General features: G+C 38.4%; 2 protein-coding genes across 9 annotated transcripts; both read left to right on the top strand.

Annotated features, from left to right (window-relative positions):
* Positions 1-37636: 37636 nt before the first annotated feature.
* Positions 37637-41455, top strand: LOC107767973 (phospholipase A1-Igamma2, chloroplastic-like). The gene is made up of 4 exons (XM_016587077.2): positions 37637-38370; positions 38449-38693; positions 38997-39488; positions 41060-41455. Exons 1-4 carry the CDS (start codon positions 37786-37788, stop codon positions 41301-41303), a joined length of 1566 nt encoding a protein of 521 aa, XP_016442563.1. The 5' UTR covers positions 37637-37785; the 3' UTR covers positions 41304-41455.
* Positions 41456-43934: 2479 nt separating this feature from the next.
* On the top strand, positions 43935-55727 carry LOC142176620 (uncharacterized). Of its 8 annotated transcripts, none has more exons than XR_012705319.1 (7): positions 48697-48807; positions 48897-50280; positions 51898-53003; positions 53082-53183; positions 53290-53682; positions 54454-54700; positions 55522-55727. XR_012705319.1 is itself a non-coding variant. In XM_075244655.1 (7 exons), the coding sequence occupies exons 4-6, from the start codon at positions 52953-52955 to the stop codon at positions 53497-53499; spliced, it is 363 nt and encodes a 120-aa protein (XP_075100756.1). In that variant the 5' UTR covers positions 48697-48807; positions 48897-50280; positions 51898-52796; positions 52913-52952; the 3' UTR covers positions 53500-54700; positions 55522-55720. The 8 variants fall into 8 exon arrangements, 5 of the variants coding, with proteins under 5 accessions (XP_075100758.1, XP_075100759.1, XP_075100756.1 ...); XR_012705318.1 differs by having other exon boundaries at positions 53290-54236; positions 55522-55726; XR_012705317.1 differs by having other exon boundaries at positions 51898-52008; positions 52230-53003; positions 53290-54700; positions 55522-55723.
* The last annotated feature ends 16362 nt before the right edge of the window (positions 55728-72089 follow it).

The following is a 72089-nucleotide window of genomic DNA, read 5'->3' as shown; positions in this document are numbered from 1 at the left end:
AACATGTAAGCCTTTGGGACTTTTGTATACATTTTTAATCAAAACTCAAGTAAAAAGGAGTGTAAAATGAACTAGAATCCCTGGTTATCAACCGCCTCACTACCTAATTGTGGTGTGAGTTTGGGCGAGATCAATCTACACAGCTAAAACCAGTCAATTACCACCTTTAACCCGTGTACTCACTCATCACCTTGCATACACGGCTTTCACGTATCACAATTAACACAAAACAACACCAATCCTAAGGGGTAATTCCCCCACACAAAGTTAGGCAAGACACTTATCTCAAAATACGCTACTCAATCCATTAGTAACCCTTTTACTCGATTATCCAACTGCAAACGGCTCGAATCTAGCCAAAACAACTTCATACCATAAATATAAACTATAGAAAACTATTTCGAACAATAAAGTTACGATCTTTAAAGTGAAACAAAAAGTTAACTAAAAAAGCCAACCTCGGGCTCGCATCTCAGAACCTGACCAAAATTACAAAATCCGAACATCCATTCGATAACAAGTCCAATCATACAAAAATTACTCAAATCCAAATTCAAATCACCTTTCAAATCCCTAAAATTTAGTCTAAGAAGTTTTCACAGTTTCACCAAATTTCAAACTCAAATCACTAATTAAAAGATGAAAAATAAAATGGATTCATGTAGTATAGCCAAAACCGAGTTAGAATACCTTACCCCGATGATCTCCTTGAAAATCCCTCGAAGAATCGCCACAAACCGAGCTGTCTAAGTCCAAAAATGAAAATGAGATGAAACCCTCAACCTAAGCCATTTTCTGCCTAGAGATTTCGCATTTGTGAACCCACATATGCATCTGCGGCTTCGCACCTGTAGAATTTCCATCGCAGGTGCGATCCTCGATAAGGTCCAGCACTCTCCGCTTCTGCGAACAAAATGCGCATCTGCGCTTCCGCTCCTGAGGACATAGGGGCGCTTCTGCACACGCACTCCTGCGAACGATGTCCACTTTTGCAATAATAAACCAAGCTGGCCCAGTCTATATCTGCCACCAGCTCCTCCGCACCTGCGGACTCACAGATGCAAAAACCAAATCAGACCTACGATCCTAGCCAAACTCACTCAAGGCCACTTCTACAATCAACCTCACGCACCTGCGTGTTCAGACCTGTGGCCAAACCCTCTGCATATGAGGTGACATTAGAACAATAGAAGATTCAGCAATCCATCAAGTCTAATATTATTCCGGATTCAATCTGAATCACACCTAGCCCCATCTGAATATACCAACAAGTTCCAAAACAGATAACAGACCTACTCAAGGCCAAAAATTGTAATGCCCCAAAAATTTCGCTAAGTAATTTAGGATTTTGTGGTGCCAGGTAGGCTTATTATAATATTTTATGTGCAATTAACATTATGGGCATAAATTGGAATTGGTAAATAAGTGTATAAGTCATATAATAAGTAATGTGGGGTCTAATGGGAGGCTTAAGTCTAAGTCAAGTTAGAAAATTTCATAATAGGCTAAAATTCCAAATGAGTTCACACAAGTCCACACTTTGAACGTGCATATCTAAATATATACAAGGTTTTATATGATAAACAACCTATCATATGAAAGGTCTTCGAGTCTAGTTTCCAACTCTTCAAACCGTTCATCATTTGGACATTCCTACACAAAGTTATGATCAAATTACCAAAGGCTTGAAAATGCGATCCTGTGGCAGTTCTGCGATCGCAAAACCATTATGTGGTCCGCATAATTGATATGCGACCGCAAATCTAGTCGTAAAATAGACCAGTGTAGCCCAGTTTTGGGCACCAGTTCTGCGATGCATTTTGCGACCCACATTCCTATTTGGCGGTCCATTATGCGACTGCAGACCCGATTTCAGAGGCTTATTTTTCCTATTTTTATAACCCGATAAATAGGCTTAGGGGCTTCATTTGGGGTCATTTTTCTACTAATTTTAGAAAGAGTTGAGAGCATATAGAAAGAGAAATAAGGAGCCTAGCTTCATAATCACCCAAATTTTGCTCAAATTTTCAAGAATCAAGGAAGATAACCATTTGATTGTCCTCCATCCGGGTAAGTCCTTCTTCCAAGATTTCATGCAAGAGTTTAATGTTCAAATATGTTGTTGGAATTAGAAATAGGCCATGCATGTGTGACTAAGTTGTAGTATGTGATATTAAAGAACTAATTTGGGTAGTTCCTGTTAAAATTGGTTGAGGGAAGAAGGAATTTCCATTTTCAGACCTTGTAGACTACTTCACATGTTAGGCGTTTGATGAAATTCCTAAAAGAGTTACACCATGGATAATCTTCCTAATTATTAATCGATTCCCGCTATCTCCTTATAGATTATTATTGCTAGAGGTGTTGGTGGATTGTAGAAACTTATGGAAAAGCTCTTTGAGGTATGTATGGCTAAAACCCCCTTTTCTTAGAAATTGTGCTCCCATGGTGTCCATGCAAATATTGTAAGTCCAAATTTTGATTGATGTAGTACTTGTTATTTCAAAGTAATTGGTGTTGCAACAATATATGTGAAAGGTGTATCTCAATGTGTTCAATATGCTATTCTTGGTAATTGAGGATATGTGAAGAATGTGAACTATGTGCTAAAATTCCTAGATTTCAAGTCAAGTTTATATTGAGATTTGTATGCCAAACTATGTGAAATCCTCTATGTATAAAGATGTTTGAAATAAATCAAATGAATTTGGGAAATAGAGCGTGGCCAACGTGCCGAGAACGTGAGCTATAGTTGTGCCTGGTGATGCCTATGACATGAGAAAATATGAAACATATTATGAAATGAGCCTTGACTCTACTTTCCATAAACGACTTCAATAATATAGTGTCCTAAAGGCTTTGTACACAATTTATGCCCATAAGTGGTTGTTCGAGATAATGTTTTGCCTTATAAGTACATCCAATGTGATCCGAGTTGTTAACATGCTCCGATGTTGAAATTGTATATAGTCGTGTTTAGAAAAGAGCAATTTAAGAATAATTGGTGTAATTGCTTGTTTATGACTTTGATGTGTGTTTCTATTATGGTTGGTGTGTCCCCTCCTTTTTGGAAGAATCCTTTGTGTTTAAATTTCCATTGTTAATGAACTTCAGGTGTATGATTTCTGAAATATTGTATATGCCCATAATTCATGATTCCTCTCATGTGTACTTGACATCTTGGATTGAATGGCTTGTTGGTGAAAGTGATATTGATGTGAAATGAGGGGCAAAAGAGCTCAAATTATGAAATGTGACCTAGTGCCAAGTATGATGCGATAATTGTGGCCCCGAGTGCCGATGAACTAATATATGTGAAAAAAAATTGAAGTGAGATGATTAATGGAAAAGGGTAATGTCTTGCTAAGACGGCTTAGCCGATCGGGCCATGATCGGACACCATGCTACACACATGGTGGTATTATATTGATATTAAACTCGGAAAGTGAGAATGAAATAGTGATTGAGGTATATGTCTCAAATGAGGCAGCTTAGCCGATCGGGCCGTGATCGGACTCCGCGCAAGAAAGCGGTGGTATTGTGAATGATGGTGCAATAGTGTGAAATGTCCCAACCTAAAGCTATGGAAATTATATGAAAGCTATGTGATTCCTTTTATTTGATGATGTGGTGATTGTTTAAAGCTTTTGTTGAATCCTTATGATTTCTTTGTTCTTGTATGGTTGTTCTTTCTAATGAGATGGTGTTTAGTTATACATACTAGTGCTATTCGATGGCACTAACGTCCCTTTTGTCGGGGACGCTACGTCTTTAAATGAATGTAGGTAGTTCCATAGCAGGCAGTGATGGTCGCAGCTAGTGACACATCTTCCTTTCAGCTGACATGGTGAGCCCCACTTCATTTCGGGGTCCTGTATCAATTGTCTATCATGTACTTTGTATTTTGAGGTATAACCGGAGCCTTATTGCCGGCATTTCCATATTGCTCTTCAGTTGTATTTAGAGGATCCGTAGACAGGTTGTGGGTGGTGTTTGATAATGGGGAATTTAGTTAAAAATCTCGATATTTGGTAAAGATTTATAAAACTTGTAATATTTTGATAATTATGAATTAAGTTGCTAATGGAAATAAAATGGAAGTTGTTAGTGAAATACTTACAAAGTATGATTAATGGAGTTCATCTCCTCTTTATCCATGAATTAGTTTGGGTAGAATGAAACCTAACAGGCTTGCTCAATCGGGTTTACTCGGTTGAGCGCCGATCGAGCTCCTCAGTTTTTGGGGTGTGACCAAAATCAAATCTAACAACATCAATTCAATGAATCACAACCCAATTCAAGCCTATTGAAACTATGAACATCCGACTTCCAAAACTAACCCTGAATCATAGCAAAGCAACTTCGATTGACCTCAAATTTTGCACATAAGTCATAAATGAAATGACGGACCTATTCCAACTTCCAGATTTGGAATCTAACCCTAATATCAATAGAGTCAACTCCCGGTCAAACTTCTCAACCTTCCAAACCTTCAACTTTCTAACTTTCGCCAATTCAAGCCAAAACGACCTATGGACCTCCAAATAAATATTTGGACACGCTCCTAAGTCCAAAATCACCATACAGAGCTATTGGAACCATCAAAACTCCATTTTAGAGTTGTCTACACAAAAGTCAAACAACGATCAACTCTTTCAACTTAAGTCTCCGACTCAGGGACTATGTGTCCCATTTCACTCTGAAACTCACATGAAACCAAAGCAAACCCCCCGACAAGTCACATAACCATAATAAAACACAAAGGAGGCAATAAATATAGGATCGAGGATCAAATACTCAAAACAATCGGACGGTTTGTTACCTCCTCCCCCTTCTAAAACAAACGTTCGTCCTTGAACGAGTATAGAGGCATACCTGAAATGGTGTAAATATGAGGATAACGGCTACGCATATCATTCTCGGTATCCCAAGTCGCCTCCTTGACTGGTTGACCCCTCAACTGAAATTTCACTGAAGCAATGCTCTTTGACCTCAACTTTCAAACCTGTCTGTCCAAAATGGCTACCGGCTCCTCAACATAAGACAAATCCCTATCCAATAGAATTGAGCTGAAATCTAACACAACGGACAGATCTCCTTGGTACTTCTGAAGCATAGAAACATGGAATACTGGATGAACTGTAGCTAGACTAGGTGGCAGAACAAGCTTGTAGGCCACCTATTCCTCTCAAGAATCTCAAAAGATCCGATATACCTAGGGCTCAACTTGCCATTCTTCCCGAACTTCATAACACCGTTCATGGGCGAAACCCGAAGAAAGACTCGCTCCCCAACCATGAATACAACATCACGAACTTTCCGATCTGCATAACTCTTCCATCTAGATTGGGTTGTACGAAGCTGATCTTGAATCAGTTTAACCTTTTCCAAAGAATCTTGAACCAAGTTAGTACCTAATAGCCTAGCCTCACCCGGCTCAAACCAACCCACCGGAGAGCAACACTGCCTCCTGTCCACCTCCTTTTCACTACCACGATAGGGGTATAAGGGAGTTTTTTCCAATTTAAGTGACAATCGAAACGGGATTATTTATTTAAGAATTAGAGTCGCCACTTGGGATAGTTTATTGGTGTCCCAAGTCACTGGCTTAAAATCCCTAATCGAGCAAAATGACTCTATTTATGGTCTGCGAACACAGAAATCCGAGTAAGGAATTCTGTTAACTCAGGAGAAGGTGTTAGGCATTCCCGGGTTTCGTGGTTTTAGCACAGTCGCTCAACTGTTAATATTGGCCTATTTATTTGATTTTAAAAATATCCTTGAAACCTCTGTGCATTTTTATTCCCTTTAAACCGCTTTTAAAAATCCACAATTGTTATACAACTAATTACTTTGATTACACATCGTGAATCGTGTCATAGGAACCGTACCCACAATCCACAACGTGTTTATTTTATTAACAAGATTAAATTATGGTCGGGTCACATAAATGTACCCCCGAATTTTAGAAATTAAGCATCACAACTACGACACAGGAACCGTACCCGTAGTTATGACAATTATTTAATTAACGCGCCTAAAGACAACTACGAAAAGTTCAAGGCATTTTACATACTAGTTAAGTTATCGATGTGAGGGCCATAGACTAGATGATTGGATGGCACACCTCAATTTTATTAAAGGAAAAACATTTAACTAAGTGAACTACGTATATTCATTTTTTAATTCTAATTTGAAATTAAGTATCACAACTACGCCACGGGAACGATACTCGTAGTCATGATGATTTAGTATTAATCGCACTTAAAGCAAGCTACATCGAACACTATTTTAAATCCGAAATTCTTTCCCCAATTACTACCTTGCATGATTAATTTGCATTCATTCTCAAAATTTAAATTCATTTGCATTAAAAAAACGCAATCAATATAAATAAAACGAAATAATACGCTAACCTAACAATGGTATCTAACACGTAACTTAATTGAAAAGATTAACAAAACTCTATCCAAGATGTTTTAAGCAAAATACATCAAACAAAATAGGGCAGCTTCCCATAAACTCACAATAAAGAGAAGATGACAAAATAAACTCAAATCTAACAGATTTCATTGTTCACCGGCTAGAAAAATTCGGTCTACTCCTAAAATTCCTTAGAAAATCTTTACACTTTCTGCTATTAAAAAATATTAGTACCAAACTTTAGGTTTAGGGTTTTAGGGTTATATTTAGGTTAGAGGGTATGGGCCTAGGAATTATGGGCTTGGGAATTATGGGCTAGGTACGAAAATTAGGCTTACAATGGGTTGTTTGAGCCCAAACTTTATTCTTTCTCCATGAACAAGACTAAAAATACGACCTCAGTTACCAATTAATCCTACTTAAGTAAAATAACTATTAAGATAAGACTAACTGTTAAAACAAACCTATTTTTTGGTATTTTCAAATATCATATTAAAATAAAAATAAGGTACTATTTTTGTATTTTTTTTAGTTTTACGAAAGGTATATAAACTAAAAGCAACTAAAAAGAAGAAATATTTTTGTAATTTTTATTTTTTGATAAAATAAAGTAAAAGAGTCAAAACTAATTGAAATATCGATATTAGGCCTAACTAAGTATTTTTATGATAAAATATGTCACCTCCCATAAAAGGCCTCAGACGTAGCCATCTGAATGCTAGATTAGCAACTGTTATTTTAGGCAAACTCCGCAAGCGGCAAGAATTGATCCCAAGAATCCCCGAACTCCATAACACAAGCGCGAAGCATATCCTCCAATATTTGAATAGTGCACTCGGATTGTCCGTCCATCTGAGGGTGGAATGTTGTACTCAACTCAACCCGTGTCCCTAACTCACACTGTACGACCTTCCAAAATCGTGATGTAAACTGCGTACCCCGATCAGAGATGATGGATACCGGCACGCCATGAAGTCGAACAATCTCACAAATATAGACTTGAGCCAGCTACTCTACAGAATAAGTAGTCATCACTAGAATGAAATGAGACGACTTGGTCAACCTATACACAATCACCAATACTCAATCAAACTTCTTTTGAGTCCGTGGGATCCCAACAATGAAATCCATGGTAACTCGCTCCCATTTCCACTTGGGAATATCAAGCCTCTAAGGCAACCCACCTGGCTGTTGATGATCATACTTCACCTGCTGACAAATTAGGCACCAAGATACATACTCCACTATGTCTTTCTTCATTATCCTCTACCAATAGTGCTACCTCAAGTCCTGATACATCTTAGCAGTACCCGGATGAATGGAATACCGCAAACTGTGGGCCTCCTGAAGAATGAAGTCATGCAAACCATCCACATTGGGCACATATAACAAGCCCTGCATTCGCAACACACCATCATTCCCAATAGTAACCTCATTGGCATCGCCATGCTAAACCGTGTCTTTGAGGACAAGCAAATAGGGTCGTCATACTGACGCTCTCTGATGCGATCATATAGAGAAGATCGAGAAACCATGCAATCCAACACTCGACTCGGCTCCGAAACATCCAATCTAACAAACTAGTTGGCCAAGTCCTGAACATACAATGCTAATACCTATCCATTGTCGGTAAATATACTAAACTGCCAAAGCTCTCCGCCTTTCAACTCAAGGCATCGGCCACCACATTGGCCTTCCTGGGATACTATAGAATTGTGATATCAGAGTCCTTAAGCAACTCTAACCATCTCCATTTCTACAAGTTAAGATCCTTCTGTTTTAACATATATTGTAGACTCAGGTGGTCAGTATAGACCTCACAAGGGACACTATACAAATAGTACCGCCAAATCTTCAAGGCATGAACAATAGCTGCTAACTCAAGGTCGTGGACAGGATAGTTCTTCTCATGTACTTTCAGCTGTATAGATGTGTAGGAAATCACCCTACCATCTTACATCAACAATGCACCAGGTCAATATGTGACGCATCATACTACATAGTGTAAGACCCCAAACTCGAAGGCAGCACCAACACTGGGGCTGTAGTCAAAATATTCTTGAGCTTTTGAAAGCTATCCTCACATTCCTCGGTCCACCTAAATGAGCACCCTTCTGGGTCAATCTGGTCATAGGTGCAACAATAGATGAGAAACCCTCTACGAATCGACGGTAATACCCTGCCAAACTAAGAAAACTCCAGATCTCAGTAGCTGAAGACAGTATGGACCAACTCTACACCTCTTCAATCTTTCTCGGATCTACCTTGATCCCCTCATTCAACATCACATGACCCAAAAATTCCACCGAGTTAAGCCAGAATTCACACATTGAAAATTTTGCATATACACCAAGATGTTTTTAATAAACACAATGACAGAGGAGTCAAGATAGGGCTGGAATACACTGTATCAAGTAAATGAATGCTACTGGAGCGTTGGTCATCCCAAATGAAATCACAAGGAACTCATAATGAATATACCGAGTCCTGAAGGCAGTCTTCGAAATATCTAGATCCTGAATCTTCAATTGATGATAGCTTGACCGTAAATCAATCTTTAAGAACACTCTAGCACCCTGTAATTGATAAAATAGGTCATCAATGTGTGGCAATGGATACATGTTCCTCACTGTGCCCTTGTTCAATTGTCGATAGTCAATACACATGCACATAGCGCTGTCCTTCTTCTTTACAAACAACACCAAAGCACCCCAAGGTGACACACTTGGCCGAATAAAGCCCTTATCAAGCAACTCTTGCAACTGCTCCTTCCACTCCTTCAACTCCACTAAGGCCATACGATATGGTGGAATAGAAATGGGCTGAGTGCTTGGCAACAAATCAATTCTAAAATATATATCCCTATCGGGTGGCATGCCTGGAAGATCCGCTGGAAATACATCTATATAGTCCCTCACTACCGAAACTGACTCAACGGTAGGAGTATCAATACTGACATCCCTCACAAAGGTTAAATATGCATCACACCCCTTCCCAACCATCCGATGTGCCTTAAGGAAAGACATCACCTTACTAGGAACATATTCCAAAGTACCTCTCCACTCTAATCTGAGCAAACCTAGCATAACCAACATTACCATCTTGGCATGACAATCAAGAATAACATTATAGGGTGACAACTAGTACATGCCTAAAATAGCATCAAAATCTACCATACTGAGCAGCAATAGGTCAACTCTAGTCTCAAAACCACCAAAAACAACTAAGCACGATCGATACACATGGTCAGCAACAATGGAATCACTCACTGGCGTGGACACATAGATAAGAGAACTTAAGAAATCACGGGATATACCCAAATATTGAGCAAAGTAAGATGATACATAGGAATAAGTGGAGCCTAGATCAAATAAGACTAATGCATCTTTATGACAAACCGGAACGATACATGTGATGACTGAGTCTGATATAACCGCCTCCGTCCTAGTTGGTATAGCATAACATTTGGCCTGGCATCCCCCTATATGGCGACCCCTATCCGTACAACCTCTACTTCTAGATGGTTGTGTAGATGGAGTGGCAAATGGTGTTGTAACTACGGTCCGAAAAGTCTGAGGATTCGGTGGAAGATATGGAGCTTGAGTGGTCTATGGAGGCGCACCCCTCCTGAGTTAGGGGCAGTCCCTCACCATATGACGAGTATCACCACACTCAAAATAAGCTCTTGGAGTATGTGACTGCTGAAATTGGCTTGTGCCTAGTCGGGTGGACTGACTGCTGAAAGCACCCCATGTAGGAGGTACACTAGATAGTGGTGGTGCATAATAGGCAACCTGAGACCTAGGAGTATCCAGAATACCTTTGGAAGCTGGAAGTGCTGAATAAACTGGGTGGCTCACATAGACTCTACCATGAAGGGCTGCAACTAGGGCATGGGGCGCCATTATATATGTTAGAATCTCGAGGCCTCTTGGCCTCTCTGTCCTCTCTCTCTTGACCCCACATACCCTCAATTCTCCGAGTGATCTCCGTCATCTGCTAGTATGGGGTATTAGTTTCCAACTCTAGAGCCATGTTGAATCTAATACCATGGTTGATCCCCTCACTAAATCAACAAACTCGCCCTCTGACTATGGAGACTAAGGTCGATGCATGCTTGGACAACTCGATGAACCGACCGCATACTCTGACATGGTCATAGCACCCTGGCGCAACTACTCAAACTTCGCGCATCGTGCATCTCGAAGGCTCTGGGGAACAAACTCTCTCATGAACATCTTTGAAAACTGAGCCCATGTGAGTGAAACTGCCTCGGCCGGGCTACCCAACTCATACGCTCACCACCACTGCTAAGCGGCACCCTTAAGCTGGAACATACTGAAAGCAACCCCACTCGTCTCCACAATACCCATAGTACGGAGGATACAATGACACTCCTCAAGAAAATCATGTGCATCACCTGAAGCTAAGCCGCTTAAAGTAGGGGTGGTACTTCTGGTACCTCTCGAGCCTAAGCTGCCCCCCTCAGGCGTTGATGCCCTAAACTTGGGCTGAACTGGGATAACCGGTTGTACTAGTATGACCTTTGGTACCTAGTCAACTTGGACCCACTGCTCTAGGGTATAGGCGGCGAGAGTCTGTGCTCTTCCCCCGGCCTGATATATGACAGGAGCAAGTGAAATCAACCCCGCCTAAGCTAAAGTGCCAAATATGCTCAAAAATTGGGTGAGGGTCTCCAGACGTGCAAGGCCAGTAATAGGCGTTTCAGGTGCCTACCCCTCAAACTGGAGCTACTAGTGACTCCTCTGTCGTAGCTCGGGCAGGTGCTCTGGCAACACCACGTTCTAGTCCTCGGCCTCTGCCCCAGCCCCAACCCCAGCCTCTCATGGCTCTTGTAGGGGCGCGGGTGTCTGATCATCAGATCCATCTGTGCGTGTCCTTACTATCTATGAAAGATTAGAAAGAAAGAGACATAGAATTTCGAAGTCAACAAATTCTCACGATAAGGAATCAAAGAAGTAAAGCTTCTCCAAACAGTCCCATAGCCTCCCGAAAATAAGTACAGACGCTTTCATACTGATCCGCGAGAATCTACTAAACCTGCTTGTAACTCATAAAACTTATGAACCTAGACCTCTGATACCAACTTGTCATGATCCCAATTTCCCTCTATGGGATGTAAGCCTAACATGCATGTAAAATTTAACTGAGAATTTATTAAAAAAATCCTTCAAATAACTCAACAACTATACAACTCCTCAAAATCCGGTGAATACAAGTCACAAGCTCTACAAGAAAGTACTGAACATCCCTATACAATAGTGTCTATAAAAGGGAAAGAAATTGAAATGAACTAGATAGACGGTGACTCTGAGGCTTGCGGATACCGGCAGGTGTACCTTGAAGTCTCCAAATCTGAACTCCACTCGCTGGTGCCTGAACTGGTAAGAGGTACCTGGATCTGCATAAAAAGATGTGGAGAAGCATAGCATGAGTACACCACAATGGTACCCAGTATGTACCAAGCCTAACCTCAGTGGTATAGTGACAAGGTTAGGTTAAGGCCCTACTGGAATAAATAAGAAACTGAAAAAGTATATGATAGTGTAATAAAGATAAATAATGGAAATATAACATAAGAAATATGCCAAGAATAACTACGCTAAACTAACGCAAATAAGGCATCACAGAAGAAAGCAAAGAATATTGTGCTAAGGAAACAAAGCAACCAAAATAACAAGTGATGTAACAGAAAAGTATCTACAAGAATCACTATCGAGGTACCTCCTTGTAGTCTCATATCACAAGCAATTCACAATCTTCCCTTATATCACCACGAGAGCCTTGCATTTAGTTTTAAGAAATATTTTTCCCGAAATAGCTTCCCGCGTTTTATCCCGCTTTACCATACCACGTGACTTCAAGTAGCTCCCCTACTAGCAACACGCATATTAAGCCCACCATATCTCACTGCTTTCGTTTCAACCCCAATCCTTATACCACCACATGTATATCAATATCACAACATATCACAAATCGCACCTCAATTGCCCAATATCACAACTTGACAAAGAAATAAAAAATAATGGTATTTTCACAATAAATAGCCCATAGCTCAACCACAATATGCACAATAGTATCAACAATAACAACCAAAAGTGAACAACTCAAGAAGAATGGTATTTCGCAACTTTACAACTTTGCCTCAATGTGAATCACGACCTTCATAACTCAATACAAATTTCAACAAAAAGATATTCCAAGAATAACAAATTCAAGTAAGGAACTCAACGGTTAGATAATGAATGCGGAATAGAGAAAACAATAACTTCAACTAAACATGTAAAGACAATTAACAAGTAAGAGATTAGACTAGTAAAACATGTGACGATAGACTAACGATGATGAATACAACATATTATGGTAACTCAATTAAAGGCATAAGAGGAAACTACAGAGCTAAAACTGCTCAATTACCACTTTTAGCCTGTGTACTCACTCGTCACCTTGCGTATATGGCTTCCACGAGTAACAATTAACACAAACAACACCAATACTAAGGGGTTATTCTCCACATAAAGTTAGGCAAGACACTTACCTCAAAACACGTTACTCAATCCACTAGTAAGCATTTTCCTCGATTATACAACTCTGAACGGCTCGAATCTAGTCAAAACAACTTTATACCATAAATATAAACTATAAGAAACTATTCCGAACAATAAAGTTATGATCTTTAAAAAGAAACCAAAAGTTAACTCAAAAAGCCAACCTCGAACTCGTATTTTGGAACCCCGACTAAAATTAAAAAATCCAAACACTCATTTGATAACGAGTCCAACCATACAAGAATTAATCAAATCCGACTTCAAATCGCCTTTCAAATCCCCAAAATATAGTCTAAGAAGTTTTCACAATTTTCCCCCAAATTTCCAACTAAAATCACTAATTAAATGATGAAAAACAACAACAGATTCATATAATATATCCAAATCCAAGTTAGAATCTCTTGTCTTGATGATTTCCTTGAAATCCTTTAAAGAATCTCCACAAACTGAGCTCTTTATGTCCAAAACATAAAATGCTTTAATGGTAGGAGCAAAATCCCCTTTTGGTTTGGAAGGTTGATATAGCAGAAATTCAAGTTTTAGACCCCTCCCATAAGATGAAACCCTCGACCTAAGCCCTTTACTGCCCAATGATTTTGCATATGCAAACCCACAACCGCATATATGGCTCCGTACCTACAGAATGTCCATCGCAGGTGCGGTCCTCACTATGGTCCAGCACTCTCCGCTTATGCGAACAAAACACGCATCTGCACTTCCGCTCCTACGGACATAAGGGTGCTTTTGTAGACACGCTCATGTGGATGATGTCTGCTTCTGCGATAATAGACCAAGTCGTCCATGTCTGCATCTGCGACTAGCTTCTCTGCACCTGCGGACTCGCAGATGCAAAATCCACCTCGCACCTGCGATCCTAGCCAAAATCACTGAAGGCCACTTCTGCGATCAACCTCACGCACATGTGTGTCCGTACCTATGGCCAAACCCTTTGTAGGTGCGATGACACCAGAACACCAGCAGGTTCTCAATCCATCAAGTCCAAAATTTGTTTCAGATTCAATCTGAATCACTCTCGGTGCCCTTGGACCCCATCCGTATATACCAACAAGTTCCAAAACACATAACTGACCTACTCGAGGCCAAAATTCAAATCAAACATCAATTCAACAAATTGCAACCCAATTTAAGCCTATTGAAACTATTTACATCCAACTTCCAAAACTAACGTCGAATCATACCAAAACAACTCCGATTGACCTCAAATTTTGCACGCAAGTCATAAATGATATGACGGACCTATTCCAACTTTCAGAATTCCCGATATCAATAAAGTCAACTCCCGGACAAACTTCTCAACCTTGCAAACCTTCAACTTTCTAACTTTCACCAATTCAAGCCGAAACCACCTATGACCTCCAAATCAATATCCAGACACACTTTTAAGTTCAAAATCACCATACGGAGCTATTGGAACCATCAAAACTCCATTCAGGAGTCATCTATACAAAAGTTAAACTACGGTAAACTCTTTCAACTTAAGCCTCCGACTTAGGGACTATGATTCTCATTTCACTTCAAAACTCACCCAAAACCAAACAAAATCCCTCGGCAAGTCACAGAACCATAATAAAACACAAAGAAGGCAATAAATAGGGGATCGAGGCTAAAATTCTCAAAATGACCGGCCGGGTCGTTACACTTGTTCCCCTATTTAAGACTTTATGTATATGCTTTTTACTATTTTATGACTTGCGGGGATGGTTGGTTTGATTTTAGAAGGGTTTGAGTTGCATTTAGAACACTTAGTTCGATAGTAGCCTAAGATGACAAAGTTTGACTTGAGTCAACACTTTGAATAAGCTACCTCGAAAGTAGAATTTGAAGGTTCCAACATGTTTGTATGATGATTTTGAACTACGGCGTATGTTCGGATCGAGTTTCTGGTGGACTAGTAGCATTTCGATGCTTAATGTTGAAAGTTAGCATTTTGAAGGTTTTAGAGTTTTCTAAGTATGATTTGAAGTAGACTTTGGTGCTATCAATGTCTGTTTAAGATTTTGAGCCTCGAAAATAGGTTTGTATTATGATTTGTGGCTTATGTGTAAAATTTGGTATCATTCATAGTAGTTGAGTAATTTGGTTTGAGGTGCGATTCTTGGTTTCAATGTTATTTTATATATTCCGAGACTTCGAGTAGGTCCATAGTATATTTATGGAATTGTTGGTACATTTGGACGGAGTCCCAGGTGGTTGGGCATTTTCTAACCACCCACAATTACAAAGAAGGTTGGTGAGGGTCCTTAGATTTTACTATTTGCAAACGCGAGGAGGGACACACGAACGCCATGGAGGATCAAGTTTCTCTTAGCGGAGCACTTTCGCAAACGCGAAGAAGGGCGAGGCCGAGTTGGGATGGAAAGTTGTTGGACTTCACGAATGTGGCTAGGGGACCGCAAACACGAAGGGTTGGGATTGTTAGGCATCACAAATGCGACTTGGAGGTCACGAATGCGAAGAAAATTTGTGCAGTTGAAATTTTTTGGCTTTTGTGATTGCGGATCTTCTTCTGCGATTGCAAAGAGGAAAGACTTGGGAAAATCGCATTTTTAATACATGACTTAGCTCATTTTCACTTGAGTTAGCTGAATTTGGGAGCTCTTTTGAGGGGATTTTCATCAAGCATCACAAGGTAAGTGAACATTTCTTGAATCCAGGCACGTAGGCCCGGGGTGACTATATGGACTTTCTGAATTGAGTTAAAAAACTACTCTAATTGTAAATTATGGACTTTTGGGCATATATTGATTAGTTTGTATGACTTTTGACTAGTTTCGGATTGCTCGTCATCGTATGAATGGTAGTTACGTGTCTTCCCGACTCGTATGTATTTTTGCGAGCGAGAGAGTTTATCCACTCTTATGGGATCAGGCCATTCACCTCGGCAGTGTATGGGATCGGGCCTTTCTCCTCGATAGTGTTATAAATTACTTATATGGTATCGGGCCCTTCGTCTCGGTAGGATTATAAATTACTCTTATGGGATCGAGTCATTCTCCTCTACAGTATTGTGAGTTTTTCTTATGGGATCGGTCCATTCGCCTCGGTGGTATTGTGTAACACTATTTCTATGGGATCGAGTCGTTCTCCTCAGCAGACTCGTGTGTACACTTGAGATTTGATTTGGTATTGGTATCAGTTGAGCTTATGCCTTCGACGCCGGTTATGACATTTTAGTAATTTCATAACAATCCATGTTTGAAAAATTATTATTAAAGCTTATTTGTTTCGTTGTTTCTTGTTGTGTTTTTGTCACGACCCAAAATCCATAAGTCGTGATGACACCTAATCCAACCTGCTAAGTAAGCCAACAATCACATAATAACAATGAAATCGAATAAACATAGTCTAATAACTAAACATCGGAAGAATATCATGAAGTATCTAAGAATATAACCATAATACTGCTACAACCAACCCCAAAATCGTATGTCAACGAGTACATGAGCACTACTGAATAACAAGATATAAGCAAAATCCTCTAACACAACTGTATGAGCAATAGAACAATAAAGATAGAGATAACTAAAAGAGAACTTCAAGGATTACGAACGATATATCAGCTACCTCGTAGTCTCCCAAAAGTTAGCAACAACTCAAGTCTAAAAATCACCTCGACCGGATGTACCTAGATCTGCACACGAATTGCAGAGTGTAGTATAAGTATAACTGACCCTATGTACTCAATAGTTCAGAATATAAAGGAAAAATCATAGAAACAAATAGCTCAATTATATCATGTTCAACTTGTTCCCATTTCAGAAATTTAGACATGCTTTAAGTATAACAGTTAAAGAACAACATGGATAAAACCTTTCATTTAATAGTTAGCATATGGAAGGTACACCTCTATGCCTACATGTCAAGTATAAATATCAATCAACAATATCACGGTGGATCAATCAATACTCACACTCAGCACTGTACGGGTGCCTGGCATAGCTACCCATCATCAAAGCACGTATATAAAACACTTATCCTGCGCCCACTGCTGGCATGTCAGACTACGAAGGGGCGGATTCTGCCCAAGAGCTAATCATAATCATTTAGACCAATAGTCAGGCCTGGTGAATGCGTCGCCCCAAAAAGATAACACTTAGCCCAATATAGGCATGGCGTATGCGTCACCTCAAAATTAATACGAAATTGGCTCTATGGCCTCAATCATTTATCGTTTATATATCAGATAAATGCATCTCAAAATGCTCAGTTTAACACTATTACACATAAGAGGAATCAACAATATGTGAGGAATCATACTGAGACAAAAATATCATACATGGATATAGCATCATGACTTAGAACATGTGCACAAATAAGGCATATAGCTCTGACACAATAATAGCCCTACCAAGTCTCAAACAAATAGCACTTGGCCTAGACATGATGTCTAACTTGAATCATAGTTCAAATGATCCAACATGTAAAAATATGGGGATAACAAGATATGATAGCAAAACAAGCTCGGTAATAGCCTCCCCAAACCATGAACACATCGGAGCACGCACACACGCCCGTCACCTAGCACATGCGTCACCCCAATATCTTTCATTTAACGTAGTTATCAGGGTTAAATACACTCAAATCCAAGTTTAGATGTATTACTAACCTCAAAGCGCGCAACTCAATATACCAACTAGCCCTTGCCTCGCGAATCAGCCTCCAAACGACTTGAATATAGTCACAACAAGTTAATACCAACAATAATATCCATAGGAATCATCTCAAATGATAAAACTAGAATCTTTCACAAAAATCGGAAAGTCAACCCCCGACCCACACCTCAGAACCCAACAAAATTCACAAATTCTGAATATTCATTCATTTACGAGTCCAACCATACTAATTTCATCCAATTCCACCCACAAATCGACCCCCAAATCACCAAATCTCACTCTCCAACAACATGGTCTAAAATCTCCAGATTTCACTTCAAATTCACATAAACTAGGTGTAATAATCCATAGGCAATCAATATCTATCACTAAAAATGATGAATCTTCACTTACCTTTTCAATTGTAGCATAAAGTCTCTCACAAGTCGCCTCCAATCGAGCTCAAAAAAACAAAATGACCAAACCCTCATTTTAATGCACTACTTCAGTGATTTCGAACCTGCGGTTTACTTAACCGCATTTACGATTCACTTAACCGCATCTGCGATTTCGTAGGTGCGGACCAAAAGTCGCATATGCAATCCAATAGCCTCCAGCCCTTTTCACTTTTATGGACAAAGTTCCGCTTCTACGAGTCCGTTTATGCGGACAGCCACCGCATTTGTGGTCTTTGAGGCCCTCAACCTCTTCCGCATCTGTAGACAAATAAGCACATCTACGCTTCCGCAAATGCAGCTCCTCGTCTGCATCTATGACCACTGCCATGCCAAGCTTACCTCCACTTCTGATGCATCCTCCACTTCTGTGGCTTAACACCCACGGTTATATTCTCGCAGGTGCGATCACACCAACACCTGAAGCTTCAACATTTCCTTAAGTCCAAACATCAATCCGATTTCGATCCGAATCACACCCGAGGCCCCCGGGACCCTATCCAAACATACCAATAGGTTCTAAAACACGATACGAACTTAGTCGAAGCCTAAAATCACATCAAACAAAATCAAAATCATGAATCACACCCCCAATTCAAGCTTTATGAAACTAATGAACTTCCAACTTCTAAAATCGATGTTGAACCATCTAAAATCAACTCCGAATGACCTCAAATTTTGCACACTAGTCCCAAATGATACAATGGGCCTATTCTAACTCTCTGAACAAAAATCAAAACTCGATATCAAAAAAGTCAATGCTCGGTCAAACCTCTCAACCTTCCAAACCATTAACTTTCCAACTTTCGCCAAAAAGCCTCAAACCAAACTACGAACCTCCAAACCAATATTTGTACATACTCCTAAGTCCAACATCACCGTACGAAACTATTGGAACTATCAAAACTTCATTCTGGAGTTGTCTATACAAAAGTCAAACTCCGATCAACTGTTCCAACATAAGCTTCCAACCTTGGTACTCAGTGTCCCAATTCATTCCGAACCATCCATGAAACCAACCACCCGGCAAGTCACATAACCATAAACGAGCATAGAAGAAGCAATAAATAGGGGAACAAGTCTACAATATGTAAAACGACCAGTCGGGTCGTTATATTCTCCTCTCTTAAACAAACATTCGTCCTTGAACGTGCCTAAAATCATTCCTGGAGTCTCAAATAGGTATGGATAACTACTCTGCATCTCCCGCTGGGTCTCCCAAGTAGCCTCCTCGAATGGTTGGCCTCTCCACTGAACCTTCACTGAAGCTATATTTTTTTATCTCAACTTTCAAACCTGCCGATCCAAAATGGCCACCAGCTCCACATCATAAGTCAAATTACCATCTAACTGAACCGTGATGAAATCCAAAACATGTGACGGGTCACCATAATACTTCTAAAACATAGAAACATTAAACACTAGGTGAACACCCGATAGACTAGGTGGCAAGTCAAGTGTATAGGCCACCTCTCCAATCCTCTCAAGCACCTCAAAAGGGCCAATATACTAAGGGCTGAACTTTCCTTTCTTCCCGAACCTCATCACACTTTTCATGGGAAAGATTTTGAGCAAAACCTTCTCACCCACCATGTATGAAACATCATGAACCTTCCTATCAGCATAACTATTATGCCTAGATTGGGCTGAATGAAAGTGATACTGAATCAACTTGACTTTCTCCAAGGCATCCCAAAGCAAATCAGTGCCAAATAACCCAGCCTCTCCCAGCTTAAACAAATCAATTGGAGAACGACACCGACTTCCATATAAGGCCTCATAAGGAGCCATCTAAATACTCGATTGGTAGTTGTTATTATAGGAAAACTCTGCAAGTGGTAATAACTGATCTCATGAACCCTCGAAATCCATAACGCATATGCATAGCATATCTTCCAAGATCTGAATGGTGCGCTCAGACTGTTTATCTGTCTGGGGTGGAATGTTGTACTTAACTCAACCCGTGTAGCTAACTCACGCTGCACAGCTCTCCAAAATATGAAGTGAACTGTGTGCCTCGACCAGAGATAATGGACATCGGCACACTATGAAGGCGAACAATCTCACAGATATAGATCAGAGCCAGCTGCTCTGAAGAATAGGTAGTCACAACCGAAATGAAGTGTGCAAATGTGGTTAGTCTATCCACAATAACCCACACCACGTCGAATTTATACAAAGTCTGTGGGATCCCAACAACGAAATCCGTGGTAATACGCTCCCACTTCTACTTGGGAGTCTCAAGTCTCTAATGCTTGTACTTCCCCTACTGGCAGTTCAAATACCGAGCCACAAACTCTACTATATCTTTCTTCATTTTTCTCCACCAATAGTGTTGCCTTGAATCCTGATACATATTGGCGATACCCGAATAAATGAATTACCACAAACTATAGGCCTCCTCAAGAATCAACTCACGTAACGTATCCACATCGGGCACACAAATCTGACCTTGCATCTGCAATACCCCATCATCTCCAATACAAACTTCCTTGGCATTACCGTGCTCTACTGTGTCCTTAAGGACAAGCAAATGGGGGTCGTTATACTGACGCGCTCTAATGCACTCATGCAAAAAAGACCAAGAAACCATGCAAGCAAGAACCCGGCTAGGCCCCGAAACATCTAACCTCACGAACTGAATGGGCGAAACCTAAACATCTGATGCTAGCATCCTATCACCAGCTGGAATATATACAAACCTACCCATACTTATATCCTTTCAACTCAAGGCATCGGCTACCACATTGGCCTTCCCAGGATGATACAAAATGGTGATATCATAGTCTTTTAATAGCTTTAACCACCTCCGCTACCTCAACTTTAGATCATTTTGCTTTAAACAAGTGTCGTAGACTCCTATCATCATTGAATACCTCGCAAAACACGCCGTAGAGATAGTGCCTCTAAATCTTCAATGCCTGAACAATGACTGCTAAATCTAAATCATAAATGGGGTAATTCTTCTTATGGGACTTCAGCTGATGCGAAGCATAAACGATCACCCTACCCTCCTGCATCAAGATGCACCCGATGCCAATCAGTGAAGCATCACAATAAACTATATATGAGCCCGATGCTAACAACAAAACTAGAACTGGAGATGTGGTCAAGGCAATCTTGAGCTTTTGAAAGTTGTCCTCACACTCATCAGACCACCTGAATGGAGCACCATTATGGGTCAATCTAGTCAAATGTGCAACAATGGATGAGAAACCCTCCACAAAATGGCGATAATACCTTGCCAACACAAGAAAGCTTTGAATCTCAATAGTTGAAGACGGTCTGGGCCACGTTGGAACTGCCTCAATCTTCTTTGGATCCACCTTGATCCCATCACTAGACACCATGTGGCGCAAAAACGTCATTGAATCAAGCCAAAACTCACACTTGGAGAATTAGCATAAAGCTTTTTCTCCCTCAAGGTCTGGAGCACAATCCTCAAATGTTGCTCGTGCTCCTCCTGGCCGTATGAGTATGCCAATATATCATCAATGAATACTATGATAAGAGAATCAAGATACGGTCGGAACACATTGTTCATCAGGTGCATAAAGTCTATTAGGGCATTGGTCAGCCCAAAAGACATAACAAGAAACTCGTAGTGCCCATAACGGGTCTTGAAAGTTGTCTTTAGAATATCAAAATTTTGAGTCTTCAACTAATGATATACTGACCTCATATCAATTTTTGAGAATATGCTGGAACCCTGAAGCTAGTCAAATAAGTCATTAATGCGTGGTAGAGGATACTTGTTCTTAATAGTAACTTTGTTCAATTACCGGTAGTCAATACACATCCTCATAGTGCCATTCTTCTTCTTCAAAATTGAACCGGCGTACCCAAGGTGATACATTGGGCCAGATGAAGCCCTTAACAAGCAACTCTTGAAGTTGTTAAACTCTTTCAATTCTGCTGGTGCCATGCAATACGGTAGAATAGAGATAGGCTGAGTGTCGGGTACTAGATCAATACCAAAATCAATGTCCCTGTTAGGTGGCATGTCTAGTAGGTCTGCATAAAACACATCTGGAAAGTCCCTCACTTCTGGAATCGACTCAATGGTATAAATATCAGCACTAACATCTCTCTCAAAGGCCAAATATGCTAGACATCCGTTCTCTACCATCACTTGAGCCTTCAAATGTGAAACCACTCTACTGGGAACATAATCTAGGGAACCTCTCTACTAAACCCTAGGCAACTACGGCATTGCCAAGGTCACAGTTTTGGCGTGATAATCCAGATTAACGTGACATGGTGACAACCAATCCATGCCTAAAATCACATCAAAATTAACCATGTTAAGCAGTAAAAGATCAACTCTTATCTTTAATCCCCCAATAGTTACCACACATGACCGATAGACACATTCCACAATAATAGAATTACTCACAAGTGTAGATACATGAACATGTATAATTAAAAAATCATGGGGCATGTCCAAATAACGAGAAAAGTATGATGACACATATGAATAAGTGAAACCAGGATCAAATAATACAGAAGATCCTTGTGGCATACTAAAAAATTACTTGTGATCACAACGTCGGAAGTAACTGCCTATGGCCTAATAGAAAAATCATAGTATCGAGCCTGACCACCACTTGTCTCACCTCATCCTCTAGGGAGACCTCCACTCCGAGCTAGATGAGTGAGTGGTGTAGCAACTGGTGCAAGGGTTATAGACTGGCCTCCCTATTGCACTAGACCTTTGTAGTGACGGGGACATTACTTCCTCACATGCCCTAACTCTTTACAGTCATAACAACCTTGAGATGGAAATGATGGTGGGCCCTGAATTGAACCTCGAGAACTAGAATAACCACTGGAAGAACTTGGTACCAATGAATCGTGAACTAATGGAGCATGGAACGAGCTCTGAGCTGGAAGTGCACTGAAAAATGACTGACTCGAATGAGTATTATATGAACCATGTCTAACGGATGCACCATGATGGATCGGACAAACCATCTGAGCGAGACTATAAGGACGAAATCTGCTATGATGTGACTGACCTCCAGATGAGGTACCACTGAAACCACTTGAACCACGAGGCATCTTGCCCTTCTACTCCTCGCGCACAAGCCTACAAACCAACTCCAAACTCTTGGAAATCTTAACTACCTAGTCAAACCTAACATCCGTCTCGACCTCTCTAGCCATACTGTACATAAACCATAGTTGAGGCCATTAATGAACCTCCTGATCCTCTCCATCTCAATGGGAACCAACCATATAGCATGACGGGCCAAATCAGCGAATCTCATCTCATACTGAGTCACAGTCATATCCCCTTAGCGTAGTTGCTCAAAATCTCTACGCAACTCATTTCTGTGAGTTTATGGGACAAACTTCTCTAAAAAGAGAATGGAGAATTCATGCCATGTGAGTAGCGTTGTGGAAACTGACCTGCTCAAATCACAGGCCATCCACCATCTGTAGGTGTGAATACCTGATTTTTGCACTATTTTAACATCTCCTAAGGTCATTAGCATTTTGTTATTTTAATTATTTTTCTCAATTTTTGTATCTTTAATTGTATATTTTCTATCATAAAAATACCAAAAAAATGGTTCTTTCTTCATTTGTGTATTTTAGGAATTAACTAACTGTTCAATTAATCATTTGAATAAGTTATTTAATTAATTAATTTGCTTGTGTAAATTTAGTTTATAAGTAGGATTAAGCAAAAATGGGCTAAAATTGAAATGGTTAGGTAGCTAAGAGTGAAATATCAAGGTCAATTGAGAAGGCTGCCAGGCTAGGGGGCTAAACCGACGTAGTTTAAGGAGAAAACTACGTCGCTTTGTTTAAGTCACAGAGATCAAATCTCAGCCTTCTATTATTTTTAATCCAATGGACCATAATCAATTTTATTTGTCATATAAGAGGCTCTTTAATCAGATTGTTTGCCCCATTTTACTCTCCCAACCCCTAGAGCCCCCTCTCTTCTCTCCCACTCTATCTTTGCCGCTGCTGCCCCTCTTTATGGCAGCACCACCGCCTGTCGCCGTCCACCGGCATCCAAACAACCCCAAAACTTCATCATCTCATCCTCTTACTCTCCTTTTTCCATATATCCAAACCAAAACCTCCAAAAACTCCTCAAACTCTATGAATTTTAGATCTAGGATCCCTAGCCGCCACCAATTTTGCTCAAAATCGTGAGTTTTCAAGCCACTTCACCCCGTACCACTTACATGGATGTTTATAACTCGACTTGATGTACCATTTGGCATTGGTCTTAGAGCCGAATTGTAATAGTCATTTTTTGGTGAACTTTTTCCGGCGAGCAATCATTGTTGCGACCAACCAAAACCATTATCGCTTCTCCATCTTTGCTTCTTTCGACCCAAGAACCCTCTTTTCCTTCCGGCATAATGCTGGAATCCCTCTGTTTTAGCATTTGCCGGAATGAAATGAGTGTTTCAAGGTTGGACAACTGTTGCTCGAGATCCCGGGCACCTTCTTTTTGCTCGAGTTAGCAGTGAATCCCCTCGGGTGGTAAAACCTCGAATCCCTTTACCCACGTCTCTGATTTTGTGTTTTCTTTTGTGTTCGATTTGTAGTTTTTTTAGTTTAATTCTGTTTGTGATCATCTACTTCGCGTTTAATCTAGCTTTTGATTTTGTCAATGTTTAGAATATTAATTTCACCAGTGTGTTTCATGGTTAACATGTACTTTAATTAGCTTCAAATTTAGTTTTACGATTCGAGATCATAACTTTTTAGCTTCTAATTGTCGTCTCGTAATTCATATTTGATTCGACAGCTAATTGACTAAATTTCAGCTTTCCGATAGAATTACTTGTCAATTTAGTTGCTCGATTGTTTAGGCTATTCTTTTGATAGTATATTAGTTGTCATTGGATTGAATGCCTCTAGTAATTTTGGTTCTATTTTTTCTTGTTCCTTTGTGGTTCGAATGTAATTATCTATTTAGTGTTTTGTTTCAAAATCACTAGGGGTGGTACATATTTGGTTTAAAGCTGAAGGGTAGATATATTACTCATGAGAGTAGGTTACTACCATGTTTGCTTTTTACTATTCAAAGACTATAGGGAGTACTAAATTCCAAAAAAGTCTTGTCCTTGTTTGGTGAAATAGTGTCTCTTGGACAGATTTTTGATAAAAAGGTATGTCCAAAAGGTAGATTTTAATGGACTCAAGGCTTCCCTCTCCTATAAAGGGAGGGTCTTTCTTTCAACTTGGGGGGAGAACATCAGAGAAAAAGAAAAGAAAAGAGAGAGCTATTGGAGCTTGCAAAATACTAAAGATTTTTTCTAGATTATTTTCTTTTAAGGTCTTGTTGGTTTGGAGGAAGTTGTATAGAAACAACTTCTATCTTTTTCTTTGGTTTCAAGTTTCTGGGTTTCTGTTTGTTACAAGTTTGCTGTTGTCCGCTCCAAATTAATGCTATTTGTTTGCTGTAATTTTCGACACTCTTGTTGCGCTCATTGGATAGTGGATAACAAAGTTCATCCCTATTGCCTCCTTTTGCTGTTTCTACAGCCTAGGTACTTTTCTTAACATTGTAATGTAGTTTTCATGATATGAATGGAATGAGGAAGACTTGATTGCTTGAAATCATTTTAGTTTCTTCTGCCTCTTATTCTATCTCTTGGTTGTTTTCTGCCTCTTATTCTATCTCTTGATTGTTGAAAAATAAATGTTAGAATTGCAAAATCTTTTATGTTTGGCTGTAAGTTGGTAATAAAGTAATAATTTTCTGTATGTAGTTGGGTCCTTATTTTTACATGTGATGTATGAGATTTAGAATTCATGTGCAAGATCAATTTTTTAAGCTAAATTCGATTCTGATTTTAGTGAAGCTTAAAAAATGATATTCTATTACTTGTTAAGTCCACATTTGCTAGAAAACAGTTCTATTAATTTAAAGATCATTTCTCTCTGAAGGTACGAGGTTTTACATAGTGTTATTCTTACTTGACTTTTCCATGAGAGTCTAGGTAATATGGATTAAGTTTTCCAGTTAATCACGCTTCCATATGCATTCGTTCCCTATATCATTGGCAACTTTAATAAGGTTTTTTTTTTGCATGTAAGGTCCGCTACACTTTAGGCCTAATTAAGAATAATTTTGGCAAGCCTAATGTTGACAAAGTAAATAGAATACGCTGGTACATTCTCTTAAAATAATTTCAATTAGTTCTTACATTTTAGTTTAGTCAAATAATTTTAATAAAATCCATTTTTTTATTGTTGTTTAAATAAATAACTTAACTATTATTATTTTAAAAATAATTTAATTCTAAGCAACTAATAGGTGAGCTTTAACTTTTTCATTCATGGACTCACTTGCATAGCGTGATATTTAATATTTAATAATTTAATTCAATAATCTCATCTCATATCCAATAGCTCTAGTTAATTTCTAATCCTTTTGCCATACTTGCGGATTCGCTTGCGTAGCGCAATTATGATAAATTAATAAATTTTGTCTCGATCACACATTCGCTTGCGTAGTGTGATGACGAATATTTAAGTTTTACTCAACACATATTTTAATAAATGCAAGCAATAAAAGCGGATAGGTAAAACACAGAAACCAATAAGGCACAGCTTATCCAAAATTAATTCACGCCAAGTTTAATAGCCCGTTTGGCCAAGCTGCAAAAATCAGCTTATTTTGAGAAGTGCTTTTTTTTTCAAAAAATGCTTTTCTCAAAAGTACTTTTGGTGATAAGCAGTTTGTGTTTGGCTAATTAGTTTGAAAAGCACTTCTGAGCAGCAATTAGTGTTTGGCCAAGCTTTAAAAAACTGCTTCTAAGTGTATTTTCTCAAAAGTGTTTCTCAAAAAAGTTCTTTTGGAGAGAAGCTACTTTTTTCTACTTCTCCAAAACTGCTTCTGCTTCTCCTCAAAAGCACTTTTTCCTTCCAAAAGTTTGGCCAAACACCTCAATTTTTGGCCAAAAGTGCTTTTGTCCTAAAAAAGTACTTTTGGCCAAAAAGAAGCTTGGCCAAATAGGTTATAAGTCAATAAAGCGACCGTGCTAGAACCACGGGACTCGGGGAATGCCTTACACCTTCTCCCCGGTCAATAGAATTTCTTACTCGGACTTTGTTTTCACAGACCAATGGTGAAAAGAGTCAAACCTTCCTTTGCATAGGGATTCAAATAAAAGGTGACTTGGAACACCTAAAAATCAATTCCAAGTGGTGACTCTGAACAATAAAATAATCCATATTTCAAAATTGTCACTTTAATGGAAAAACTCTTTAATCCACAACAATCCAACATACACATATCTTCTTTTGGGGGTAAAAAAGGGGTGTGATAGTAGGCTTCCCCTGTCAGTTGAATCGTGGTAAATATAACTCCATTGGTCTCAAAAATACCCGTTGTGCGAAGAATCCGCTAACACCAATCTACGAAATCCTGAGCATCCTCTGACTCCTCCCCGTGAACTCTGGAGGCTTAAGCCTACCAAATGCTCCAATCTCTTATGCTCCTCATCACTAATAGGTGGGCCAATCTCGGCCCGAGTAGCAGCAACCGGTTGGGCTAGTAGTACCCTCAGTGTGTGGAGTCCCTAAGCTAGATGATCTAGAGTACGAGCGGCAGGAGTCTGGGCACCTCCCTAGCCTATGAAGTGGCTAGTGCAGCTGGAACCAAAATCGCCTAAGCTAGGCTTATGCACACTATCCAAATCTTTGCTAAGGCCTCCTAAAGGCCAAAAATAATGATGGGCATTATTATGCCTGAACTGGACCAGACTGCTCAACAATATCTGGTACTTGCTCTTCAACTAGAGCAAATGGTGTCTCCATAGGTGCTGCTCTGGCTGTAGTACGAGCCACACCTCGGCCTCTAATGCAGCATCGGCCTCTCGTGGCCCGTACTAGTGGCACCGGTGGCCATCCGCCTGATCTAGTCGCACGTGTCCTCACCATCTGTGAGAGAATAGAATAGTCAAGGTTCAGACTTCGAAAATAACAAATTCGCGTGATAAGAATGCAAGAAAATGGAGTTTCCTAATAGTTTGGTAGCCTTTCAAAGATAAGTACAATCTTCTCCATACTGATCCGCAAGACTCTACTAAACTTGCTCGTTCGTCAGGCCTAAGCAACCTAGTGCTCTAATACCAGTTTGTCACAATACAAAATTCACAAGTCATGATGACACCTCAACCAACCCTCTGGGTAAGACAACAATCACATAATAACAATGAATTGAATAAACATGGTCTAATAACTCAATAGAGGAAGAATATCATAAAGTATTTGAGAATAAAACCATAATACTGCTATAGCCAACCCCAAAATTGGTAATCAATGAGTACGCGGGTACTATTGAATAACATGATACAAACAAAATCCTCTAGTACAATTGTTTGAATAATAGAAGAGTAAAGATAGGGATAACTAAAAGAGAACTTCAAGAACTGTGGATGACATAACAACTGTCTCATAGTCTCCCAAAAGCTAGCAACAACTCAAGTCTAAAAATCACCTTGACCGAATGTACCTAGATCTGCACACGAATTGCAGAGTATAGTATGAGTACAACCGACCCTATGTATTAAATATGTAACAACACTAACCTTGGGCTGAAAGCAGTAACGAGCTCAAAACAACAGTCAAATGCCAATATCAATAATCGGTAACAACTCAGAATATAAAGGAAAAAACGTAGAATTAAATAACTCAATGATATCATGTTCAGCTTATTCTCATTTCAGAAATTTAGACATGCTTTCAAGTATAACAGTTAAAGTTCAATATGAATAAAGCATTTCATTTAATAGTTAGCATGTGAAAGGTACACCTCTATGCCTACATGTCAAGTATACATATCAATCAACAATATCACGGTGAATCCATCAATAGTCACACTTAGCATTGTACGGGTGCCTGGCATAACTGCCCATCATCAAAGCACATATATAAAATAGTGTGCCTGTGCCCTCAACTGGCATGTAAGACTCCGAAAAGGTGGATCATGCCTAAGCGCTAATCATAATCATTTAGCCAATAGTGAGGCCTGGTGCACGTGCCACCCCCAAAATAATAACACTTAACCCAGTATGGGCCTGGAGTATACGTCACCTCAAAATCTATACCAAACCGGTACAATGGCCCAAACTCAATCATTTACCATTCATGTATCAGATAAATGCATAAATGCTCAGTTTAAAAATGTTACACATAAGAGTCATCAACAACATGTGAGGTATCAAATAAGAAGTATTGGGCAGAGATATCATACACGAATATAACATCATGACTGAGAATATGTGCACAAATAAGGCATATAGCTCTGACACAACAAGATTAGCCCTATCAAGTCTCAAACAAATAGCACTTAGCCTAGACATGATGTTTAACATGAATCACAGTTCAAATGATCAAACAAGTAGGGAAAACGAGGGGATAACAAGATATGATAGTAAAACAATCTCGGTAATAGCATATAGGCCTCCCTAAACCATGAATACACTGGTGCACGTACACACGCCCTTTACCTAGCGCATATGTCACCCCAATATCTTTCATGTAACATAGTTCTCAAGGTTAAATACCCTCAAATTCAAGTTTAAATGTCCTACTTACCTCAAAGCGCGCAACTCAATCTCCAACAAGACCTTGCCTCACGAATCGCCTCCGAACGACTTTAATCTAGTCACAACAAATTAATACTACCAATAATAGCCATAGGAATCAATATCAAATGATTAAACTAGAATCTTTAATCAAAATCGGAAAGTCAACCCAAAATGTCAACCTTGGGCCCACATCTCGGAACCCAACAAAATTCATAAATTCCGAACTCTCATTCAATACGAAGCAAACCATACTAATTTTTTTCAATTCCATCCAAAATCGACCCCCAAATTACCAAATCTCTCTCTCCAACAACGTGTTCAAAAATCCCAAATTTCAATTCAAATTTACATAAACTAGGTGTAATAATCAATGGATAATCAATACCTATCAATAAAAATGATGAATCTGCACTTACCTCTTCAATTGTAGCAAAAAGCCTCTCACAAATTGCCTTCAACCTAGCTCAAAAATCCAAAGTGAGAACAAAATGACCAAGCCCTTGTTTTAATACACTGCCTTAGCGATTTCGCACATGTGGTTCACTTAACCGCATATGTGGTTCCACAGGTACGATTCAAAAGTCACTTCTGCAATCTAACAGCCTCCAGCCCTTTTCTCTTTTGCGGACGAAGTTTCGCTTCTGCAAGTTAGCTTAAGCGGATACCCCACTGCATCTGCGGTCTCTGAGGCCCTCAACCTCTTCCGCATCTACTTCAACTTTCCAACTTTCGCCAAAAAGCCTCAAACCAACCTACGGACCTCCAAATTAATATCCGGATATACGCCTAAGTCTAAAATCACCATACAAAACTATTAAAACCATCAAAACTCCATTCCGGAGCCGTCTACATATAAGTCAAACTCCATCAACTCTTCTAACTTAAGATTCTAACCTTGGACTAAGTGTTACAATTCTCTCCGAAATATTCCTGAACCAAGCCAACCACCCCCGGCAAATTACATAGCCACAAACAAGCATAGAAGAAGCAATAAATAACGGAACAAGGCTACAATACATAAAATGGTTGGCTGGGTCCTAATAGATTCATATTTGTCTACTTTATGTATTTTATTATTTTACCACTATTAAGTGTCAAGTCTACCCCTCGTCACTACTTCTTCGAGGTTAGACTAGATACTTAATGGTACATGTTAATTTACTTATTCATACTACACTTATGCACTGATTTTGCAGGTACCGAGACAATTACTTCTTGTGGTTATACGGGTGCATAGACGCATCACATGGAGACATGAGCAGTCCTAGTAGAGTTTTGCAGATCGGTGCGGAGACATCAGTACATATCTTTAAGAGGCTATAAGTTGTTAGGAAACTTCTCTTTATTCATCTCTTATCTCCTATAGTGCAGTTGATGTTGTGCTAAATATCTTCTATTCTCTCACGGATGGTGAGAAGAAGCGTGATGGCTGTACTCGACGGCAGAGGGGCTGCTCCCCCGATTGTTAGAGGTAGAGGCCGAGGGAGGGCCATAACTCCTGCTAGAGGACGAGGGAGTATTAGAGTTACCCAAGGGGTACCACCAGTGGATCCGGTGGAGGATCCTGTTATTGAAGAGCAGGATGAGGTACATGCAACTGAGTTGACCTAATAAATTGACGAGGTGCATGCAGCTGAGCTGACCCTAATAAATTTTATGACCGCACTAGACTTTCAGGAGGTTATGGGCCATATGTTGCGGATCATGAATTTTATGACCCATGATAGGCTATTTCCAGCGGATTCAACTCTATCTCAGGCAGGAGGGGGAGCATAGAGCCCTACCGCTCATTCTCCAGGGCATGCTGATACCGGTTATCAGATCCCAGGTGCACTACCTACATGCGGGGCTTAGCCGGTTACAACAGTTAAACAAGAGACCAAACCAACCACGACCATTGAGGAGCAGAAGCGATTGGACAGATGGACTAGTCTTCATCCTCCTGTCTTTAATGGCGAGTGGTCAGAGGACCCACAAGATTTCATTAACTGTTGTAGGGATAGGATGCATAATATGGGAGTAGTGGAGTCCAACGGGGTGGGCTTCACCATATTTTAGCTAGAGGGCAATGCTCGTAGATTGTGGCAGTCTTATATCCAGAGCAGGCTAGCAAGTTCACCTCCCTTGACTTGGGATCAGTTTACACATCTTTTCTTGGAGAAGTATATTCCACCTTCAGAGATAGAGAGGAGCTTCGAGTTCAGTTAGAGCAGCTCCGAAAGGGTAAGATGTCTGTGACCGACTACAAGGTGAGATTCACTAACTTGTCTCGTCATGCAGCTATCATACTCCCCACATATGCAAAGATAGTGTGAAGGTTTATTGTATGTCTGCACCCTGAGATTCAGGTTTCTATGGCCTGTGAGGTAGAGATAGGGACTCCATTCCTTCAGGTTGTGTAGACAGCTTGGAGGATCGGGCATATCTGTAACCAGAGTAGAGAGTTTGCATCAAAGGATAAGTGACCTTCGCATTTTGGTGGATTCAGTGGTGCCTTGTCTGGGGGCATGAGTCAGTTTATAAGGGGACATCCTAGCAGGCCCATACATTCATCACCACTGCCTACTCGAGGTGTTTTAGCGCGACCCTACTTCCGCGTTATTTCAGAGAGTACTTACCGTCTGCCGACTATTCAGGGTTTCTCCAGTGGGTATTCAGGCTATCAGGATCAGACCTAGAGTCAACAGTTCTCCACTCAGAGAGGTTGTTTTTAGTGCGGGGAGCTAGGACACATGAAGAGGTTGTATCCCAGGCTTTGGGACAATGCAGTGCAGCAGGACCATCGGCCTATGATTACCGCACCACCCGTCCGGTTGGCCAGAGGCGGGGAGCAGGTGGGTAGGGGCCGCCCTAGAGGTGGAGGTCAGTCATACAAGAATGAGCATAATATGATTTATAGAAGTAATGTTTACCTGCTTGACAATCAAATCATTAATGATTTTCACCACATTTAAAATGGATATTTGACTTTTAATGACATTCACATGCTAACTCTGTAATTATTTTCTTAGGCTGGTTGTACTCCATCTTCATAACACTTGAAATTCAATATTAGGAATATTTTCTTCAAACAATTCTCCCTAGCATGTGTCAGGCACTAGAAAAGAAATCTTAAAGACAAGTTAACAAATAAAAAAAAAAGTTGCTCCCTCCTTTCGAATTTGTGTGAACTTGTTTGACTGGGCACGAAGTTTAAGAAAAAATGAAGACTTTTGAAATTTGTGGTACTAAACAAGCCAAAAACGGGCCCAGATTATTTGTGTAGTTATAAAAGCTTCTCATTAAGGGCAGAATTGTAAGTTTAAGCTAAATTGTTACCAAATTTAGAAAGGGGTCATTCTTTTTGGACTGGACCAGAAAGAAAATAGGTTCACATAAATTGGAACAGAGAAAGTAATTCCTAAAAAAAGTTATAAAATTATATCTATACTAAAAACACTAAGAATCAATTCACAATCGTTGTCAGTCCTCGGTAACAACGTCAAAATTTGACGAGCATATAATACAGTAATACAATTAAGCTCGTGATGCGTCAAAGATAGTATAGAAAAGTGTTGAACTCACATGGACTGGATAAGTTATCAATTAATTTCATACTGGCTAAGTGAAAGTATAAAATTCAAGTATGTTTTCTTAAATTTCTAAAACAGGAATTTAAAGTGTCTAAAGTTCTAAACTAATATTGAAAAGTTTTACCAAAGGAAGAAGACAAGGGACTTGACTTGAGATGATTAATTCAAATTTCACTTCTTGAGTTAATATATAGTTTTGAACATAAATATTAATTACTTCTAAGCTCGAATTTAATCATCTATCTCTAAAATCAAGCAAACTAAATCTTCTCTCGAATAACCATAGTCTAATTATTCTAGAAGGCATTAAGAGTTCAACAAATGTATGGTCAATAAGTAACGAATGTCATGATTATTGGAACTTCTCATGAATATCTCGATGCTTAAATAACTATTCTCTCGAACAAATGGGTTGTAAAGAATTAGTCCTATAAAATAGTTTTCTCTTAAATAACGAGAATCAAATCAAGTACATTATCAACTTTATTACTTCTCTTGAATATAGTAATAGAGTTAATAACAAAGGATATACCATCAATTATACACAGCGAATATTAAAACAAGAAACTAAAGTCTAAACTAATTCATCATCAAGTTCTCATAAAAAAAATTACTCCGTAAAGGATTTCGTGTTATAAAGCATAGAAAAGTGAAGAAGAAAAAAAATATTACAATCAGGTTGGAGAATAAAATCTCTCTCTCAATTGTTCCTTCGTTCAAAACTTCAATCAAAAGTGTTAAAAACCTTTTGGTGTGGTTGTAAAACTTCAGATAACATGATTAGGACGAGTTCAAACCTTATATAGGTCAAGGGGTAAGGAAAGAAAATTCCAAAATTAACCATGAAAAAAGAATCTTGTCACCACAGTGTGTTGCAGTGCACCTGAAGCCCTGGACGCGCTGGTGGGTGCATAGACTTGATAGTTTTCTGTATAAAAAATTATAACTTTATTTAAGAGTATCAAAATGACAAGCCGTTTAAACCGTTGAAACTAAACTCAATTTTTTTTTTCGTGAATAATAATGATAAAACTCTTCGTAAATTGGGAGATTATATGTTTTTTGAGAGAAACTATTTATCCAAACTCTAAATTCCAATATCTATTGCTTGAATCTTCATTATTTGTCGCTATTCGATTTCTAGAACATCATATTCAAATATCAAAAGACTATATCTTATATGTTCTTGAACCTTTTTATCCTTTTCTTCTAATGTTTAAGCTCATAACTTGTCGCGCATCAACAAAATACAAAAGTGAGCTTTGTAATAAAAACGTCATTAAAATTACTCAAAAAATAACTACTTCCTCCGTTCCAATTTATGTGAACCTGTTTGACTGGGTACGAAATTTAAGAAAAAATAAAGACTTTTTGAATTTGTAGTCCTAGACAAGTCAAAAAGGGGCCCAGAGTATTTTTGTAGTTATAAAGGTTTCTCATTGAGGGTAGAATTGGAATTTAAACTAAATTGTTTCCAAATTTAGAAATGAGTCATTCTTGCCACAGCTATTATTTCAAAAGCTCGGAAATTCCTTCTGGGAACAGCCAGAAGATAGAAAGACCAGTGCCTGGCCTGCTACTTCTTCGGATGGATAATACGACGTTACTAATATGTAACGGACCAAAAAGGAAATAGGTTTACCTAAGCTGGAACGGAGGGAGTAGTAAACACACAAAATATAACTAAATTAAATCCTTCATACGCACTCGTTAACTAGAAGGTATTTAGAATCTCACAAAGATCCATTTACAAGTTAGGTAATAATTTTTATACACTAGTAGTACCAAGAGTTTTTTTAACTTTGTTTCCTAAAGCACAATAAACCATTATAACAAAACAAGCGTACTCTTCTAATTTTAAATGAGACCAAAATATAATACTTAACAACTATAATCCCCTTTGAAAAAAATAAGGTTTTGATTCTTACTAACAACCCTGTCCTCGTCCTTCCCCCACTCATAACCTCCCCACAATCAAAAAAAGAAAAAAATTGGTTAACTATTGATTTTTCAACTACGATAACAGAAGTTAGGGGAAAAAACCCATGTCACAATTTTAAAGTTTGCTTGGCAATTGTTTTTCCTCCAATTGCCAGAATTTTAAAGCACAAAATAGTTATGGTAATCGTCATGATTTTGCTACAAATCTTGATGGATCACCAAAACTTTCCAGCATCATTGCTGAAATTCTGGTGATCATCAGAATTCTGGCACTTTAAAATTCTTGCGAGTGCTTCAAAATACTAGTGAATGTGTTTTAAAATTCCGATCCGGGGCGATTTTTCCAATTTTTTTCTTAATGGGGCCAAAAATTTAACAGTTGACTCATGGAAGGTCAAACTTTTATTTTATTTTGGATTCTGCACTAATTAGGCCCACTATAGAAGAGACCTTATATGGATATTTCAGGCCCAGCTATTGAGAAAGCGTTGTAGCGGGTTACTTGTTTTCTTTTAAAATTTTCCTATTGACAGTTTGAAGGTTTTTATTTCTGATAAAATTTGAAGAGATTCTGATAGCAGAGTCTACGATATATACAAATAACAAAGAACAATTGTAAAAGGATGCCTCACCTAATATTGAAATAGCCAGGATATGCAGATGGAAGTCGTTTTATTCCAGTGATTTCTCGCACACATATATGACAATACGAGTTTTCAACTAGTTAGAATGGAAAATATGAGTAATTCGCCTGGTGTTCAAGGAAATTTAACGAAGAATTGGTAACTTATCGACATGTCGTTTAACGAAGTGGCACAAAATTGATCACTAACTGTCTTTAAAGTTTTATAAAAGCTGGAAATTGAACTATACTGACAGCATATTGGCCCAAATTCTTTAAAAACAAAGTTTACATGTAATACAGCAAAGATTATAATGAATCATGATCTACTCTGTTCTCTATCGTTCTATTTGTTTAATTTTTCTCTTGGTTATAAGAAAATAATGTTTAAATTTTCTTCTCGATAAATTAGAGTTCCAACTACGCTGCAAATCTGATTGTACCCTTATTGAATAAGGTTTTAATTGAAGAAGCTTGTGAAGGTCAATGAATTCCAGAGACAGGTGTTTCATTTTCATTGTACATAATATGAAATACAACAAAAGATATTTACATCATTTTCATGAGATAGTTAAGTGTGTGAATTACTCGAGATAGGTACAAGAAAGTAGTTAAGATGTGATAAATACTAGAAAATATGAACATGTGGAAATGACGGATTGTCATGTGAAAAACAACAAACGATATGAGGATAATTAGATCTGCTAGCCAGTGGACACATAATAAACAATTAGATCTGCTGCGTAATTTTGTCACAATAATAGTGAAACTCAACATCATTTGTAAAATTAGAACTCATGAAACACCGAGTATATGAGATATGTAAGTAGTAATGATGTTGTCATTTAATACATGAATTATGATGAATCGATGTGGTCCCAATAGCAATATAGACAATAGGAGTGTATAAATAAGCCTCATTAATGATTTCTATAGCCATGCAGCAGCACAGCCATTCTTGTCACTGGAAAATTACATAATTTTTTCCATATGTATATATACTTTATGTTGAATATCATTGACTTCTTCGAGTATTTATTTTTTTATATTTTGAATCACCTTAATAAATTTTTTAGCTATGTCCTACTGATAGGAGGTGGTCCTGCAGACGTAAACAATGTAACGACCTAAACCATAGCGGCCGGGCATGTCCATCCATACCTTTTGCGTCAGTCATTAATGCTTTGGGTGGGCATTTAAGCAAGGGCTAATTTGTTGCTAGGAGATCTCCTTTTGTACATGGTCTATACATTAAATTTGATTTTGTCAAGTTCATATGGAGTTCTAGTCAAAAACTTGAACGAGTTTGATTTGTTTTTTCATTTATTTTTCAATTCTCAATTTTGAATTCGTGTAATGAATTTTGAGGTGTTTTATTAATAGCTAAGTTTCATTTATTTTTCATACTTTTACAAGCGGGTATGTGATGCTACTATATTTATGTTGAGCATGAAATAAGTGAATGAGTGTGAAAAGATTTTGTTTAATATTATGTCAAAGTATTTCTTAATTGAGTATAGTTAAGCAATAAAGCTTAAGTAACAACATAGCACATATTATGTACTTTATTAATTTTATATTAACATCGGGTGACACGTCATATGTGAAAGGAAGTAGCTTAATTTCAACCAAAATTATATTTGGAGTAGTTCTCTTGAAATGAGGAAACTAAAATAGCTTCACACGTATCAACATTAATTAAAAAAAGAAAATCGAAGCTAATTATTTGGAAGCTTCTTGAGAATTCATTGTAGGTCAACCTCCAAAGCTCATAGGTGTAGAATATTATTATTGAAGATTATATATAAGGCCCCATGTGAAACATGCTCACTTCATTTTTCTACACATCAACAAAATAATTGTTTTTTAATAATTCGGTGGACCTTATTATATCAACCTTCATCTTTCTCTTGAATGATGAAATGTGAAGAATATATATCATTATATTACCCCTCACCCTTATCATTGATCTCAACTATCCTGTTTCATCTTCCAAAGAAGAAAAAGCTTTAACATTTCAATGGCTTCTCTTACTAACTCAATTCTTACATTCCAAACAAGTACACCCCATCAGCACGAAGGTACTTGTTTTAGACCCGATTCATTGCTTTATTCTTCTTTTTTTCCTAGCCAAAAGTTTCCAAATATAGTCAAATTGTCAACAAGAACACCCTCCTTGTCTTCTAAAACTGGCCGATCTCTCACATCTATCATCAATGAGCTCGAAAAGGAAAGGGACAATAATATGGTGGATGAATTAGAAGAAGGTGAAAGTACTAGTACAACGACAATAAAGATTCAAGAACCAGAACTAGCAGACTATTGGCTAGAAATTCTTGGCAAAGATGATTGGGTAGGCATTCTTGATCCACTAGATCCACTTTTACGAAATGAGTTAATTCGATATGGAGAAATGGCTCAAGCTTGTTACGATGCTTTTGATTTTGATCCATATTCTAAGTACTGTGGGAGCTGCAAATTTCCACGGCACAAATTCTTTGATGGTCTAGACATGGCCAACTATGGCTACGATATCACACGTTACCTATATGCAACTTCAAATATTAACTTGCCAAATTTCTTCAAACAATCTCGTTGGCCTAAGGTATTGTGTGCGGTCATTTCATCTAAAATTTTAAACCGTTAAAGAGAATATATTTTTAATTATATTATGTTTCAACAGGTATGGAGCAAAAACGCAAATTGGATTGGTTATGTTGCTGTTTCGAATGACGAAACCTCGAAACGCTTAGGCCGCCGTGACATAACGATTTCATGGAGAGGGACTGTGACTCGTTTGGAGTGGATTGCTGATTTAATGGACTTTCTCCGTCCAATATCTTCAGACAAAATACCTTGCCCTGATCCTAATGTCAAGGTCGAATCTGGGTTTCTTGATCTCTACACTGACAAAGACGAGAATTGCAGGTAACATCCATAACTTAAATTTGATAGGTTCAACATTTAAGTAGTTTTTTTAATACTGAACCATTATACTTTTAAAGTTATCCGTTCATATATAACTATTTATTTGTTGAGATTTCATTGATTTTTTTTAACTTTATCTAGTTCCTTGTTGAAAACATTAATTTAGTTGAACCCATTAAAACTACATGACTTTTTAAATATTTAATGTATTTGTTTAATTTAGCTCTAGTAATTTTTTTACGTGTATATCTTAAAAACGTTGGTTTAGTTACACTCATTGATTATATGCTACGTACTATGTAGGTACTGCAAGTTCTCAGCAAGAGAACAGATACTAACGGAGGTGAAAAGATTAGTAGAAAAGTACCCAACTGAGGAAATGAGCATAACAGTGACTGGACACAGTTTAGGCAGTGCTTTGGCAATATTGAGTGCGTATGATATTGTGGAAACAGGAGTAAATGTAAGGGCAAATACTAGGGCTGTGCCTATTGGTGTATTTTCCTTTGCAGGGCCAAGAGTGGGAAATACAAGGTTTAAACAAAGACTTGAAATGTTGGGTGTGAAAGTTCTGAGAGTTGTGAATGTTCATGACATTGTTCCAAAGTCCCCTGGGTTAGTGTTTAATGAGCATTCTCCGTCAATGGTTATGAAGATTTGTGAAGGGTTGCCGTGGAGTTATTCGCATGTTGGAGTAGAATTGGCTTTAGATCACAAGAATTCGCCTTTCTTGAAACCAACTAATGATCTTGTTTGTGCTCATAATTTGGAGGCTCATTTACACTTGCTTGACGGGTTAGTCTTTCTTCTTTTTTAAAAGATTTTTTTTTTCCACATAACTAACAACCCAAGAATTTGAATTCAGACGTCCAATGATATACCGTTAGGCCACTGTATAACAACATTTCTATATAATAGTCATTCACTACAAATGTGACATTTTTTTAACCAATCTTTTATATTATGTTATAATATGTCTCCTCTATAACAATAATTCACTATAACATCAAACTACCGTAATAGAGAGGCTTGATGGTTAATGGGAAAAATGAGTTACACCGGTGATTATAAAAGACTTTAAATTTATCACGCGAAGGTATAAAAAAATAATTACACAAATAATTAGTCCATTGAAAAATTAATTCTAGCTTCTAAGTTCTAGGCGTATAAGTACATGTTTTCTGATCGTTTTAAAGTAATAAGTGATTGTTTAATTTGAAATAAGAGGATGCATAATCCGTTGGAGCCATAGCTTAAGTTGAGTTAGCACCAAACGCGATACGGCTAAGTTTCTAATTTCTGAATCGTGTGAGCTAAATCTATAGAGTTCAAGTTCTTTTTTTCTTGCAAATTTTAATGCGTTAATGGCATTAGTACGAGCAAAAATAATTGAAAAATCTACTGTTTGAAATGATATATAAAACAATCCGTAATTCCAAGAGCTAGTCCAAAATTTTGGACAAATGAAAAATCCAAAATTACCTACTCGATTACTATATAAAAACTTCACACCATCAGTGAATAAAAAATAAGATCACGTCTGAAAGGAGTACTTTAAGCATGGCTAGAATGAGATTTCTGGTGCGAATTATTAATGGAGATGAGATCATGTTAAAATCTTGTCCATAACAGAAAATATATGTATATTAGGGTATCCCCCAATCAACATTATATAGTAAAGGTAGTTGTGAGGTAGACAGGTGGGAAATTGTAGTCATTTTACTGTTCAGCATATTTATTGATTGAGATTTGAAATAATGCATAGACGCCGACTTCAAAAAGGAAAATGTTAAAACAAGGAAAGTGCTCGGGCACCCTCACATTTTTTTTATCAATTGGGAAAGATGAGTCATCACTTATTCAAAATTGTTTAATTGGCATAATTATCTTGTTTTGCACTTCCAGATAGCTCTTACTAGTAGATCACATGATCAATCCACACTGTGTGAAACTCTGATTAAGAAAAATTTTAAAAGAAAAAGGTCCTTCCCCTCATACTCCCTCCGTTCCAGTTTATTCAAACATATTTCCGTTTTGGTCCGTTACAAAAAAAAAGACTCTTTTCTAAATTTGGAAACAATTTAGCTTAAACTTTCAATTCTACCCTTAATAAGAAACTTTTATAACCACACAAATACTCTGGACCCCATTTTGACTTGTTTAGAACACAAATTCCAAAAGTCTTCATTTTTTCTTAAACTTTGTGCCAGTTAAAAAAGTTAACATAAATTGGAACATGGGAGTAGAAATTAAATAGTTTAACTTCTATATATATACTAATTTAATTATTTTTCAGGTCACATATAAAGCAGTCGGTAAATTTTAATAGTAAATACTAAAGTTGATTTGGGTTTATGTGTGGACAGATATCATGGGAAAGGAAGAAGGTTTGTGCTAGCAAAGGGAAGGGATATAGCACTCGTAAACAAAGCATGTGATTTCTTGAAAGATCATTACTGTGTTCCACCAAATTGGAGGCAAGATGAGAACAAAGGGATGATTAGAGACAAAGATGGCCGTTGGATTCAACCTGAACGTCCCAGAGTACTTGATGATCACCCTCCTGATATTCATCATCACCTTAAACATTTAGGCCTTTCATCTTCTTGATAATATAATGAACGGAAAAATAAAACTTAACTAAGAAGTACATCACTAGATATATATATTGGATTTCGATGTATATGCAAAATGTACAATGTGAATATGTGATGTACCCTCATGAGCCGAGGCTGAGTTAGAGTTTAGTTATCGATTTGTTAGAACTCAGTAACTTTTTTGTATTTGTATTTAGAAATTAACTAAATATATATAAATAAATCATCCGAAACATAATAATTAAACTGTCTTTTTTTAGATTTTAATTAGAACTCATAAGCTTAAAAAAATGAATCCACCTCTAGTCATGAGCTACCCGCACAGACGGTACTTTATGTTTGACCAAAAAGTGCTAAGCTTTTCGTTAAACTAATTAATAAAAAAAAATAGAGGATAAATCGTAACCAAACATAATTAACTCTAGATCTAAGCATATTGAATACAAGAATCGAATGAGACCGAGCTTATATAACATTTCTTAGGATGATTAAAAGACATCAAACGTAACGATAAGCTTACATCTTTGATACATTGTTCTGTACTTGTAAGAGCAAAGAAGGAAAAAAAAGAATGTCGTTGATAACTATGAGATCTATCTTTATTGATTCAACAATGATGATTACAAAGGTTTGCAACCAAAATCTAGGCTTTTGCTTTGTTGTTGGAGGTCTCCTCCCGTTCTTCTGTTCCTTTTTCTCTCCCAAGGACTCCCGTTTTCTTGCCTTCTTAACACACACACACACACACACACACACACACACATATATATATATATATATATATATATATATATATATATATATATATATATATATATATATATATTACCAATCTTCTCTTTATCCAACGGTCTTTAACCAGCGTACTCCCTCTTGACTATACTCTTTCTTACTCACTCAAGTATTACGACATATATTCTGTCGTGCAAGCCTTCTAATGGCTCAATCTCGGCAGTGAACAAGATACTTGTCGCTATTACGCCACGTGGATACGACTATGGTTTGGTCAACCCCTTACCATTCCTTTTAAGGATAATCCATTTGTGGTCAGATTTGGTCCCATACAGTTAGTCCATCCGCCCGTTGGGGTTGCCTCTTAGAGAGTTCAATGGGCGAATTATGTTGATTCAAAAATTAGGAGAAATCTGAACATGTTATGCGAGGAACGAGGTCCTTATGGCGAGGTAGCGACGTGACGCTTCAAGAGTTTCATTGGACCGTTACATCAGTTCAGAATTGCATCGTCATATCAATTCAGGATATCATGAATGTTTGTTATGCGTCATTATGGCACACGTTTCCCAGGCACCGTATCATTTCCTGTGTCCTTTCCATTTTTTGATTGGCGGCTCTTCGTTTTCGCGCTCAAGGCATTTATGTCCCTATAAATAGGGGAGAAGCCTCTCATTTGATTGTTGTGCTTTTCAATTGTCTAAGAAAGAACTTTGCAAACTTCCTTCCCCTTCTCTAGCCTTTCATACTTCTGCTTTTGCTATAATATGTGACCATTACCTTTTTTTCCTTCATCGTTCTCGTTTATTTAGATCGAAGAAGACAAATGGCTAGTGTTCCTTCCCAGTCTGATAAAGCTCTTGGTGCTCCAGTACCGGAAAGTGATGTATCCCTACTCGAAGAGGGAGTAGAGGTGGTGGAAGATGAGGGGTTTCCGACGGTGGATGAGGTAGTTCCCCGTCCGGGGGAAGATGAGGACTTATTTTAACAGCCCTGCCGGAGATGAACCGAAGCTCGCTCCTTCCACTATGGATGATATGGCGATCACGGCGCTCAAAGCCAAGTGGGGAATCCCCGATCATATCGAAATGGTGCCGGCGGGGCAGAACATAGTGCATTTGCACCGCACGGGCTACTGCATGTTTTACACATATCCCTTTGTTATCGGGTACACGTTCCCCCTTCCTTCTCTAGTAGTGGATTTCTGCTGCTTCTATGAAGTGTGCCCTGCTCAACTCTCTTCGTATGCATACAAGCTCTTTCTTATGCTATCAAGTATGTGGAGCTGGCCGGCCAAGGAATTTCCCTAGGGTACATGCTCCACATCCTGGCCCCTCATTTTTTCGGGGTACGATGATTCATATGCGCCATCGAGGAACCAAGAGTTTGGTGGTGAAGATGGACGATAAGGCCAATTGACGCTTTTGGGAAAGCTACTTCTATGTGCGGATAGAGTACCTTGTGGCAAACTCGGCAGGTTTCCAGAGACATGGAACTTCGCTCGTAAGTTTTCCCCTTTTTACTATGTGATTTTTCTTAAGATGGTCGTCGATTTTCTTCCTTTTAGCGACTTCGCTAGGGACTTGTTTTTTGCTTTTGCAATCGAGAGACTACCTCCCCCACTAGTCACTACTACAAAAAGGACCTTTGGCGGCAATTATTTAGAAGCAATAAGGCAATGGTCGTTAATAAATTCTTTAAGCTTAAATATTAGCGGCATATGACCATTAGCTAGCAAAAGATATCCTTTTACCGGCAATAAAAAATAATAACTACTAAAAATTACTAATTGAAATTAATCTTTTATTATTTTAACTTTCCCTCCTCACAAAGAAGAGAAAATATTTCCCTCCAATTTTTTTTGAATATCTTTTTTCGTTTCCCTCCCCAATTAGAAAATAATTAGAAAATAACAGAAGGAAAACATTGAATCGTTTCCCTTACTAGTTGAATCGACTTCGCTACCAAAAAGCCCTAACTTGCTGCTGCATCAACGCTAGTGCGATTTACAGTGCGTCAATGGCAGTGCACATCTTCTTCCCAGGTAAATTCTCTTGTCTTCGATTTTACAATCGATTTACAGAAGATCAGTTCAAATTGATTTACAGTGCGTTAATGGCAGTGTTAACTTCTCTTCTTCCAATCAATTTACAATAGATTTACAGTAAATTAGTTCCTTGCAATCGATTTACAGTAGATTTTGTATTGATGCTGGTCGATTGATTTACAATAAATCAGTTCCTAACTCGTTGTTCCGTCAACAACCTGTTGTAGTGCCGGTCCATCTTCTTCCCCTGTTAACTTCTCTTTTTCCGCTGTTAAATCAGTAGCCTGCAATCGATTTACAGTATATTTTGGATTGATGCTTGTCGGTTGATTTACAATAGATTCTGTGTAATTTAATCTAGTAAAAATCATGTTATATGGCTGTTCTCAGTATTTTTTTGGTCTATATTTCTTGTCCAATGAAATCTGCATTTTATAGATACTGCAAAAATAAGAATCAAACTGTGTCATGCTGTAACTATCACTGCCTAGCGCAAAAACACAATGCTCTAATGTCTGCATTGCAATTTTCCTATGTGTTGTGAGCTTTTGTCTTCTCCAATTTTTCTGCATATGCTAAGTCGTTTGTGATAACGGGTTGCTGTTAAATTGATGTGCAATTGGTTGAGTTCATTCCTCCTCTGTTCCTCTACTATTTTATGAATTGATTCCTCTGTATATTTTCTAAGGCTATTATTATTCTTGCGACTATTCAGAAATTTTTTAAGTGTCGTCGATGCATATTGATGTTTTCATTGAATCTACCACCAGTCGGGATATGAATCCACTAGTTGACATACATACTGTTTTTTTTTTTGCTAATTGATGCGAGCTTTTCTTATTTTCATAAATCTGATGCCTCTGTACGAAATAAGCATATGCTTAGCTTGACTGATTTAATCCGTTTGCTCTAACTGTTTCTCCGATAGGTTATTGGTTTTACTAATCAAAAAGTTTTTCAATTTATCTAACAATCTACACTTCAATTTTCGCTATGAGTGTGGCAAAACAGTGAAGTTAAGAAAAATTATCGAAAGAATAAATAATTTGTGAAGTGAAGAAAGAAGTTGGACCATGAGAAAAATTTGAACTATCAACTTTTTTCTGCTTTACTTAGGGATTGTAGTACAACAATTCATCATCTTTTATAAGGGATGATAACACATCATACTTCAAGATAATAATGTGTGCCTTTGAATGACCTTATTCAGATTTCTAAAATTGCAAATTGTTGTATCATTGCTGATATTTGCAAATTATTCAGCTAGCTCATATCCATATACAATGAGGGTTTGACAATTGTAATATCTTCAATTTTAAAATATGTGACTTATGGTACTTCTATAATTTATAAGTAATAATTCTATTTTTAAATAGTTTACGATAAACCATAGAAGAAGTATAATTTATAAGTTTAATAATTCTATTCTTAAAAAGTTAATGAACCAATATATGGAAACCATAGAAGAAATTAGAGATAGTTTAACTATTTGATAGTTTTAATGGATTTCTGTTTAATAGTTTTAATTCTTAAAATGATATCTTTGACCTATGGAATTACCTACTAATAAGATGGTTATTTTATTTGAACTATATTTTTATTAATTTCCTCTTTTTACTAATGAATTTTTAGTTCTTGCAGTAAGTATAGAACAAAAAAGAATATCTTGAACGTCATGGACAATCCTAGAAATAAATGATGAATGCATTGTGATAGAGTTAGTAAAGAATATTTGGATGTAGTAGAGGAGTTTATAAACTTTTTTCTGAAAAACAAGATGGAGAACAAATTGCATGTCCTTGTACGGAGTGTATGCTTATCCATCAAGTAAATCGGACTGCAGCATATGATCATCTTGTGATTAATGGTATTATGTCATCATATGATACTTGGTTTTGTCATGGTGAGACTCTAAAGGGATCAAACAATGCTCAAGCAAATAATCGCAGTCAGTCAATTTTAAGGAGCTATGATATGACAGGAATGATACATGATGCCTTTGGAGGCTTTACACAGTTCATGGATACCGACGTTAGTGAAGGGGGTGACATAGAGCATAACTTACAAGAGAATATTGCTCATCCATCTAGAAATCAACCGCATCTAGAGGTGGATAAGTTTGAACGGCTCATGAAGGAGGCAAATGAAGAACTATATCCAGGATGTAAGAAATTTAGCAAAATATCCTTTTTGATGCATTTGTACCGTACAAAATGCATGTTCAAATGTCAAATGAATCGTTTAATGCTTTGCTTGGACTATTGAAGGATGCACTGCCTGAAGGAGAAAAATTGCCTCCTTTCTATGAGACCAAAAAGATAGTTGAAGTCTTGGGCTTAAAGTATGAGAAAATTCATGCTTGTCCCAATGATTGCATGCTTTTTAGGAAAGATTTTACTAATAAGAATGTCAATAAATGCAATGTTTGTGGATCTTTTAGATGGAAAAATGATGATAGAAAAATCCCAGCCAAGGTCCTAAGGTATTTTCCTTTAAAACCAAGGCTACAATGACTATTTATGTCTTCGGAAACTTCTAAAGCAATGTGTTGGCATCATGAAGAGCGCAACAAAGATGGAGTTCTACGATATCCTGCAGATTCTGAAGCTTGGAAAAAATTTGATACTCCCTCCGTTTCAATTTATGTGAACCCATTTGACTGGGCACGGAGTTTAAGAAAAGAGAGAAGACTTTTGATCTTGTGGTGAAAATGAGGCACATATATTTTGTGTGGCTATAAATCATTGTGTAAAGGTATATTGTTTCCAAATAAGGAAAGGGGTCATTCTTTTTGGCACGGACTAAAAAAGAAATAGGTTCACATAAATTGAAACGAAGGGAATAGTAAATATCCCAAATTTGCTGGAGACCCTCGCAATGTGCGCCAAGGATTAGCTTCTGATGGGTTTAATTCATTTGGTACAATGCGAACTGTTCATAGTACATGTCCAGTCATTTTAATGTCATATAATCTTCCTCCATAGATGTGCATGAAACAATAGTTCTTCATTCTGTCCTTACTTATTTCTGGACCCAAAGCGTCTGGCAATAATATCGATGTATTTTTGCAACCTCTAATAGAAGAGTTAAATGAATTATGGAATGTTGGGGTAGAAACATATGATGACTCTACTAAGGAGATATTTCAAATACGAGCAGCTCTCATGTGGACTATAAATGACTTTCCTGCATATGGTACTCTCTCTGAATAGTGCACTTATGGTCGATTTGAATGCCCTTCTTGTAACATAAACACTCAATCTAGAAGGCTGAAACATGGCAGAAAGTTTTGTTACATGGGGAATCGATGCTTCTTGAAGTCGGGACACAAATATTGGAATGATGCGAAATCATTTGATGGGACTAAAGAAACAAGACCTGCACCTTGTCCAGTATCTGGGTTAGTTATGCTGAATCAAGTTAAAGATATAAAATTTACTCTCGGCCAGTCAAGTGAAGGGGTAAGTGGGGTGATGAAAAACACATGGAAAAAAAGAAGTATTTTTTCGATCTTCCTTATTGGAAATTTAACTTGGTGCGCCATAATCTTGATGTGATACACATAGAAAAGAATGTGTGTGATAACTTAATTTATACACTATTGAATCTTGGTAAAAAGTCTAAAGACAACTTAGAAGCTCGATTGGACTTGAAAGAGATGAAAATAAGACCAAGCTTATGGCCTCAATATCGAGCTAGTGGGAGAGCATATCTTCTTGCTACTTCTTTCACAATGTCTCAACAGGAAAAGGAGTTATTTTATGAAGTACTATAAAATGCCAAGTTTCCTGATGGCTATGCGTCTAATATTTCACGTTGCGTTCGCAAACGAAAGTTATCTAGGCTAAAAACTCACGATTATCATGTTATAATGCAAGAACTTCTTCCTCTTGCCTTGTAGAGATCAGTAGATAAAAAGTAAGTTCAATTTAATTAAACTATGCACATTCTTTCGTGTTTTATGTAACAAAGAGCTAAAACTAGAAGAGTTAAACCTACTTGAAGAAAAAATCCTAGAAACATTGTCTACTATGGAGAAACTCTTCCTCCCATGATTCTTTACTGTTATGATACAATTGGTTATTCACTTGGCAACTGAGACTAAACATGCAGGACCAGTACATTATCGCTGGATGTATCCAATTGAGAGGTATGTAGAATATCACTGAATCTTTGTTATATGTCTTTAGTTGTTAAATACTCTCATATCAAACTAATAACATTACTTTGTTCCATAGGTATTTGGGTACTTTAAAATCATATGTTCGTAATTGTGCATGTCCAGAAGGTTCAATAGCGGAAGCATACATAGCAAATGAGTGTATGACATTCTGCTCACGATATTTAGAGGGTGGAGTTCAAGATCTTATTGTTCAAGAAAATGGAGTGATGAAATTGAGCATGAGACAAATAAAGAAGAACCTCTTTTTCCTACTGTTGGAGAGTCGTACGGTGGAGTAGATGTATTTGAGTTGGATGAGAAAACATGGTTGCAAGTATATCGACATGTGCTTTTCAATTGCGAGTCAAAAGTGGTTGAGAATTATAAAAAGTAAGTGTTATATTTATTATTTAATATATGTATATTGCTTAATTGATAATAAAATTAATATATGCGAGTTACATGAATAGGGAACATATTGCTTAAATCAAGAGATCACATCGGAAGCGTCGTTTGACACAATATCAACTTGATCATGTGCATTTCGATACATTTCATGAGTGGTTCAAGGAGCAAGTAAGTAGTAGGACTAAGTCATTGTTTACGTTAAATTATTATCCTTGTACAAATATCCACATTTATAGTTGTATCTTATATTTGGTTAGGTAAAGGAGTTGGAAGCCACATCTAACATCTTAAAGGATGTTAAAGTCCTATCACAAGGACCGAGTTACATTGCAAAAAGATTCGGTTCGTTCGATGTTAATAATGGGTATCGATTCCGAACAAAACAAAGTGAAGAGTTCAATGTGACACAAAATAGTGGTGTTATGGTCGTTTCAAACACTGAAAGTTATGCAAGTACAAGTGATAATGCTCCAAAATCTACAAATATCAAATATTATGGCAGATTGAATGATATCATGGAGTTAAACTACTGTGAGAAATTTAAGGTCATCTTATTTAAGTGTGATCGGGTTGATGTAACCAAAGGTAGAGGAATTAAGGAAGATGACTTGGCTTTCACACTTGTGAATTTCACACACCTGATAGACTCTCGCGATCGAGAACGTCATGAGCCCTTTATTTTTGCAGAACAAGCTCAACAAGTAATATTTGTGCAAGATCCTCAAGATCATAAATGGTTTTCCCCTAGGTTAATTAAACCTCGAGAAATTTTTAATATGGGAGAGGAAAATAGTGTGCAGTTTGAGTCATCAACGTAAAGTGATGCCACTGACTTGGCTCTTTTAGAAAATCCTTATGTTTTAGAAGATGAGTATAATGATTGGGTAAGAAGTGGTGTCTATGGGATGATAATTGATACAAGCGCAGATTCTCAACCTTCTCCAAATGATGGTGAAGCTAATGTTGAGGGAGAAAATAACATAGAAAATGAATGTGATTCTGAATAATATAGGTGGTACTTATAGAATATTTTTGTTGCAAGTGTTATGTAATAAACTCTAAGGGTGTTATTTTTTTGCTTCAGAAATTTGAATATTGGATGTTTGAGTGAATTTATTGTGCTTTATTCTACTTATATTTTGCTTATTGTATTCATTTAAATGTGATATTATAAGGTGGTACTATAACTTGATAATTATTTTCCTAGTGCATAAATAACTCTTATCTCTAGAACAATATTTGTCACAAGGCTTTGTTTGCGTTACCTGAGTTGTTGATATTTTTCACATATTGAGATTTGGATGATGCTTCCTCATATTTTGCAAGTGGCCTGCTGATTTGTTGGAGTCAATCTAGTACTAATATAGCATAATGCATCTAGATAATTTTTTCATTTTGGAGAAGGAACTATGCGAACTAGAGGTCGCAACCGACTGGTAATTGAACAAGACGACGATGAAGATGTGCGACCTTATATTGAGCATTTGATGGATGGTCAAAACCATTCTGCAACCCAGCCTTATATTGAGCAGTTGATGGATAATCAGAACTCTTTTGAAGACCAGGCACATGATGATCAATCTTGTGATTTGAATAGTTCCGCTGGTGGTACTGAAGTTCAACAAAATGATGATGAATCAGGTAACACTTTTCTCTAGAATCATTTTCAAATCTTAATTGTGTGAATACAATGGTTAATCGAACTAGTTTATATAGTGTAATTAGCAACTGTGATTTTCTGTAATTTCTATTGTGATATCGAACTAGTTATATAGTGCAACTTGCAACAATTAAGAGAGTGTCTTCTCTGAGTGTATGTGAAATTGTGAAATACATTTTGATTCACAATATACCAAGGGATTGCATTGTGAATCGAAATGTTGTTTTACAGTTCTATTTCCATCATTTCCAGCAGCCTTGAACTTTTCTGGGTAAGCATGACACGGTTATCTTTTTCTGTTTGAATTCTATTTTATGTTACTTTTACTACTTTTGTTGTAACTTGTAAGTTCAGTAATTCAATAATTATTACTACATCCGTTTATTATTCGCACATTCATGTTCCGAAATTGATCCTTAGATACATGTAATTGTGTATCATTTTAGGTTACTGTTTGTTGATATTCTTTTGACTTTTGGTAACAATTAACCTATTGCTTAATTCAACGGTCTCATCAATAATCTGAAGTATCCAAATTGTTATTTGAAGATTGGGTCTCTTCTATTGCTCTACAAAAGTTCTATTGTTTTCAATATACTGTTCAGTAGGTGTAAAATGGAGGATGCAAAAAATAACTCAAAAAAGAATAATAAACAGAAGGATGAGTGGAAGATAATGCATGACGCAGAAGGTAATTGGGTTGTGGTACACAGTGTATTAAGCACATCATTTTGGAAAAAATATGGAGTTAAATAATGTTGAGCAATGTCACTGAGAAATACCAAGAAATAAAGGAGCCAAAAGTTTCAAACAAGACTGATTTAATTATAATTTTATCTCACAGTAACATAAACCTATAAGCATCTTCCAATGCTAAAAGAATCAAAATGTGATACGAACTATTAAGTGACCCCTATGTTATATGTTTGATCTCCTCCACTTCTCTTGCTACAGACCAAGGGATAGGCCATTCTCCTTCCACTGCATTCTTCAATATCATTGAATCTGTATGCAGGTCTATAAGAACATAGTCATGTATTTCAATCTTTTTTTTGAATCAAAGCAGCCTTGTTTTCTTGTCTGATTCTATTCAAACGTCCAGTGCTAGCAACTTGAGTTGTATTTATAGAGTTTAGTGGTTTGGAACTTACCAAGGCATCGAGCAAATTCCTGTACTCCAAAGTGATAGCTGGTGACGTTATGTCCTGCTGCTGCTGCTCACCAGTTACAAGTGTATCTACAGCTCCTGCTATGATTGCATTCTGCTGCTGCTGCTGCTGCCCGGAATTGTTAGGTGTTGTTGCTCGTCGACCATCCGCATTAGTACCAGCTGTAGTAATCTGTTGTTGCTGCACATAGTGGCTTGAAATATCACCTTGAGTAATCTGATTATTGGGAGTTGCTGGTGTTTGAAATTTGCTTCCAGCTTCTGCATTTTTTATTGCAGTAACTGAAGAATTCTCAAGCTGTTGCTGCCCATCTTGCTTTGTTACTGTCACTATCTTTGATCAAGCTTCAATTTTGTTTATTCCATCAATATGCTGCCTTAGCATTAAGCTTACTACTTGAACCTTGTTTTGACGAGCTACTAATTCTAGGCAGTGTAGGCGGGCCAACTGATAACCTCTCTTCCTCTTCGCTTTCTTGATCATCTTCCTCAATTGACTCCACAAGACTCCAATGACTATGTTGGAACTTCAAAAACAGAGGTATTTAATGTAACCATAGGTTGTTTCACCATATTATTATTCAACATCATTGCATTTTGAGCATCCTTAATAATTTGTTCGACGTGAGGAGTAGAAAAATGAAGTGTTGGAACATCTCCATCAGTTACCATTTAAACCTTTCCTTGTCATTATACCGTTATTTAACAGATTTAACCATATAAGTTTTTGCCATTTGATGACCTTTGAATCTTCTATTCTAGGTAATTTGGAGTCAAGAAAGGTTCGTGGGCCTACTTTACTGAAAGATATTTGGAAACTTCCTCCGGGGAAGGTAGTTGATGTGCCGTTTAATAATCGTAACCAAGTTATTTGGGGAAAAAGGTCGAAAGCTTGCTAGCTTTCTAGGAATCATTGCGAGAACTCCAGAACTAACACTTTTACATGTAGATGATTGGAAAAATTTTGATGAGGAGGAAAAGAAGAAATTGGTGGATTTTGTGAGGGCATGGAGTAGTTATTATTATTAGTAGTAGTATTTATCTATTTATTTATTATTATTATATGAATGGGTTCAATCTTTTACACATGATATTTTTTCTAAATATTGGCTTTAATTTTTTTAGAAGAAGTTCTCTATCTCAAGACGAGGAGAAGCTTATGTCCTAAAGTTACTAGGAAAGAAATGGAAAGATTACCAGTGTGAGTTAAAAGGTGAGTATTTGCGAAAATATAAGACTAAATACCTTTTGCTGAAAAATAGACCAAGTCGCATACCGAGGGATCAATGGAGTGATCTTGTCGCTTATTGGCTTTCAGATAAAGCTAAGGTATTAACAAATCTTTAAAACACCTCTAGTTGATTATTTTTAGTGTTTTAATTTTAGTTATGCTCAATTTTTATGTATAATTTATAAGATATCATTTTAATATTTCAACGATGGAGGCGTTCCCAAGCAAATAGAAATAACAGGGCCAATCAAAAGATGCCTCACACAGGAGGATCCAAAAGTATTGCTACCTTGATGGATGAGCAGGTAAACTTGTTCAAATTACTAACTATAATGTTTTAATTTTTTTTTCATGCATATCTTACATCAATTTTATTGTATTAGGCTGTAAATGGGATAGAGCCTACACTAGCGCAAGTTTTCATATTAACTCATACAAAGCGTAAGGATTGTAGACCACTGGATGATGATTCTATCAAGGCAATTGTAAGATTTCTTTTTTTCTTTTATTTTCTTAATTGGGAAATAGATAGGAAAAAACATAAAAGCGAATAAATGAATTCCAAATTGGATTTATGTATTTTATGGCCAGGAAATGATAAATGAAAGGACGAACAATAGTGAGAGCTCTACTGACCAACCTCCTCGCGTTGTTGCTTGGGAATGCGATGTGTATTCTCAGGTGCTCCGAAATGACAAAAGTGGGTATGTTCGTTGTTTAGGACTTGGTCCATCTCCTTCTGTTCTATGGGGTAGTAGATCTTCCTTAGAAAATATTGTTGGAGAGGATTCGTCTAATTAAGTTGTCCAAAGGTTAACACAAGATATAACTGAGTTAAAGGATAAATACAATGAAGAAATGATTCTGATGAAACAAAATCAGGAGAAGATGCAATCAGAATTACTCGAAATGCGACAATTGATGTGCAAATATGCTTCCAATGAATCTATGCCTCAAAATATCAATGGTACCTCAATTGAATAGGTAACTCGATTTTATAAGTTATGTACATTATTAATGAAGTTTTAATCCTATAAAAGTATTGTTATCTGGCGTGTTAATATTTATAAGTTATGTACATCTTTATCCTTCGGCAAGCTACTATTTGAGTTTTCTATTGTTTGATCAAACTTCTGCAGTTTTCTTCCTCCTTCTGCAAATTCTCGTGAACTTCTTCAAACCTTATTCATCTTCACCTTTCTTCTTGACTCTAATATTCTTCTCCATCTCTAATTAAGTCATCCCTTGTGCCAGTTAGCCGAATCTGTGTGTGCCAGCTGAAGTAGTAATAGTTAGCCTATTTGAAAGTTACTATAGTGTTCCATTCATTCTAGTTGAAAGAGCAGAGTTATAAGATTCTAGCTGAATTCTACTTAATCTGATATCATTGGTTGCCTTGCTTGATTGAAATAGTGTCTACATAGTGTGCTGAAAATATAGAGTTTAGTGGTGTGGAACATACCAAGGCATCAAGCAAATTCCTGTCCTCCAAAGTGATAGCTGGTGACATTATGTCCTGCTGCTACTGCTCACCAGTTGTAAGTGTACCTACAGCTCCTGCCATGATTGCATTTTGTTGTTCCTGCTGTTGTACGGAATTGTTAGGTGTTGTTTCTGGTCGACCATCAGCATTGGTACCAGATGTAGTAAGTTGTTGTTGCACATAGTGGCTTGAAACATCACCTTGAGTAATCTGATTATTGGGAGTTGTTGCTGTTTGAAATTTGCTTCCATCTTCTGCATTTTTTATTGCAGCAACCACCACAAAAATTGGATCTTTGATGAAGCATATTATGCAAAACATTTGAGTCTGGCAAATGTCAAATAGCCAGTATGACCTCTTGCTTCACCAGAAGGCCTAATCATCACAGTAGGAGAAGAAGTGCATTCAATCCCATTGTTTCCTTCAGCAGAACCCTGCCTCCTCTTTCGTGGAGGGCGCTCATTAGAACCTCCTTCATTAACTGGGAAGCTCTCTACTATCCTTTGTCTAACATCATAGGTGCGTAAAAGCACTTCAAATGTTCTTACATCTAAACAAAGCAAAAACACTTGCCACATGAGAGTCTGTAGTTTTTATATAGCAGTTTTCTTAAGTGAACTGAGATAAAGTCTCCATGAAAAATAACTTACCAGTAAAATATGATTTGAGTGCTTCACAAGAGCGTTGTACTTACTCAATGTATGGAGAAAAGGAGCACAATACCCCATCTGGTTTCAAAATTTTTCCAGTAGAAGGGATGACTTGATATGTTTGTTTGATTCATGATTTAGTAGTTTGTGTAGTTTCTGTTAGTTGACATCATGTTATGTTTCCAAAGAGGCGAGGAGACTTGTTCTCTTTTGTCTCTATTTGTGAATAATAAAGTTCGAATAATGGTTTAAATGTTTATTCAACTCCCTTTTTCTATGCAATCAATGAAAAGACTATATCTCAAATTTTGGTCTTAAGCTGTTAGATATGATATCTTGTATAGTAGTTACAAATTTGATATTTGCTATTGCGCATTTGATCTCAAACGTGATGATCCAAATGACAGACTATTCTTCTCTCAACAATATATTTCAAGCAATTTTGTGTGAAGAATGCTCAAAAGGCTGATCTGATATGTTTGCTTGTATGATATGCATTTACAGATATACTAAAATACTTCATAGATGATACTATACATACTTTTGGGACAATAATGAAGTAGATTTTGCAATTTTGCTTGTGTCCCTTTCTGGTTATGGACTTTTAGTTTCATAACCTTGCAAACTATTATCAGATTTGTTGTTTAGCAACATTTACTTCCTATTGACATAGTTATTTTATAATTTCAGGTCATACAGTCTGATGTTCGATAATTTAGCTGGTGGAAGATTTCAATATGACGAAAAGTTTCAGAGATTACTTGAAGATTGTTATTCGTTAAGATTAATTATATAATGACATTAGCTATTTACTTCAAACAATATGAGTAATTTTTTAAGGTTTTGTGATATTAATATTTTGGATTAGTACTTCCTTTTGTTTATTAAGATTTAATGAGATGTACTATAGTTTTATGAATTAGTATCAATATGTTTTGTTATTTGCATTATTTTTTTGGTCGAATGTAGTAGCTATTATTAATGGTGGCTAAACTTACTGATATAGCTTGTGAATTTTAGTGCCAATTTAACAGGATTAAGACGTTTATACAAGGATATTGTAACCATTTTATTGCTATTAAAGATGATTTTTAGCGGCAATTTAATTGACTTTACTATCCATTAAAATGGACGCTAAAGGGGAATACTAATACATTTTTAGAAGAGATATTGTTGCCACTTTAATTGCCATAAAACAATTACCGCTAAAGGTATAGACTTTTAGCGACAAATATTTTGAATTAAGTGGCTATAAAAATAGACGTTAAAGGAGCATGATTAGTCGTTTTTAGAATGGGTTTAGCAGCCATAATAATTGCCGCAAACAATTGCCGTTAAAGCAGATGAGTTTTAGCGGTAATAAGTCATACCTTATACCAGCTTTTGGCAGAAATGCAGCTAAAGGCTTTACCGACCCCGGCATCACCGGCTAAAGATCAATTGTCGGTAAATGATATAGCGGCTATTATTATTTCCGCCAATGTTGTTTTTTATTGCCACTAAAGGTCCTTTTTGTAGTAGTGAGTTGCCGATATCCGCGAGTGGGTGAGCGCAATTCTCCCCCACACGGTGGGGATTCGTGAGTGGGCGCCTTTCCATGAGAAGTTTGGGCGCAAGCCTCTTACTGATGAGTCGGCTTGTTGTAGTTTTGCTTTGCTCTTTGCTTCATAGTTTCTTTAACCTTTTTGTTATATGATCTAATCCCTCCTTGTGGAAAGGTCGGAGAGGAGTGAGAAGGATGAGAGCTTCTCCACTCGTATTCCTTCAACCGGCGCCCTCTGCCCGACCTGCGCCAAGGGTTGTTGCCCGGCCTGCGTCGAAGGATACTGCCTGACCTGCGCCTGCGGCCGAAGCCGTACGCTTGGAGATTACTCCTTAGCCGGAGACTCCGATTGCTGTAATCCGTTCAACGGGCGAATATTCCTGTGTTGGTAGTGGAGAGGCCCCATTGAAGAGACTAAGGGTAGTGTTGGAAGAGGCTTCTCAGGCCGAAACATCTTCGAGGGGAGACCTTGCCCCGGCGGTAGTACCAACCCGGCCATGGAGACGACACCCATTACGAGCGTTCAAGGGGATAATATAGGGGAGAGACGGAGTTTCGAGGCTGCTTCTTCTATTTCAGGCGGCCCTTCAACATCTCGGCAGAACTGCGCCCCCTCTTCGTCTAATAAGAAGAAGGGCGTCATGGTTGAGAATTATGAATCTGAATCTGACATTGACCCTGAGGACATGAGGATGTTTGAGGAGGGCTTTACCCGAACTGTGGTAAGAGCGGAGGGCCCTTCCTGAATACTCGAAATTCCGTCGGATCTCAACCTGCTGCAAGACACGGTGGATTTGGTGTCGCAGTTCGATCTTCTATGCTCTGCCCCATAAAATGGAGCTCTTCAGTATGTCAGCGACTCCGAGTTCTCACGCAGTGTGGTTGTGATGGGCCTAAGGGTGAGTTCTTTTTTGTCTTCTTCGCTTGTGACCTTTGTCTTTACTGACTCCTTTCTTCCCTCTCTTTTTCCTTTTTTTAGACTTACATTTAGGAGGTCAAGAGTGCTCGTAGGGCCGAGACACAGGCCGAGATTTTTCTGATGATGATCGATAAGTATCAACGGTATCGCAAAAGATTCCGTGAGATGCACGAGAATCTCAGAGCGGGCGCCAATACCCAGTCTACCAGGGAAGAGTTGGAGAAAAGAGATGAGGAACTGATGCGGTTTATCCGCAGATGCAGTGAGCTTGAGGAGCTACTTCATGCCAAGGACGAAGAGATTGAGGTAGGCAAAGGGGTTGCCTCGGAGTGCGAGGACCTTCAGGCGAAGGTGCTATCTTTACGAGCTGAGCTTGAGCAAAATGCTACTAAGGTCGACGCTCTGAGTGCATAATGGACGGAGAAAGTGGCCAAGCTAGAAGAGAATATGGCCGAGATGGAGAGAGATGAGAATGCTCGAGTGTCAGCTTTGGCGAGGGCGGCAGCACTAGAGGATACTATATGTGTCCTCAAGTCCGAGCAGGAGTCTGAGAGAGCGACGACCACGTTGAGGGAGGAACGGCTCGAGGAGCGAATTGGTGAACTTGATCAGGACGCTTCGATCTTGGGAGACCGAGTTGCGGCTCTTGAAGCTGAGAAGGCGCAGTTATTGGCTCAAGCTCCCCCTCAAAAGTCTGCTTCAACCACTGTTCCCCGCCGCCTGTATGCGTTATGGGTCCATGTTGAGGCCGAACGTGATATATATAAGGGTTTGTAGGAGGCGGGGATTGTTTCAGAGGCCACCTTTGAAGATTCTCGGGCGAAGGCACGCGAAGCTCGTATTGCTTGTGGTTACGACCCTGTGACACCGGAATCTGGTGAGGGCATTAATGTTGAGGATAGGCTCCCTTCTGATAATGATGATGCTAAGGAGAACAGCGATGGAGGTGACGCCGAGTGAAACACTGTTGCAGCTTTTTACTTAGTTTTTTTGTCCTTTTATCACTCATTTTTACTTTTTTCTTGTGGGCCTGTTTTGGCCTTTTGTAAGGTGTGGTTGTTGCGCACGTACATTTGAATGAAATAGTTACTTCGCCTCTATTTATGTGTCTCTTGACTTTCTTTCTCCTTCTCCCTCGTTTTTCTTTTTGTTTTGTTTTTGTTTGTTTTTGGGAAAAAGATTATTGGATTTCTCCGTGATGAGTCCCCGATCTTTTAATTGGGAATTCGAATGAGGGCGGATCTGGTTTACTTGACTCGAGTGAAATTGGATCCGTTGTGCAAGTTCGGGCGAGGTTGACTTCAGATTTGCCAACTTGGGTGGAGTCGACCTTGATTTGTATATTTGAACGAGGTCTAGTTTAGGCTTGGCAGTTTGGGCGGAGTCAATCTTGATTTGAATATTCGAACAAGGTCGAATTTAGACTTGCCAACTTGGGCGAAGTCAGCCTTGACTTGTGTATTCGAACGAGGTCGAATTTAGACTTGCCAACTTGGGCGAAGTCAATCTTGACTTATGTATTTGAACGAGGTCAAATTTAGACTTTCCAACATAGGTGAAGTCAATCTTGACTTGTGTATTCGAACGAGGTCGAATTTAGACTTGCCAACTTGGCGAAGGCAATCTTAACTTGTGTATTCTAACGAGGTCGAATTTAGACTTGCCAACTTGGGCGAAGTCAATCTTGATGTGTATATTCGAACGAGGTTGAATTTAGACTTGCCTACTTGGGCGAACTCAATCTTGATTTGTGTATTTGAACGAGGTCAAATGTAGACTTGCCAACTTGGGCGAAGTCAATCTTGACTTGTGTATTTGAACGAGGTCGAATTTAGACATGCCAACTTGGGCGAAGTCATCTTGACTTGTGTATTCGAACGAGGTTTAATTTAGGCTTGCCAACTTGGGCAAAGTCAATCTCGACTTCTGTATTCGAACGAGGTCGAATTTAGACTTGCCAACTTAGGCAAAGTCAATCTTAACTTGTATATTCGAACGAGGTCGAATTTAGACTTGCCAACTTGGGCGAAGTCAATATTGACTTGTATATTTGAACGAGGCCGAGTTTAGACTTGCCAACTTGGGCAAAGTCAATCTTGACTTGTATATTCGAACGAGGTCGAATTTAGACTTGCCAACTTGGGCGAAATCAATCTTGACTTCTATATTCGAACGAGGTCGAATTTAGACTTGCCAACTTGGGCGAAATCAATCTTGACTTATATGCTCAAGCAAAGTTAGTTCGACTTTTAGTGATGGCCGATGACCATAAGAGTGTTAATTCGAGCAAGGTCGGAATTTTAACCCGTTGTAAATTCGAGCGAGGTCAAACTTTCCTTTTGTTTGGCGATGGCCGATGGCCGTAATGGTGTTAGTTCGAGCGAGGTCAGATTTGTAACCTGCTGTAAATTCAAGCGAGGTCGAACTTTCCTTTTGTTTAGCGATGGCCGTAAGGGTGTTAGTTCGAGCGAGGTCGAAATTGTAACCCGTTGTAAATTCGAGCAAGGTCGAACGTTCCTTTCGTTTGGCAATGGCTAATGGCCGTAAGGGTGTTAATTAGAGAGAGGTCAATATTGTAACCCGCTGTAAATTCGAGCGAGGTCGAACTTTCCTTTTGTTTGGTGATGGCCGATGTCTGTAAGGGTGTTAATTCGAGCGAGGTCAAAATTGTAACCCGTTGTAAATTCGAGTAAGGTCGAACTTTCCTTTCGTTTGGTAATGGCCGATAGCTGTAAGGGTGTTAATTCGAGCGAGGTCGGAATTATAAACCATTGTATTATTTTTATTGGAAAACATTACACGTCGCCGTGTTGTTTATGCGTGCATCGGGGTGAGTCCCGGTATGCTTGGTTTTGCTTTCATTGGAGAATAATGTGTGTTTCCATGGGTGAGTCCCAGTTCGCTTAACTTTGCTTTCATTGGAGAGTATTGTGCGTCATTTCCTAGTTTGTACGCGTTGGTAGAGTCCCAATTTATCCGGTCCCTTCATTGCTCGTCCCAGAAAAGGCCATTGGTGAGATGGATGATGAACCTTTTGTTCGGGTTACTGGGCACTGGGCTTTTCCAGCCCATGCTTCGTCCATTGGGGAGACTATACGTTTCATGGACCCGATGCTAAGTCCATGGTTCCGAAGATCATTTCTTAATAATATCGACCTGCTCTGGGTGAAATATGTTATTTACGATACGACATGGCGCAGAGGGCTTTGCTCGGTCATTGCTTGCGAGATGGTACGGTGTGGAACATTTTCCCGGTGTGTGATGGTGTTCGCTCCTTGTTCGCGTACCTGTGAGAAAGCTCGTGTTCTTGTTCTAAACCAAAGAGATTATGATAAGTTGAATTCAATCGGAATCGCCTGTTACCTTGACCTGGAAAGTCGGTGAAAGGGGAGAGGTGTTGTGGTGTTACTTGCTTCGCCCCGTGCTCGAATGGCAGTTTCAGATTTGGTAGGCGCGTTTGACTTCATTATTGGTATCATCTAGGCTTCTTGTGGGCTGGACTTACTTCTCCTGTGAGGTCACGAGTCCGAGTTCCAATCCGATCTCGCTCGATATGTGCAAACAACAAGGGAAATATGTCATACTCGTTCATAAATCACAGAGCGCATGTGGGTACAAAAATAAGGCAGGATACGCCCATTATTTCAGAGAATCACTCAGTATGCTATCATAATTTCCTAAGAGGTGGAAGTATAGGACGGGACATAGCGCAAACACATTAAATAGGATTGCGGTCACACCAGGTGAATAGTGACTATGGTCCTACTTGAAACATGCATATGACATGCCAAACCCATCGCTATAGCTAAGGCATGGGTTTTGCATAGACGTCGGACATGACTTCGATTTTATGTAGAGATCTGACCCAGATTAGTTTGGTCATCTCGGAGGCTTATCTACCACTTTTTTGAGTTGGTGTTTGTACCGAGATGGTGAGGTTACGACAGCCTGGAAATGATACTTGGTTGGTTTTAGACTTAAAGGAATCTAAAAATTTGGCTAAGAAATCCCCACATACGGCGTCAAATTATTTGACCAAAAAGTGCTAAGCTTTTTGTTAAACTAATTAATAAAGAAAACGAAGGATAAATCTTAACCAAACATAACTAACTCTAGATCTAAGCATATTGAATACGAGAATCGAATGAGACCGGGCTTATATAACATTACTTAGGATGATTAAAAGACATCAAACGTAAATAATAAGCTTACATCTTTGATACATTATTCCGTACTTGTAAGAGCAAAGAAGGAAAAGGAAGGAATGTCGTTGATAACGATGAGATCTATCTTTATTGATTCAACAACGACGATTACAAAGGTTTGTAACAAAACTCTAGGCTTTTGCTTTGTTGTTGGAGGTCTCATCCCGCTCTTCTGTTCCTTTTTCTCTTTTTCGGAACCCCCCTCCTTTCTTGCCTTCTTACCTCATATATATATTACCAATCTTCCCCTTTATCCAACGGTCTTTAATCAGTATACCTCCTCTTGACTATACTCTTCCTTACTCGCTCAAGTATTACGACATATATTCTGCGTGCAAGCCTTCTGATGGCTCGATCTCGGCGGTGGCCGAGAAACTCGTCGCTATTACGCCTCGTGGTTACGATTATAGCTTGGTCAACCCCTTACTGTTCATTTTAAGGATAATCCACTTGTGGTCAGATTTGGTCTCATACACTTCATGCTTTCGATCAATCAGAAACTGTAAATCTCAACGTAATGTTATGGTAATGATAATGTTTAGTGATTAAACAAATGTCTCTATTCAAAGTTAAAAAGAGAAGGGAAAAAAAGGATTCATTAATATGTTCTTGGATTTTAATACGTGCAAAATATAAAAGAGGCAAAACATTTCACTTTCCAAAAAAAGAAGATATAGTCAAAGATGAGTAATCGCAAATTTTCTGGTTTTTACTTAATTAGCGATTTCTTAACAACATAAGTAACTATTACCCAACAAAACTTGGCACATCAGTCGTTTAAAGGGCGGGGCGTAAGTAAGGCAAGGCGTTTTACTTAATATGGGCGAGGCGAAAGCCCCAAGACACGGGACATAAACTTCATGAATTTTAATTTTTTTAATTTATACAACAAGAATAACAATTCAGTAAAATCTCACTAATGGGGTCTGGGGAGGGTAGTATGTACACAGACCTTACCCCTACCCTGAAGGAGTAGAGAGGTTGTTTTCGAAAGACCCTCGGCTCAAGAAAACAAAAAGACAAAAGGAGACAATATCAGTATCACCATAGAAATCATAGGAAAAATAGGAACAACATGAAATCCAGAAGAAAGATGCAAAGCAAAAGCGATAGCTAGTAAATAGGTTCTGCATTGAAAAATGAAATAGTAAGACACAACATTGCCACTAACTCTTTTAGACAAAAACCCTACCAGACTGGTCTCACAATGGTACGAAGTAAGGAAAGTCTCAACTACCTCCTAACCTAATACCCGACCTCCACATCTTCCTATCATGTGTCATGCCCTCGGAAATCTGAAGCCTTGCCATATCCTGCCTGATCATCTCTCCCCAATACTTCTTTTGCCGCCCTCTACCTCTTCTCGTGTCCTCCACAACCAGCCGCTCACATCTCCTTACCGGCGCATCTAGGCTTATCCTTTGAACATGCCCGAACCATCTGAGTCTCGATTCCCGCATCTTGTCATCAATGGGTGCCACGTTCATCTTCTCCCAAATATCATCATTCCTAATCTTATCCATCCTAGTGTATCCGCACATCCACCTCAACATTCTCATTTCTACTACTTTCATCTTCTGGATATGTGAGTCCTTTACGGGCCAACACTCAACCCCATACATCATTGTCGGTCTAACCACCGCTTTATAGAACTTACTTTTTAAGTCTCGGTGGCACTCCCTTATCACACAGGACTCCAAATGCTAACCTCTACTTCATCCATCCTACTCCAATACAGTGTGTGACATCCTCGTCGATCACACCTCCCCCCTGGATAATCGACCCAAGGTACTTGAAGCTGCCTCTACTTGGGATGACTTATGATTCAAGCCTCACATCCACGTCCACTTCCTCGGCTCAGCGATGAGCTTACACTCCAAATATTCCGTCTTTGTCCTGCTCAGCTTGAAACCCTTAGACTCAAGAGCATGTCTCCAAACCTCTAGCCTCTCGTTAACATCGGCACGCGACCTATCAATCAGAAATATGTCATCGGCGAATAATATGCACCATAGCACCTCCCTTTGAATATGGTGTGTTAATGCGTCCATCACCAGGGCGAACAAGAATGAACTGAGCGCAGAACCTTGGGGTAACCCCATTTCAACCAGAAAATGATCAAAGTCGCCTCCTACTATCCTAGCCCGTGTCTTTGCCCCATTATACATGTCCTTAATCGCCATAATGTAAGGAACCGACACACCTTTGTCTCCAAGCATATCCAGAGAACTTCTCTAGGAACCTTGTCATACGCTTTCTCTAGGTCAATAAACACCATGTGCAGATCCATCTTCATCTCACTGTACAGTTCTACCAACCGCCTAACAAGATGTATAGCTTCTGTAGTAAAAGGATCCGGCATGAACCTAAACTAGTTATCAGATACAGACACTGTCATCCTCAGCCTCCCTTCAACCACCCTCTCCCACACTTTCACTATATGACATAGTAATTTGATACCCTTATAATTATTACAGCTCAGGATATCACCTTAGTCCTTATACAATGGAACTACCGTACTCCCCCTCCACTCATCCGGTATCCTCTTCGCCTTAAAAATAACATTAAACAACCCAGTCAACCACTCCAAACTTGCTCTCCCTACAAACTTCCAAAATTTCACCGGAATCTCGTCTGGCCCGGTTGCTCTGCCCCTACTCATCTTACGCATAGCTCCCACGACCTCGTCAACCTTGATACTCCTGCAGTACCCAGAGTCACGGTGACTCTCGGAATACTCCAATTCGCCTAGCACAATATCCCGATCCCCTTCTTCATTCAGGAGTTTCTGAAAGTAAGTCTGCCATTTCCTCTTAATCTGGGCATCTTCCATCAATACTCTACCATCTTCGTCCTTGATGCATCTCATTTTGTCCAAATACCGAGCCTTCCTCTCTCAACTTGGCCAGCCGGAATAACTTCTTCTCCCCGCCTTTTTCCCCAGTTCCTCGTACATACGACCATACGCCGCAGTCTTAGCCTTCGTGACCACCAACTTAGCTTCCTTCCTAGCTACCTTATACCTCTTCATGCACACTCTCCCCTCCTCTTCACCTATGCTCCCCACTAACTTCAGGTACGCCGCCTTCTTCTCTTCCACTTTACCTTGGACCACTTTATTCCACCACCAATCTCCTTTGTGCTCTCCAGAGACACCCGTCAAGACCCCTAACACCTCTCTCGCAGCCTCTCTTATACAGTCTGTTGTCGTTGACCACATAGTGCTCGCGTCACCACTGCTCCTCCAAGCTCCTTTATAAAACAAAAAATATAAAAAGTACATTAAAATTAACAAAAAATTAAAAAGGATTAAATTAAAGAAACTCATAGAAAATAAAGTATCTAGTATTTTTTTAACAAATATAGATAATTAAATAGTGCTAAAGTTATGAGATACAAATCAACCACACTTAACTTTTAAATAGTTAAAAATAACAATTCTTTAAAACTATTACTCCCTCCGTTTCAATTTAGATGAGTTTGACTCGGCACGGAGTTTAAGAAAAGAAAAGATGACTTTTAAAACTTGTGGTCTTAAAAACTTAATGGGTAAAAGATTTGTGGGGCCATGACATTTTTGTGGTTATAAAACTTCTCATTAAGGGTAAAATGGGTAAAATGAAGAGTTTAAAATTGAATTATTTCTAAATTTAGAAATGTGTTATTTATTTTGGAACAGACTAAAAAGGAAAGTACCTCATCTTTTTTGAAATAGAGGGAGTATCAAACTACACATTTTACCTCCCTAAAAGTAAAATAATTAATAAACTTCATCAGTACTGTAATTTAAAATATTATCCTTCACGATTAAATGTAAAATTACTTTTAAATTTGAGAGACATAGAACTATGACATGAAGGCCAATTGAAAGTGAAGATACAAATTTTGGCTATCTATTTCCCAAAAAAATTGTTCAAATAAAATTCAATCTCACGATGTTCAATTTAATAATATATAATATTATGGTCCGTTATTTGAGTTACTCTCTTTTCACCCTAAAAAAATGAATAACAATTAAATTTATATGTAGTTTTAAGGATATGTGGATTAATTCAATACAAATAGTAAATTATGTTAGATTAGACAAATAAAAGACGTAATAAATTATCAAACGAATTATGGGGAATGGACACGGTTACAGCCTTAATGGAATGCCTGCCCTTGATCCAAGATTCATAATAATGAAGTACTGATGAACAAAAGTAAGAACTTTGAATAATAGAGAAAATGAGAGTATATTGCCTTGATGTGCATGTTACAATGTCTCTAATGAATAATCAGACCCCTATTTATAAAGTAGGGGAGTTTTACCCTAAATACAATTCCATAAAAGGTAAAAATCTTCTATTTAACTAATAACTGGATCTCTACCGATATGTGTCGAGATTTGGACCATGATATCCGGTTGGTTACGAATATCACGGCCTTTTGTTAGTCGTGCTCGATTGTTTTATAATGTTCTCCGAAGTTTAGGGGCTCAAATCGCTCTTGCGGGCATGACTCTAATTTCTCTGAGGCAGGTGTTTGCCCAAGCCTCGACTCGAGGAGCTTCTTACCTCGATTCTGGCTCCTCACATTTGCATTTCTGCTCGATTTACCTCATCGAGAACTGAGGCATCCAAAAGGCTCGGTTTTACCCGTATACATATAGTCCCCTCATTTTTCGGAGAGAAAGTTTACGAAACAATGAGAAACGGTATATGTACTTCGATTACTTCTCCAATACGTCGTGGCAGAAATGACAAAGGACCCAAAATGTCTCGGCAGTCATGTCATTATGACCACAAATGCATGTCAGCCACCGATTGGCAATCTCTAAATGCGAAATGTCATGAAGCCTCTATAAATATCTCCTTCTCATTCATTTTTACTTTATGTTCAAGCTTCTACCCTCAAACGGCCTTTTTTTAGTCGTGATTGATTGTTTAATAACGTTCTCTAAAGTTTAGGGGCTCGAATTGGTCTTGGGATCGTGACTTTGATTTCTCCGATGGCAAGTGTTTGCCAAAGCCTCGACTCGAGGGGCTTCTTACCTCGATTCTGGATACTCACATCTTCATTTTTGCTCTATTTACATTATCGAGAACTGAGGAGTCCAAAGAACTTAGTTTTACCCGTATGCAGATAGTCCCCTCATTTTTCAGAGAGTAAGTTTACAAAATGACGAGAAATGATATATGTACTTCGATTCCTTCTCCAATACATCATGACAAAAATGACAAAGGACCCGAAACGTATCGTCGGTCATGTAATTATGACCTCAAACGCGTGTCAGCCCCCAGTTGGCCATCTCTGAACGCGAAACATCATGAAGCCTCTATAAATATTCTCCTCCTTCGTACTTTTTTTACTTTATGTTCAAGCTTATACCCTCGAATCTTGTACCTTTCTTCATACTCTAGTATTTGTACCTCCGATTTTCAATATTTCTCAGTAAGTTACAAATTTTTACTCATCTTCTAACCAAACCATAGCACTTGACCCTTCATCTTTCGTCCTTTCTTCATCTTTTTCAAGCTTTTTCAAGATAACGATGGTCAAAACTTCCAAGACTATTCCCCAAAAAGTTGCTTCTTCTTCTCAACTGACCGCCGAAATTAATAAAACCTCTCCCGATGTGGTCGACCTGGAGACGTCCACTGCTGACGTGGCTACCGATGAACCGGTAGTCGAACCTCCCTTGAAAATATTCATTCTCGGGGGTTATTCGATCGCCGATGACTTCAAGGTTGAGAAACCCTCTTCGATGCAGGGTCGGCGTGAGGATACATTGAGATATATATGCTCGATCACCGAATATGTCCTCCCTGAAAATTGTTAACCCTAAAAAATGGATAACAATCAAATTTATATGTGATTTAAGGATATGCAGATTAATTCAATACAAATGGTAAATTGTGTTAGATTAAACAAATAAAAGACGTGATAAACTATCAAACCAATTATAGGGAATGATTCCGAACTCGGTTATAGCCTTAATGGAATGCCTACCCTCGATCCCTGATTCATAATAACGAAGCACTGATGAATAAAGAACTTTTAATGATAGAGAAAATGAGAGTATATTGCCTTGATGCATGTGTTACAATGTCGCTAATGAATAATCAGACCCCTCTTTATATAGTAGGGGAGTTTAACCCTAAGTAAAATTCCATAAAAGGTAAAAATCTTCCGTTTAACTAATCACCGGCTCTCTACCGGTATGTACCAAGATTCACGTCGTTATATCCAGCTGGTGACGAATATCACGACCTTTTATTAGTCGTGCTCGATTGTTTGATAACGTTTTCTAAAGTCTAAGGGTTCGAATCGGTCTTGGGGGTGTGGCTTCAATTTCTCCAATGGCAGGTGTTTATCCAGGCCTCGACTCGAGGGGCTTCTTACCTCGATTCTGGCTCCTCACATTTTCATTTCTGCTATGTTTACTTCATCGAGAACAGAGGAGTCCAAAGGGCTTGGTTTTACTCGTATACAGATAGTCCCCTCGTTTTTTGGAGAGTAAGTTTATGAAACAACGAGAAACGATATATGTACTTTGATTCCTTCTCCAATATGTCAGGGAAGAATGACAAAGGACCCAAAAAGTCTCGTCAATCATGTCATTATGACCTCAATCGCATGTCAGCCACTGATTGGCCATCTCTGAACGTGAAACATCGTAAAGACTCTATAAATATTCTCCTCCTTCGTTCATTTTTTTACTTTATGTTCAAGCTTATACCCTTCTTCATATTCTAGTATTTGTACCTCCATTTTTAAAGATTTCTCAGTAATTTATAAATTTTTACTCATCTTCTATCCAAACCACCGCAGTTGACCCTTCATCTTTCGTCCTTCATCTTTTTCAAACTTTTTCTAAATAACGATGGTCAAAACTTCCAATACCGTTCCCCAAAAAGTCGCTTTTTCTTCTCAACCGACCACCAAAATCGATGAAACCACTCCCATTATGGTCGACCTGGAGAGGTCCGCTGCTGACTTGGCTACCGATGAACCGACTGTCGAACCTCCCTTGAAAATGTTCATTCCCGAGGGTTATTCGATCGCCGATGACTTCAAGGTTGAGAAACCCTCTTCGATGCAGGGTCGGTGTGAGGAGGCATTGAGATATATATGCTCGATCACCGAAGATGTCCTCCCTAAAAATTCTTTACCCTAAAAAGGGATAATAATTAAATTTATATGTGATTTTAAGGGTATCCAGATTAATCCAGTACAAATGGTAAATTGCGTTAGATTAAACAAAGAAAAAACGTGATAAAGTATCTAACCAATTTTGGGGAATGATTTCGTACTCAGTTACAACCTTAATGGAATTCCTGCGCTCAATCCAGGATTCAAAATAATGAAGCATTGATGAATAAATGTAAGAACTTTTAATGATAGAGAAAATGAGAGTATATTGCCTAGATGCATGTGTTACAATGTCGCTAATGAATAATTAGACCCCTCTTTATATAGTAGGGGAGTTTTACCCTAAGTAAAATTTCAAAAAAGGTAAAATTCTTCCGTTTAACTAATCACCAACTCTCTACCGATACGTGCCAAGATTCACGCCATGATATCCGGCTGGTCACGGATATCACTGCCTTTTGTTAGTCATGCTCAATTGTCTGATAACGTTCTTTGAAGTTTAGGGGCTCGAATCGATCTTGGGAGCGCGACTTAGATTTCTCCGATGGCAGGTGTTTGCCCAGGCCTCGACTCGAGGGGCTTCTTACCTCGATTCTGGCTCATCACATTTTCATTTTTTGCTATGTTTACTTCATCAAGAACCGAGGAGTCCAAAGGGCTCAGTTTTACCTATATATAGATGTTCTCTCGTTTTTTGGAGACTATGTTTACGAAAACGACAAGAAACGATATATGTACTTCAATTCCTTCTCCAATATGTGGTGACAGAAATGACAACGGACCCGAAACGTCTCGTCAGTCATGTCATTATGACATCAAACGTGTGTCAGTCACTAGTTGGCCATCTCTGAACGCGAAACATTGTGAAGCCTCTATAAATATTCTCCTCCTTCATTCATTATTTAATTTATGTTTAAGCTTCTACCCACGAATCTTCTACCCTTCTTCATATTCTAGTATTTATACCTCCATTTTTCAATATTTCTTAGTAAGTTACAAATTTTTACTCATCTTCCATCCAAACCATCGCACTTGACCCTTTATCTTTCGACCTTTCTTCATCTTTTTCAAGCTTTTTCTAGATAACGATGGCCAAAACTTCCAAGACTGTTCCCCAAAAAGTCGAATCTTCTTCTCAACTGACCGCCGAAATCAATGAAACCTCTCCCGATGTGGTCGACCTGGAGATGTCCGCTGCTGACGTGGCTACCGATGAATCGGTTGTCGAACCTCCCTTGAAAATGTTCATTCATGGGGGTTATTCGATCGCCGATTACTTCAAGGTTAAAAACCCTCTTTGGTGCAGGGTCGGTGTGAGGAGGCATCGATATATATATATATATATGATCAATCATCGAAGATGTCCTCCCTAAAACTGTTTACCCTAAAAAAAACAGTTAAATTTATATATAGTGTTTAGGATATGCGGATTAATTTAATACAAATGGTAATATTGCATTAGATTAAACAAATAAAAGATGTGATAAAGTATCAAAATAATTATGGGGAATGATTCCGGACTCGGTTACAGCCTTAATGGAATGCATGCCCTCGATCCCGGATTCACAATAATGACGCACTAATAAACAAAAGTAAGAACTTTGAATAATAGACAAAAAGAGAGTATATTATCTTGTTGCGCGTGTTATAATGTCGCTAATGAATAATTAGACCCTCCCCTCCCACTTTATATAGTAGGGGAGTTTTACTCTAAGTACAATTTCATAAAAGGTAAAAATGTTCTATTTAACTAATCATCAGCTCTCTGCCGATATGTACCGAGATTCACATCGTGATATCCGACTAGGCACGGATATCACGACCTTTTGTTAATCGTGCTCGATTGTCTAATAACATTCTCTGAAGTTTAGAGGTTCGAAACGGTGTTAGGGGTGGAACTCTGATTTCTTCGAGGGTAGGTGTTTGCCCGGGCCTCAACTCGAGGAGCTTGTTACCTCGATTCCGGCTCCTCACATTTGCATTTCTGCTCTGTTTCCTTCATCGAGAACCGAGGTGTCCAAAGGGCTCAGTTTTACTTGTATGCAGATAGTCCCCTCATTTTTTAGAGAGTAAGTTTACGAAAACGATGAGAAACGATATATGTACTTCAATTCCTTCTCCAATATGTCGTGACAAAAATGACAAAGGACACGAAAAGTCTCGTCAGTCATGTCATTATGACCTCAAACGCGTGTCAGCCACCGGTTGGCCATCTCTGAATGCGAAACGTCGTGAAGCCTCTATAAATATTCTCCTCCTTCGTACTTTTTTTACTTTATGTTCAAGCTTCTACCCTCGAATCTTCTACCCTTCTTCATACTCTAGTATTTGTACCTCCGTTTTTCAATATTTCTCAGTAAGTTACAAATTTTTACTCATCTTCTAACCAAACCATAGCACTTGACCCTTCATCTTTCGTCCTTTCTTCATCTTTTTCAAGCTCTTTCTAGATAACGATGGTCAAAACTTCCAAGATTGTTCCCCAAAAAGTCACTTCTTCTTCTCAACTGACCGCCGAAATTAATAAAACCTCTCCCGATGTGGTCGACCTGGAGACGTCCACTAATGACGTGGATACCGATGAACCGGTTGTCGAACCTCCCTTGAAAATATTCATTCTCGGGGGTTATTCGATCGCCGATGACTTCAAGGTTGAGAAACCCTCTTCGATGCAGGGTCGGCATGAGGAGACATTGAGATATATATGCTCGATCACCGAATATGTCCTCCCTGAAAACTGTTAACCCTAAAAAATGGATAACAATCAAATTTATATGTGATTTTAAGGATATGCAGATTAATTCAATACAAATGGTAAATTGCGTTAGATTAAACAAATAAAAGACGTGATAAACTATCAAACCAATTATAGGGAATGATTCCAAACTCGGTTACAGCCTTAATGGAATGCCTACCCTCGATCTCTGATTCATAATAACGAAGCACTGATGAACAAAGAACTTTTAATGATAGAGAAAATGAGAGTATATTGCCTTGATGCGTGTGTTACAATGTCGCTAATGAATAATCAGACCCCTCTTTATATAGTAGGGGAGTTTTACCCTAAGTACAATTCCATAAAAGGTAAAAATCTTCCGTTTAACTAATCACCGACTCTCTGCCGGTATGTACCGAGATTCACATCGTTATATCCGGCTGGTGACGGATATCACGACCTTTTATTAGTCGTGCTCGATTGTTTGATAACGTTTTCTAAAGTCTAAGGGTTCGAATCGGTCTTGGGGGTGTGGCTTCAATTTATGGCAGGTGTTTGCCCAGGCCTCGACTCGAGGGCCTTCTTACCTCGATTCTGGCTCCTCACATTTTCATTTCTGCTATGTTTACTTTATCGAGAACTGAGGAGTCCAAAGGGCTTGGTTTTACTCGTATACAGATAGTCCCCTCATTTTTTTGGAGAGTAAGTTTATGAAACAACGAGAAACGATATATGTACTTC

This window comes from Nicotiana tabacum, chromosome 22 (genome assembly GCF_000715075.1).
Source record: "Nicotiana tabacum cultivar K326 chromosome 22, ASM71507v2, whole genome shotgun sequence".
In the NCBI taxonomy this organism is placed as follows: Eukaryota; Viridiplantae; Streptophyta; class Magnoliopsida; order Solanales; family Solanaceae; genus Nicotiana; species Nicotiana tabacum.
Note: the sequence above shows the minus strand (reverse complement) of the source record. Positions and strands in the feature narration are given on the sequence as shown.

Excerpts from the sequence above, each read along its gene's own strand:
- LOC107767973 (XM_016587077.2), top strand. The coding sequence starts at position 37,786 with ATGGCTTCTCTTACTAACTCAATTCTTACATTCCAAACAAGTACACCC. Across the intron at positions 38,371-38,448 it reads AACAATCTCGTTGGCCTAAG|GTATGGAGCAAAAACGCAAA; the intron begins GTATTGTGTGCG and ends ATGTTTCAACAG. Across the intron at positions 38,694-38,996 it reads GACAAAGACGAGAATTGCAG|GTACTGCAAGTTCTCAGCAA; the intron begins GTAACATCCATA and ends CGTACTATGTAG.
- LOC142176620 (XM_075244657.1), top strand. The coding sequence starts at position 52,953 with ATGCCTCACACAGGAGGATCCAAAAGTATTGCTACCTTGATGGATGAG. Across the intron at positions 53,004-53,081 it reads CTACCTTGATGGATGAGCAG|GCTGTAAATGGGATAGAGCC; the intron begins GTAAACTTGTTC and ends TTATTGTATTAG. Across the intron at positions 53,184-53,289 it reads ATGATTCTATCAAGGCAATT|GAAATGATAAATGAAAGGAC; the intron begins GTAAGATTTCTT and ends TTTTATGGCCAG.